At 45.8% G+C, this 72,089-nt stretch overlaps 1 protein-coding gene and 1 long non-coding RNA gene across 2 annotated transcripts; one reads left to right on the top strand and one right to left on the bottom strand.

Moving 5' to 3' along the window:
* Window positions 1-1,260: 1,260 nt before the first annotated feature.
* Window positions 1,261-2,553, bottom strand: LOC146025856 (uncharacterized). The gene is made up of 2 exons (XR_014454306.1): window positions 2,414-2,553; window positions 1,261-1,438 (listed from the first exon to the last, which is right to left on the bottom strand). It is a non-coding gene; the product is annotated as an uncharacterized LOC146025856 (long non-coding RNA).
* Window positions 2,554-39,459: 36,906 nt separating this feature from the next.
* Window positions 39,460-67,936, top strand: LRPAP1 (LDL receptor related protein associated protein 1). Its single transcript, XM_083151859.1, has 8 exons — window positions 39,460-39,732; window positions 50,216-50,360; window positions 51,665-51,789; window positions 53,892-54,012; window positions 57,001-57,156; window positions 57,281-57,363; window positions 59,255-59,431; window positions 67,507-67,936. The coding sequence occupies exons 1-8, from the start codon at window positions 39,556-39,558 to the stop codon at window positions 67,573-67,575; spliced, it is 1,053 nt and encodes a 350-aa protein (XP_083007985.1). The 5' UTR covers window positions 39,460-39,555; the 3' UTR covers window positions 67,576-67,936.
* Window positions 67,937-72,089: the final 4,153 nt, after the last annotated feature.

The raw sequence follows: 72,089 nt of genomic DNA, 5'->3' as shown, positions 1-72,089 counted from the left end.
GCAGAAGCTGCACAGTGTCCCCCACCCTCTTCTTTAGTCCCCCGTATGCCCACACACCCCTATAACTACCCAGCCTCCTGTTTTCCTGTGTCGTGACCTCCGCCAGTGGGGAGCCGCTGACTCAAAAACACACACACCTAAACAACACGCACACACAGCCCCCCCACACACCCACAAATGTCACTGTACCCTCCACACTATCAATGTACATCTTACTCTGTAACTGCTTTTTAATTAAACAAAACAATACACACCCCCTTCCACATCATATGCTCTCTATTTAACACATTTCACCTATAACTCAAGTTGCAATACAGGCCATCTTTCATACAATTCTAACCATCTTTCTCACAATACAAATGTTCACAAATTAAGGGGGCGCAGCCCCTTACGCCGGTGTGAAGAGCGCCCGTAGGGCGCGATGAATCACCTAGTACCAAATAAACAATTGCAAAAGTAGATTGAGAATATCTGACTAGAACAACAACTGCATAAATAATTAAGGATTTAAAAAAAATGTAGGCATACAGTATACCTAACGAGGAACATCAAAATATAATGAAAAAACATGCAAGGAAATAATACCAAATCTACATATACATCATATAAAGCAGTACAGGGCTAGAGTTTCATTCAGCCTGTTGGGTGCAACAGTATTTAGGCAATGTATATAACTTGCTCTTTAATTGAGGTACTAGCCTATTCATGGCCCTTATTCAGATCGGTGCGGATATTCCCGCATTCTTACGGAGCGGTCCGCACGCCACGGTGTTTTGCCGCGTGCGGCCATCGTCCGTAGAAACGCCCACGTGTCCTCCGCATTCGGACGGACTCACTCTTTAAGAACAGGGCGTGTTTACGGACGACATACAAACCATGCGTGTGCGGGAGAAACACTCCGATTCTGCACGGTATTACAGAGTATTACAGAGTATGCTCGGAAATACCGCATCCGACCGGGAGCCAAGCGGTGCTACCGCCCGTAAGCGGAGTATTTACGCCAAACAACCCACTATTAAGTATCTTCTGCAAGACATCACATGACCCACTTATTCAATTACCTATCCTCATAAAAAACTGCTTATTTGGAATTGGAATCAATTAGATGCCAATATATCCTTACAAGCATGCCTAACACATGCATTGCACACATTAACCCTTACAGCAATTTAAGTGCAATGGTTTGTATTAGACCCTGTGTAAAAGATTATAAACAATCTACACATATACTGTTTAATGTGCAAAGAAAACCAACAACTGTGAACTTGCATAAACAATTTATTAGAAAACACAATGAACATATAAATAAAAAAATATCAAATAATAAATTAAATCAGCAGATCTCTGAGGTCCTGCAGGTCGGCTAGCAGGAGCCTCAAGTGGTGCTCCGCCCGCAGGAGGGCCCCACGCACCCCCTCATCTGCCGGTGTGGTGTCATCTGTGGGCATGTCAAAGGGGCAAAAATTAGTCATGTTATTCATGCATACATTTCACATACTGCGACATAAATTCCACAAATGCTAGGTGACATGTGTGTGTATATATATATATATATATATATATATATATATATATATATATATATATATCTATCTATGTAGAGAGATAGAGACACACATAGATAAATAGATATGACACATACATATATACATACATGCAAACTTATTTACTACATACTGTCTTTTTTTGCCTCTACCCTTTACTCTGCAGAAGACATAACAGTCATAGTGTTTCTTCTCAGTCACAACCCACCCATGACTAACCAATGACAAGCATGTCATGGCCTCCGTCAATAAGAACTTGTCACAATCTGCTCAGTCTAAGTTCAGTGATGGTTCGTGGCATGGGAGTTATGCAAATGTCAGGAATGCACAGTACACATCCTCAAAATCATAATTCTGTCTAAACCAACCTACAATTCTGTGACGGCAAAAAAACAATCTGAACTACAGGGGGTGTTTAGGTAGAGGAGGCTCCTGGGACACTGGCAACTTCTGACTCCATTCCAAGGTAGGCCGGCCCATACTCCATTTATAGCATACATCCTAGAGTTTATAAATAACATTCACCAACAATATAGATTCCACTATTTGATGGGTCATAATCTACGATTGCAGCAGGTGAATTTAATCCACAAATGATCCACTCATCCCTTTACTCCAGGATCCTGTTTAACTACAACGGTTATGTGGCAGTCAAAATGGAGCTCCAACCCATCCCACAAACCTGTGTAATTCAGAGGTGTCCTGGATGAAAGGGATGCCTTGGACACCCCATCTAACCCGTACCTGTATCTGTAGCTACCCACTTTGGGGTCTATATGAATAGTATTGGAACACAATTTTTAATCACCAGTGCTACATAACAAATACCAGTACAACTACTTCATGAATGATGCATTATGTAAACATACCGATCTGCTGGGACTCCGGGGCTTGGCACGCCTCCTCCCCCTCTGAATCTGACTCCTCTGGGGCAACCGTGGCCTCCTCAGCCCCCTCCTCCGCCAGCTCCTCTGCCACCATCACCACGTCCACCTCCTCCGCCACAAGCACCTCCTCCTCCACCTCCTCCTCCTCCTCCTCCTCCACCTCCTCCTCCTCCACCTCCTCCTCCACCACCACCACCTCCTCCTCCACCTCCTCCTCCGCCACCAACACCTCCTCCTCTTCCACCTTCTCCACCACCACCTCCTCAGGCACCTCCTCCTCCTCCACCACCTCCTCCACCATCTCCTCCACCATCTCCTCCTCCTCCACTTCCTCCTCCTCCACCCTTGCCGCCACCTCCTCCTCTGGGTGTTGGGCCTCCTCCTGGGCCAGGGCTGCCTCGGCCTCTTCACGGGCCTGTCGGCCTCGGGCTCGTGCTGTGTGGTAGAAAAAAAAATCATGGTCAATGTCGGGTCATTGGGGCACATGTATTAATCCATAACAAGACATACATGGAAGGGTGATAATGATGGCAAACGATGCAGGCAAGTAGCTCCTTACTGTTAATGGACTCAAAAATGTGACATTTAAATTATTATGTGATTGTTAGTAATTTGTTCAAACATTACAACCCTGGCATTTATCAATGTGTAACACATATTAGATCTGGCACATTGTATGCATCAGAATCCTCAATGCTATGTCATTACATATAAAAGCCACATGACTGCATGTTAACCAGGAAGAAGCACACATAACAGTCTATGGACTTTTAAACCCATGGACACCCACTTATCATGAGACACATGTTATTGTTTAAATATGCTATGTTGTAAGTGCGAAATTTCATAGCTAAAATACTCACATTCAGCAATTTCGCCCCTGATTTGCTGCAATAGCTGGGGCTGGCGCCTGCGGAGGTCCGACCACCGCCTCTTGAGCTGCCCGAGGGACCTCCGCACCCGAGTGCGGGCGTAAATACGGCGCCCTGCCGCAGCATATGCCCTCCGCTTATGGCGGTTAGTTATAAAGGGCCCCGCACGGCCCAGCCTTGTCTCCATGACGGAGACCAGAACCCTCAGCTCCGCATGTGTAAAGGGGTCTGCCCTTCGTGTCTCCGCCATGTTAACAATGGCATCTATCAACCAATCAGGTGGTGGCATTGGTTGATCACAGTTATTTGTGTTAATAACTTTATTGTTCATCTTTACATGAACAGCGTCTCTGCGCCAACACAAATGGTGACAAATTCGCATGCCTTAAAAACAGTAGTGCTGATGTATGGCAATGAACAAATCTGATATATATAAAACACAGTGTGTATGCACTTAGCAAAACCAATGACGCCTGGCTCCGCCAAGCAACGCGTGCTATAGCTTAGCAACGCATAGCTGTAGTTAGCATTACTTACTCTATGCATCTATGTGTATGCGTACATTTATGTGTCAAAGACACATACACATACTTGCAGGTATCCTGAGACCAGCATTATACACCAGCCCTGCCTGCCTGCCTGCCTGCCTGCCTGCTCCTTGAAATGTTGAAACATGTGAATAAATTCAAATATCATATATATATATATATATATATCTGCAAACAAATCATACATCAACACAGGAAAAAATCCCCAACACATTAGAGAATAAATCAATGTACTCACCAGTCATCAGGGATAGTATCAACTACAATAATGAAGATATAACAAACACATAAGATCCCTTGTACAAGGTATAATAATTAGCACCTATATTGAACTTCCCCCAAAACTAAGCACATATGATAAATATCTCCTATTTCTTTGCCATTAGGAGGGCAGGCTGGCTAATTTTAGTTTTGTAACACTGACAACTAACACACTGTACTTATTTGAAGGGCTGATTTTGACTACAATTGGTGTGTTCTGTCAACTCGATAACATGTACCTGAAGTATCTTTGCGCCACAGAGTCCCGCAGCTGGTATCCCCTCCGGCATTCAGGGGCGCGGGATGGGCGCATGGGCGGATCTTGCGGCTCAGATGGTACCTCCCACTCATCAAAGGGTATCTCACGCCGCACAGCAATGTTGTGGAAAAATATACACAGGCCCACGATCCTCGACACCATTTGAGGCGCATATTGTAAGTCACCACCAGTGCGGTGGAGCACTCTAAATCGACCTTTTAAAAGGCCAATTGAGCGCTCCACCACTTGCCTGGTGGCAACATGCGCCCGATTGAATGCCTCCTGTGGGCCCGGTGCTGGGTAGCTGTACGGCGTAAGTAGCCAGGGCGTACATGGGTAACCGGAGTCACCCAGAACCCACGCATCACGGCCTTCCAGCTCTTGTAGTCTTTGCCATATCCCGGTTTGTCGGATGACATGAGAGTCATGGGCACTTCCGGGAAACTTCGAGTTGAAGGCGAGAATTTCCATGGATGGGCCACATACCACCATCACGTTCAGTGAGTGGAACAATTTGCGGTTCCTATATATCTTCTCACTTCGAGATGGAGGCACAAATGGTACATGGGTGCCATCCACAGCCCCTATCACATTAGGGAAGCCAGCAATTTGATGGAAGGCCTGCTGGCTTCTGCGCAGGGTCTCGGTGGCAAATGTCATGGCCATGAAGTGCCCCTTGCGCCTGAACATGGCCGACGTCACACGCCTCAGGATTCGGCAGAAGGCCGGCTGAGATATTCCAGCAAGTACTGCCACTACTTGTTGGAATGATCCTGAGGCGCAGAAATGCAACACCGCCAGCAGCTGTGTGTGAGGCGGAATTGCTGTCGTGATCCCGTGTAGAGGTTCCAGATCGCTCTGAATTAAGGTGAGCAGATCCAGAATGACATGTGGCGGTAACCGGTACCTAGTAAGTACCTCATCATCGGGCATAGCAAACAGAGTCACCCGTGTGCGATAGATTCTAGCACGTCCTGGCCTCCTTGGCCGACGAGTGGGGAGAGCCGCAAGTGCCCTTAGCCTCCTCTCCATGTAGCGCATCATTGCTTCAGCAACCTATAAAGAAATGAACATAAATACTGATGCACCTATGCACATAATGGCCATATCCCACTACAAATAGATTTGTAGCCTTCAATACGTACAATAGATGGCCGCCCCGTGAAATCCCTCAGATCCATTTGACTCTATAATGATGACACAATAATATGAACTCAATACACACCGTCCCAAACACTCAGATAAAGGTGTCAGCATTTTTTGCCGACATCATGTACTATGAGACATTTCATCTATTGCTGGGACATGTTGTCCTGCAATAGATGAACCCACACAGGTTTAAGACCTGTGAGTGAAATAGTGAACATGTGACATGTTGCAATAATGCTACACGCACTTTGCTGACCCAACAATCTGTAGTCAGTGAGGCAATGGTGCATACATTCATACACTTACATTGTTAATGGATATCATATCTACAAGGAGCATGGAAGAGCTTACCTTAGACCCTGACAAGTCCAGATCTGGAGACAAATGATTCTAGCAGCAAGTCACTATTTATAGGCCTCTCACATGTGTGGTCTATAATAGTAGAGATGAGTATTGCATGACTTGTGGGCTGGATTATCTAAGGGATTGGGCTACTTTTAGCTTGCAATCAAACGCCACAATACCACAGTAGTCATGACTCAAATGTCATGTCATGCTAGCAAATAGCATGTGTATTGTGCAATAGTCACAGGTGTATCAGAAGATTCTATGCAATGTTAGCATTGGTGCCCAGTATTTCATGTAGAACTTTCGCCAGGTTTTACACAATGGAATTTCCGCCACCGTATGCGGCGCGAAAAAACAGCGACGTACGCTCACGCACGGAACGCAGCTGCCGCTGATGTCCGCAAAACAGGATACACAAACAGTATATAAAGGTGTATTAGAAGGTGACCATGTTGTTGCTAACATGTCTGGATCACAACCAGAGGTGGACCCAGATCTGCAGCAACTATTTGACCAGATGGACTCCAGCACCACCTATGTGCCACTGCACATGCGGGCAGTGGGTAATGAGGAGGCTGCTGGCCCTTCTACAGCAGGGCAACCTGCACCTGACCATTCTACAGCAGGGCAACCTACACCTGGCCCTTCTGCAGCAGGCCAACCTGCAGCTGGCTCATATGCACCATCAGCAGAATTGATTGGAACACAACCGGGGACTTCACAAGGTAGTACCATGGCCAGCACTTCAAGTGCAGCGACACGTGACAGGGGGCGTGGCCAAGGACGTGGCAAGGGGAGAGCCAGGGCAACAGAGGAACCACCCAAAAAAAATAAGGCATATGAAGCACAGGAGCTTGCCATCCTGGTTCCCCGAGCACGTGATTGGATTGAGTGTCCATCGGAGAAGCTGACACACACACGCAGATGGAAGATTTGGGAACAGATAACGGCAGAGATTAATGAAGTAGCGCCACAAGTTCGTGAGACGGACCATGTGAAGAAGAGGCAAGTTGTTTTGTGATACATGTGCCCAGTAATAGCCAAGTAATGATTGAATTGATGCTTAGATGGATTTTGCAAATGGCCCGTGAGGTTGTTACGATACACATACATTATTGCCATGTTATTTCGGTGAGAGTTAGAGTAGGGTGATTGTGAATGTGTATTGTAACGGTGGATATCATAGTTGCATGTAATATTATCTTTCGGACATTAATCACATGTCGTAATATGTAGCACAGAGCAATGGCTGCAACAGCTAACATCTGGAGTGACATGTATTAATATGTCAACTTACATTGCAGGTGGCAGGACTTCAAAACCAACCTGAAGAGGAAGATGACCAAGCGGTGGGAACACAGCCAGACATCTGGGGCCGGGCCCATGCCATCAGGGCTAGAGCTCACCCCCCTGGAGTTGATGGCCGAGAGCTGTATATCAGTTGAGGAGATCAGGGGGGTGAGCACGATGGATAGCGAGGCCCCAGCTGAAGTGTTTGCGTCTTTTCTGGAAGGTAAATATTGGTCATGCCATAAACTTGTGCAAGTAATTATCTTAGAATGTCTCCTAATTGTGTTTATCTTTTTCCACAGACACCCCACCGCTTGGTGACGACTCTGCTCAGGAGGTGGAGGAGTCCGTGCCACCTGGCCCCAGTGGTAGGCCTGTGCAGCAGCAGCCGCCATCGGCCCAAGCCGATTTGGCCGCCTTGGCCCAGATGCTTGGGGACATCAACCAGCAGGGAGACTTGGCATCAGAACGGATGCATAGGACCGAGGAGATCCTGGCGAGCTTGGTCAGCACCCAGCAGGCCATCGCTGCGAGCATGCAGGCCATGGCTGAGTCACATCAGGCCATGGCTGCAAGTGCTCAGGTGCTGGCCGAGCAAGCCACCCGCCAAAATGATCTCCTCCTCCACCATAATGAGCTTATGGTGGAGCTGGTTACCAGCAACAGGGTCCTAATGTCATCTGTTTCTGGTGCATTACCACCGGCAACACTCCCTGCTGGCAGGAGGGGTAGACCAGCCAACCCCTCAACATCATCTGCTCCACCTGCCCCAGCATCTGGCCGTCCCCGAAGAGCTGCTGCACAGGCCAAGGAGCCTACCAAGGCCAAACGTGGTCGCAAATGAACTTGTGGCTGCATTAATCTCCACCGTTATGTGGTCCCAAATCTTCCATTGTGCTGTGTGTGTCAGCTTCTTGTGTCCAATCACGTGCTGAGGGTAACCAGATGAGCCCTTGCTTCATATGTCCTTTTTGGTTCCCCTGTTGCCCTCTTTTGCCTGCCATTAGTGTCAGCTGTACTTGAAGTGATGGCCATGGTACTATCTTGTGAAGTCCCCGGTTGTGTTCCAAATGATTCTGCTGATGGTGCATATGAGCCAGCTGCAGGTTGGCCTGCTGCAGAAGGGCCAGGTGTAGGTTGCCCTGCTGTAGAATGGTCAGGTGCAGGTTGCCCTGCTGTAGAAGGGCCAGCAGCATCCTCATTTCCCACTGGCTGCATGTGCAGTGGCTCATAGGAGGTGCTGGAGTCCATCTGTGTGCAATTATATTTGTTTTGTATTATTATTTATTTTGCTACATTCCTGCCATGTTGTTTCTTTTTTGTATTTTGTATTTTTTGGTCATTGCATCACAGTGGCATTGACTGTGACATGTATACAAATAAATTTGTTTACTTTACCCAAAAATGTGTGGTTTCATGAGTACATGTCGAATACACATGTGTATTGATAGTATTAATATTCAGTCATGTCCATTGTTAGCAGTTTTTAAGTGTGGGACAAGTACAGCATATGTGGGGGATTACTAAGGTTTCCTTGAAGCAGCAATGGTTTCAATTAAAGCACTGACAAGCGGCCTATTAGTAAATAATGAGTAAAGGAGTCGATTCTATTGGGTTCAGGTGTTAATGCTTGTAGTCATTAGGCGTACGTTCGCCTACCGCATGAACGAGTGGTGTCCGCAAAGCAATAGTACACTTGTGGACACCGCACATTTCTGCCCTTTTTGATCGCGTGCATTCGGAGTGCTATCCGAATGTACGCCCCCCAACATAAGTGTACTCCCCCGTATCCGCCCATGTTTCCGCCCCGTTTTGCCCACTTTGAAACTACGCCCATGTGTCATTCCGCATGACGCCCATAATACGCCCATATTTCCCGACTGATTGCGGGGAACAGTTTTGGACGGGATTTGGCCGAACTGGTACGGAGTCAAGGCGTGGCACATGCGCGTGGCGTTCTCCACGCATGCGCAGACGCCGAAAAGACGCGATCCGAAAGTATGCGGTAAAGTCCGCGTCAATCAGAATAAGGGCCCATGTTACCCTCTATAAAGAGAATGGGTCACCAGATAAAATGTAAGGTAAATCACTAGACTATGGGCTCAGTCCCCTGTGAATTCGCTGCGGGGAGCGATGTTTCGGGTCTGCACATACGTATCAGTGAATACACAGCAAATAAAAATTGTACTGAATCCGAATATCGTTTTCTGACTCTGTCCAGTCGTCCTCCTGGCTCCAGGCTGTCACTGCACTTCCGGCTAGTGGCACTGAGAAAATCAATTATATACTTGCCAAGCACCCGTTACCAAGGGTGCATTGCGGGTCCCGGGCCAACGTGCAACGCGTTATGATGTCACATGCCAGCACCACGGACCCAGCGCACTCAGGGGATAGGACTGTGTCTGTTAGCACTTTCTTGCATGTGCAGTGGCGATTTCTGGATGGCAAGCGCAGCAGAGAGAGCGGAGCACAGTGTGGGGTGCGGCGGCCACGGGACGGGGGGATGTGCAGAGGATGTGCGGGCGAAGCGCATGAAAACGAAAGCAGCAAATAAGGTGGGTTACACTTTATTTTATCAATCTTCTCATTCTTGTGAAATGTCTTGGCTCTTGACCTCGGGCAACTTTAATGAAGTTTATATGATGCCAGTACACATTCGGAAAGGGAGCGTGCCAACGCCCCCTTGGCCATGCCCTTTTTACATTTGGTCATGCCCCTTTTTTTAAAAAATGCACAGTACACATTCAGAAAGGGGATGTGACCGTGCCATCTTTAGCTGTGGCCATGCCTGCTTTACCCATGGCCACACCTACTTTGACCGTGGCAACGCCCCTTCCCGAATGTGTACCGTTTCTGTGTTTCAGATGTTGTAGGGTATGTAATAGTGTGCCACCTTAGAGCCATCCAGCCACACCAATCCAGGGGCACCGCACCCCACACCTATGTTACCGAGTCTAAAATTAGCTAGCAAAGAGCCAAATGATAATGGCTCTTTACTGAAATATATCTAAACTAAGAGCTGCCTACCTAGAGCAACCCCATAATTCTCCATGTGGCATGTCAGGACCAGCACCTCCTCCTAATGCTAGCTCCCCCATGCCTCTCACACCAGATATAGCAATAACAGACCTAAATATAGCAATAGAGACCCCCAAAACTCAAAGAAGCCTTGACGAATGGCTTGGGCCCTTAAGGGGCATACACACGGGGCGATGTGCTGAGCGTTTTGTGCTAAGCATTATAGGGGAGGCGACATCCCTTTGAACTTCATGGTGGCTAGATAGCGATGTGTGTACGGGCGATCTGTGCTAACCAGTGTCCTTTAAACACATGCAGGTGATCTACTGTATCTTGATTTTGAGTATATGTGCTTAACATCTGAGCCGATGATGGCGATGCGTGGGACCGTCAACCACCATCACTATACACGAAGAGCGATGTGTGCTTAATTTCTAAGCGATCTGTATAGATCGCTTAAGAAATGGGCATAAAACGCCCCTTGCGTATGCCCATTTCCCAATATATCTCTGAATTCTATTGTCATGGCTTTTAAATCTCGATACTTGTTTTTTGAGGGTGAAAGATATCGACTAGTCACCTCTAGTTGAAAGATTCTTAATTTAATTTATGCTTACATGTAAATAATACTCACTTACGGGTTTCGGTACTTGTGTATTATCACGGCGCCTACATTTTCCATCGTAGGGCATTGTACAACCAAAAAATTGTACCCGATTTTTAATTGTACAGGCACCCAAATGCCTGATTCCTATGTTAAATGCCCCCCCAGACCCGATTTTTGATTGTACACCCACCCTGATGGGTAATGACTATGTTAAATGCCCCGCCATTGTTAACGCCATCCCACTATCAACGACAACCCGAAACGTGGCGAGCGCAGCGAACCCGCGAGGGGCAGCGGTATGCGTCCTACGACCTTTTCATACCCCCACTATCCACGTCTGCGTGGAGTTGATTTTATATAGTGTGGCGAGCGCAGCGAGCCACGCGAGGGGATGCAGAATATATGTGAAGTCATCCGCGTCCCCTCGCGGGGCTCGCTGCGCTTCGGGCTCGCTGCGCTCGCCACACTATTTAAAATCAACTCCACGCCGACGTGGATAGTGGGAGTATGAAAAGGTCGGAGGACGCGTACTGCCGCCCCTCGCGATAGTGGGGTGCCGTTAACAATGGGGGGGCATTTAATATAGTCATTACCCATCAGGGGTGGTATACAATTAAAAATCGGGTCTGGGGGGCCATTTAACATGGGAATAAGCCCAAATCGGGCATGATCGCGTCGCAGCGCCTTAATTAGTGGCATGCGATGCGATGCGATGCGATGGGCGCCGTGATAATACACAAGTACCCGGGTTTCTTTAAGTGTTCCTTTCTGATCCAAATATTACCTCTTGATAACATTTGCATTAAATTCATAAGAATATGTTTTATTATTGTAATTGACAAAATCTACTTCAATAAAAAAGAGCATTGTACTGTATGCGGGTGGGGTCAGCGCAGTGTTGTCCGTATTCCATGAATAATGGCTATTAAAGCAGGTGACCAGATATAACGTCAAGCCTAGATGGGATGTAAAGTTCTGGATCATTAATGGAGCACAATGACGTCAGGCGCATTACAGTACAGTAGCCCTTACTGATTTCTTATCCCTGCTTGCTAGAAACTGCAGGCGCAATTGAGTTCCTCCCTAAGACTCAATAGCTTGGCGTCTTTTACTGTGCTAAGAACAATTGGATAGTGTAATATCGTTAATTAGCCCTGTTGTCTATAACATGAATACTTTGCCATGACCTAAACTAATTGAGTAAATGGAGCAAAAGCAACATTTGACTCTCCAATTATAATTACATCTCTTCTAACTTAGCTGGTGTAAGTTTGCCACAAGGCTGGCTTAATTTATGCAAATTAGCTATATGCTTAATGGAAGTCAAGGCTTAACTAATACCTCTTTTACACCATCGCAAAAACCTGGGTTTTTCCTGTGTGGACCCGGGTCAGTGCGGGTGTAAAAGGAGTTAATCCGTGTCCCTTTACACGGGACTTCTACCCAGGTCCTGACCAGGGTTGAACACGGGCAGGACCTGGGTAGAGAGCAGTGTAAATGGGTACACCGGCTCATCTAACCTGGCTCCCATTTACAGCAATGGGGAAGCCCAACCTCCGGATCGCAGCATGATTGCGGTCAACATGGATGTCTACTGTATTGTCTACTGTATTGTGAAGACAGCAGCGGAGGCAGGGAGGAGGTGAATGGATGCTTGTGTGCTGCATCCATTAACCTCACGGTGTCACGATCCGGGTATTGAAGCAAGGATTCCAATCCTAATCCGATGTTCCGTCATCATCTGATGTTCCGCCATCGATCCTGATCCAATGTTCCGTCATCATCCGATGTTCCATCATCAACCATAGTTCCGATATTCCCGGATATTCCGGAATCCTTCTCGTCATCCTTCATCCTGCTCCATATCTTTTCAAGTCATCTTAAATCCGATGTTCCACCATCGAGTCATTACCTCACATCTACAGTAACGTATTGTATTACCTGTTCCTGTGTTATATTGTTCAGCGACTTCCACCTTGCAAATGTTACTGCCTGTTATTTTACAACCATCCTGCGTTACAATAAACCGGTTGTATTTTACCACTGACTCTTTTCTGCTTCTGGATGCACTGTCGCGCAACGTATATGCGCAGGGGTCTTCTGCAGCCTCCCCGATTCCAGTATTGGTCCAGGCCCCCACCAGAGGTCTTAGGGGGGTATTCAATGTCAGGGGCATGGCTGTCGAGCAAGCTCGACAGCCGTGCCCCTGTCCTGTTCTCGCTTGGCTCGACTGGAGCTCGGCGGTCGGGATTCAATGTCCCGGCCGCCGAGCGGCGAGAAAGGGGCGTGGCCGCGAGTTGATGACAGAAATAGACGAGCTCCTGCCGGGAGCTCGCCTATTTCCGGCTTTTCTCGGCAGAACGAGCTCGACAGCTTGTGATGTCAGGCTCGTTCTGCGCAGAACCCCTGTTCAATGCTGTCGGGGAAGACAGCATTGAATAGGGCTCCGCAGCCATCTCCCCTGTCAGGAGATGGCTGCGGGAGCACGACAGTGTTTGAATACCCCCCTTAGTCTCTGCGACTCAGACCCCTGGTGTGACACACAGAAGGAGTACATGGGGGTACATGGGGGCTGGGGGCAGCCCAGCAGCTTACCTTGGAGCTAGGCTTGCCCCCAGTGCGATGATTGGCAGTACCGGTGGGGTGATCGGCGGTCCTGTTGCTTGGAGATGTTGTCATCTCCAAGCGTCGCCCCCATTTCCTGGATCTGACCTGGCTTGGAACCGTGTTCCAAATACCGGGTCGGATATGGGATTTAGGTGTAAAAGGGGTATAAGGGGTAATTTTACCAAATAATCTAAAAATGTAAAGAGGTGATGTTGCCATAACAACCAATCAGAATCTGTCCATTTTCTAGGATGTCAATGAGAAATGATAGAAATAATCTGGTTGCTATTAGCAACATCCATTCTTTTCAATTTTAGAAGCTTTAGTAAATTTACCCTTAAGCGGTAGCGTTACTAAATCTTCTAAAACAAAGTTAAGTGAAGTTAATTGCCCGTAGCAACCAATCAGAATCTTCTGCTAGAAGGCAATAAAGAAGCTCAAATGTATCCCCAAGAAAAGTGACAAATGTCACTCCTTCTTTTAAGAAATAAAAATTAAAAGTTATGTTTTAAAATATTACACTAATACAACATACATCAAATTAAAGTGTGCCCCAGGTAAGACTGAATCAGTCTTTTCTTGCATCTTACCGCAAGGCCCCTCCCTTTCCAGTGAAGCTCGTTCTGGGAGCACCACCAACAGGATATACCATAGATCATCCTTTGATTAAAACTATGTTGGTCTAACAAATACAAAATACCCTCATAAGATTATGTGCGGACTCATAAAAACCTTTTCTCACATATAAATGATGACATAATTCAGTGGCGTAATTATGGAGGGTGTAAAGGAAAGTATCATGGTGCCCAGTCATTTGGGGAGCCCCAAGGTCCAGTTGGCAATCCACTGAACACTTTTATGTTTTTTTAATGTAGTGCTGAGGGCAACGGCGCTGCCACAGTCCCGCACTCCCCCCGCCAGGAGAGAGGGAGACCATGAGCTGCCGGAGCCAGTGAACTGAACACTCACCAACCCTGCTCTGGCTGGTAGACCTGCTGCCGCAGCATCAGGTACCCAGTACAAGCATAGGCGATTCTAGAAATATTGTAATGGCGGGTCCCAGATCCAAATACTGAAGCAGGTTGGACCTTTGTGCGGTGAAAAGGGGCGTGGTCTCATGGAAATGAGACATGTCATCAAAAAAGGGGCATGGTATTACACATTAGACCACACACCGTAATGCCCATTACACATTTTAGCAAACTCCGTAATACCCATTACAAATAAAGCCACACGCCGTAATGCCAATTACACATATGACCACACACCGTAATGCCAATTACACATTGTACCACACATAGGGTTACCACCTCAACCCTTTAATTCCGGACACATATTAATTACACAGGTTCTGTGGCAGTTTAAAATCAGGTGAAATAAAATCTTGAAGTCAGCCAGCCACAGAACCTGTGTAATTTATATGTGTCCGGAATTAAAGGGATGAGGTGGTAACCCTAACACACATCATGATGCCCATTACATACTATATAACAAACCGTAATGCCCATTACATATTTTGACACATAAGTGCCGCTTAGCTACATGTTCATTGCTAGGGGGATCTTGCTTGATGCCAGGGGCTTCATGCTCGATGCCAGGGGCTACATGCTCAATGCCAAGGGGGATTCATGGTTGTTGCCAAGGGGTAATACTTACTTGTTGCCAAGAGGGAGTTGTTAAATGCTCATTGCAAAGAGGGAGTGGGGATTGCTCATTGCTTAGGGGAATACATGCTTGTTGTCAAGAGGGAGTGAATTGTTCCTAGCCTAGGGGGAGTTAAATGCTCATTGCAAAAGGGGAGTGACTTTGCTTGTTGGGGGGGGCAGATTGCTCGTTGCCAAGGGGGAGAGGGATTGCTCGTTGCCAGAGGGGAGTGAAATTGCTCGTTGCCATGGGTGGGTGGGAATTGCTCGTTGCCAAAGGAGAGGGAATTTCTCATTGCCAAGGGGGAGGGAATTGCTCATTGCCAAGGAGGAGTGGCGCAATTTATAGAGATATGACAGCCGGGCAGAAAGGGCTGTGCGCTGCCCGGCTGTATAGTCACTGTCTAACTTCTAAACAAAGCAGCAGCTACATCCAGGACGATATCTTTATTCAATACTCCCGCTGGACCGTGAGGCCGGCAGCCAATCAGGAGCGGCATTTGTGGCCTCTCCTGATTGGCTGAGAGACCGCAAGCTCTACGGGAGCATTGGCAGTATTGACAGGGACGGAGCTGCTGCTTTGCTAGAACTTAGTTAGCCACTGCCAGTGACTATATACAGCCGGGCAGCGCACAGCCCTTTTCTGCCTGGCTGTCATTTCTTTAAATTGTGTGTGCGGCGGTGGCCGGTGGTCTAATTGGTGGTCCGGTGCACCCCCTGACCACCTCTTAGATTCGCCTATGAGTACAAGCTATACAAAAGTGGAAGGGTGGGAAAGGGACACAGTGCAACCTGTACTGGGGAGGGGGAAGAGTGGTAGAGATTAGGAGGTATAAAGTGTTGCAAGTCTCAAGCATTTCAAACTCCAGCTGTCTCTCACCTTTTCTCTTTCTGATTCCCCAAGACCCCCTCACTCTTTAGTTTCTCTTTCCCCCCTTTCCTGTCTCTCTCCTCTCCTTTGCTGTCTCTGACTGCTTTCCCCCTCTGTCTCTCTCACCTCTCTCCTCTTTTTATCACCCCCTCACACCCACTTTTTCTCTCTCTGGCACACTCTCACTCTCCCTGACACCCTTTCTTTCCCTGACACAATGTCTTTATCTTGTGCTTTTCCCACCTCTCTCTCACACCCTCCTCCACCTCTCTTCTCCAGTCCCCTCATCTTTTTCTCTCTCACCCCTGCCCCCTTTTCTCTCTTTCTCTCCCCACCACCTCTCTAAACTCCCTGCCCCCTGCATTCCGCTCTGTCTCACCTCTCTCCTCTCTTTATTTCTCTGTCTTGCTCTTTGCCACAATCTCTCACTTTCCCTGACACGCTCTCTCTCTCCCTGACAACCTCTCTCTCCTTAATATCCTCTCTCCATTTCTTGTTCTCTTTCCCCACCTATCTCACACTTCCTCTCCCTTCCTCTGATATTCTTCTATTTCTCCCCATCACCCTCTTTCTCACCTCTATCCTCGCCTCCTCTATTCCATTACTTTGGCTCACTCTCCTCTTCCCCTCTCTTTCCCCCTCCTCCTCTTTCTCTCCCTACTGGGCACTGTCTCTCTCCCTGTCTATCCCCTTTCTCTACATGACACCCTCTCTCGGTTTCATTTTCTTTCTCCCTGACACCCTGTCTCCTTTACACTTTCACTCTCTTGCTCCCCGATTTCTCTCTGTCTCCCTGACATTCTCTATCACTCCTTTTTGCACCCCCTCCACCTTCTCTATCTTGTACCTCCTTCTTTCTTTCTCTCTCTCTCTCTCTCTCACTCTCTGTGCTCTCTTTCTCTAACTCTTTTCCTATGAAGTTCGCTCACCCTGTACACCCTTTGCCCTCTCTCACTCCTCTTCTCTTCTGTATCCCTAAGGGACATTGTAGTGACAATGGTGGGGGGGGGGGGGGCTTTCGAGATTTTGCTATGGGACCCACAAACTTCTAGTAACGCCCCTGAATACTATATCCTTAGCTCTTCAGTAAAGCCAACTGAATGGGTATAGTGTAGTTAGAAGTCTCAATATCAAACACTCACATTTCCTTTAAAAATAGACAGATTAATTTTACACCTGGTCGATTCTTGGCCTTTTCTCTTACAGAGACTCATTTAGCCATACACTGAGTTAATTAACAAAGCACAGAGGCGAAGTCAACTGTAGTTTTTGCAGTGCACATCACAAAGGAATATAAATCCGTACAAGCTCTCTCTATCAACTAAATGTAGTAGGTAATCCAGAATTAATTGATACTGAGATGCTCTTTTCAAAGTGCCTCTGCGTTTTCAGTTTTGTCACAGTTTTAATTAAACCCAAATGTTTTTAACAATCCCGTTTATTCAAAAGTATTTTTGGCACCATAAAAGTGTTTTATTTAGGAAGCAACGAGAACAAGCATAGGGGGGTAATTGGGTCCAATTTACACCTGCTGGCTCCTGCCGTCCTAAAATGTTTCACAGCCTGAATTTTGAACGTACAGTAATCTGCCGTTTCATACTCTGGGAAGAGGTTCAACATCCCCCAAAAATCAGAGGAAAAAAATTGTCTGTCTGTAAAGAAGTAGGGCTATATTTATTGGTATACCATCATTAGGTCGACACCATTAGGTCGACATGCTGAAAGGTCGACTCAAACATTAGGTCGACACAAACATTAGGTCGACATGGGTAAGGCCGACATTCAAAAGGTCGACATGGGGTTTTTCACTGTTTTTTGAGACAACGGGCGGTATTTCATGCCCTACCATCCACTAGGGCATGGTGGGAGAACAAAATAGTGTACCCGAAGCATGGCGAGCGCAGTGAACCATGCAAGGGGACGCGGTGCTACGTTTCAATGTCCATGTCGACTGTGTCGACATTCGGGGCAAAAAACAGTGAAAACCCCCATGTTGGCCTTTTGACTGTCGCAGGTGGTGCGCAGATAAAACATCCAGAAGTTGGGGCTGCTCAGTACAGGGCAAACAGAAGGGGTGTGGGGGCAGAGTACTGAAACACAGGAATGGGAGCGTTTACGCCACAGGGTATACAGATGAGGTGAGGTAAAGGGCAGAGGTGAAATATAGAACATGCAGGACAGACAAATCGGGAAGGGGTCGGGCACATATTGGGCATATAGTTAGGTGGGAGCATAAAACAAGACACAGATATGGGTGGATGTAGGCCTTATGATTGGCCTTATGAGGGGCACATGGGAAAACTATGGGCCTGGCGAGGTGATTTTGCCCAGTTTCCTGAACCAGTGGCAGAACTTGTGGGTGGTAAGCCCAGGTGCAAAAATTTTGGCACCCCTCCACCCCAACCCAAGTTCACAATATGCAACACGGCAGTGGGTGACAGGGAGAGGCAGAGGGTCACAAGTCTATTATTGCAAACTGATTTGAGCCCACGATGAGTCGTCTAAGTCCTAGTGTTCCCTCTAAGCTTCTTTTGCAGGGTGCCGCACCTTGCCCATTTTTAAAACCTCAAAATGCACCCTGCCCTTTTTGTGTGTGGCACTGTGCACCCTTACGCTGCCCCCCACCATGCCACATGCTGCTGAGAACTTTTGGTGTATGCCATCATGTGTAATGGGCATTATGGTATGTGGTAGAATGTGTAAGAGGCAGTGTGTGCCATAATGTGTAATTGTCATTCATTACGACAGAAAGTGTAATGGGCATAGTAGAGCATGAGGTACTTTTGTATTATCTGGGCGCCCGATTTTTTCATCGCACGTTAAAAAATCGCATTGCATCGCACACAATTATATCGCATGCGATGCGATGCGACGCGATTGGACCCAATTTTTAATCGTATAGGCACCCAGATGCCTGATTCCTATGTTAAATTCCCCCCCAGACCCGATTTTTGATTGTACACCCACCCTGATGGGTGATTACTATGTTAAATGGCCCCCATTGTTAACGCCACCCCACTATCAACGCCAACCCGAAGCTGCGCTCGCCACGCTTCAGGTTGACGTTGATACTGAGGTGGCGTTAATAATGGGGGGAGCATTTCACATAGGAATCACTTATCAGGGTGGGTGTACAATTAAAAAATCGGGTCTCGGGGGGCATTTAACATTGTAATCAGGCATCAGGGTGCCTGTACAATGTAATATCGGGTATAATCGCGTCACATCGAATACCACTAGTTAAGGCATGCGATGCGACACGATATTAAAATTATACACTCCGCCCGGGAAAGGCTCAAAATCGGGTCCAACCGCATCGCATCGCATGCAGTGTTCCCTCTAAGCTGTGCGCGTGTGCACGCGCACACAACTCGACGAGCGTGCGCACAGACATTACAACAGAGCGCACAAAGCAGCAGTGGTCCCTTTTTGCAGTTGTGGACTCAATTAATGTGTGTTTCACCCATTAACTACATTCTGTGCTGTGATTTGAATGTTTAAATGTTTAATATCATTTTTAAGTAAAGTTAACGCACAAAAATTTAAATTTCCTTCCAAAGTTGCACAGCCAAAATCTTTGGCCGCACACAGCCTTTGTCAAATTAGAGGGAACATTGATCGCATGCCTTAACTAGTGGCATGCGATACTATATATCGGGCGCCCAGATAATACACAAGTACCGAGTATGACAATGTTTAATGGGCGTAATCCTAGTGCAGTGTGCAATGTTTTATATATGAGGGGGGGGTTATGTTTCTCTCACTTTCTAAATCTCTCATCCTATTACATTTCGCCCTATAAATCCCCGGTGTTCAAACATTATATTGTGTCCGGAAATAAAAGCTACCTTTGCTGGGGCACAGACAGATCACATTACGCATTAGCAAATAACAAAATGAGGTTACTGGACTTTAAATGTTAAAGTGATATCAAATCCTTATGATCCCCAGCCAAATAAATGGGATCATGAACCCTTAAAGTGGCGAATGCTTAACAGACATAAACTGGGATTATCCGAACTTCATTTTGTCGGCGCATCAATAATCTTTTAGAAAAATGTCCTGCATCTGGCTATATGGACAGTGAGATAACAGGTGTTAAGAAAAGATTAGAGGATTTAACTAGAACCAAACCATTTGGAGTTCAGCTGAGAACACAGAATATGACTTGTTTTGTATAGAAAAGTAGGGATTATGGTTTGTGTTAGTATGAAATGCAGTGTTTATGTCTGAGGAAATACAATCAAAAGTGAGGAAACGGGCGATATGGAGAGGGTCGCTACACATAAGGGGTTATTCAAGGGCCGGCGCTACCCACTCAGCAGCTCCTGCAAAGCAGGGAGGCGCCATGCTGAAAAGGCGCTGTCTCCCTCCCTGCTCTGCTAAAGCTGTCTCAGCCCTCACTGTCACTGTCTCCTGCACGCCACCCGCAGCACCTGTCTGCAGGGGCGGATCCAGGATAAAATGACAGGGCAGTGGCAAACGCAGGATTTTTAGAAGGGGGTTTCCAGAGGGGTGGAGCAAAGCACGTAGATGGACACTTAGGTGACCAGTATATGCCGGGTCAGTTAAAGTATTATAGATAGACCAAATGTATAATAATATACATACATACAGGGGCGTCAACAGCAGTGTAAGACCCCTGGGCATAACAATGTATTTGGGCCCCTACTGATCCTCCAGGAGTAGGGGTAGCTTTGATGTCCTGCGGGTGGTAGGGGGTATTATATCAACCGCTCTGCATGTAGGGCCTGGATCAGTAATTTCCACTAATTACCCCTTTACTGCACAGATGGTGGGAGATGGAGTGGGAGAAGGGGGCATTGGGCTGAATGAAGGGGCCCTGATACATAACTTCCAGGGTGGTAGAGGATGTTTAATATGCAGAGGAGGGGTGTATAGTGGAGTGGGCTCATTATTCATAATTTTCTGGTGGGAGGCTTGACTGCCGATATCTCCAGTTCCCAGAAATAGATTTCTTAGATTTTAATGGAATTAAAAACTAGAGAATCCCACCTACTAAATGGTATTGGGGACTAGGGGATCAGAGTTCAGGAGGCAGAGCAATCTGCCCACGAGAATATAATACTACATTCCAGGTGTGTGGAGCTGGAGCAGTAACCAGCTGCTCGAAGGCTGATATCTCTGGTTCTGGGAACAGTAGAGACAAGCTACTGGTGTCCCTCAAAGGGGAAGACTCTCAGCTTTTGGAATAAAACCTCAGAGAAACTCTAAATCAGAGAGAACCTGAAATATCTGACTGGGAATAACAATTAACAGGCTTGGATGGGGACCACTGCTTTGAAGTCAGATATCTCCGGTTCCCAAGGGCCGATTTTTACAATTCTTGTACCCTTGGAAAGAGGGGACCCTCAGCTTTCAGCTAAGGGTCCTTAGACTCCTGGGGGGGTTTCTGGGTACTCAGAAACCCCCCCTGTGTGCGCTACTGCAGGGGGGGCACCATGATAAAAGAGGGTTTAGGTGGGGGAGGGCCAGTGTTAGTGGTGCCAGTGTACATGCTAAGAGAGCGGGTGGGAATGGGATTAAAAATAGGCCCTGGCATTTAAAATACTCAGGCCCACCATGGCAACAAAAGTGAAGGATGTAGTTGTGCGCGCGCCGAAGGCGCACTCTGGAAAAGGGGGTGTGGCCACTCAACAGGGGGCGTGTCCTTGAGTGTAGTGTACAACACCATATACAACTTCTATACATTATGCAACAAAACACTAGACCCCATTATACTTGGCATCTACACATGATGCCAAATGGAATGAGCCAAAATTCACATAATGCCACACGGATTGTGTCAAAATTCACATAATGCCACATGGATTGAGCCAAAATTTACATAATAACACATGGATTGAGCCAAAATTCACATAATGCCAAATGGATCGAGCCAAAATTCACATAATGCCAAATGGATTGAGCCAAAATTCACATAATGCCACATGGATTGTGTCAAAATTCACATAATGTCAAATGGATTGAGCCAAAATTCACATAATGCCACATGGATTGTGTCAAAATTCACATAATGCCACATGGATTGTGTCAAAATTCACATAATGCCACACGGATTGAGCCAAAATTCACATAATGCCAAATGGATTGAGCCAAAATTCACATAATGCCACATGGATTGTGTCAAAATTCACATAATGCCACATGGATTGTGTCAAAATTCACATAATGCCACACGGATTGAGCCAAAATTCACATAATGCCAAATGGATTGAGCCAAAATTCACATAATGCCTCACGGATTGAGCCAAATTCATAAGATGCCATATGGATTGAGCCAAAATTCACATAATGCCACACGGATTGAGCCAATTTCATAAGATGCCATATGGATTGAGCCAAAATTCACATAATGCCACATGGATTGAGCCAAAATTCACATAATGCCACACAGATTGAGCCAAAATTCACATAATGCCACACGGATTGAGCCAAAATTCACATAATGCCACACGGATTGAGCCAGAATTCACATAATGTCACACAGATTAAGACAAAATTCACAATACGCTTCATAAACAGGGACATTGTCCACCCAAGGCGCGCATTAAACATTTACACCATAATGTCCATTGCACGTTAAATTACATGGCATGATGTCCATTATGTATTATGCCAAACACCATAATGCCTATTAAAAATTATGCTACATACAGTAAGTGCTACTTATCTACATGCTCATTGCCAAGGGTTCCATGCTCATTGCCAGAGGTTCCATGCTCGTTGCCATGTGGGATTACATGCTCATTGCCAACGGGGAATACATGCTCGTGGTAAATGGGCCACTCAACAGGGGGCGTGTCCTTGAGTTTAGTGTACAACACCATATACAACTTCTATACATTATGCAACAAAACACTAGACCCCATTATACTTGGCATCTACACATGATGCCAAATGGAATGAGCCAAAATTCACATAATGCCACACGGATTGTGTCAAAATTCACATAATGCCACATGGATTGAGCCAAAATTTACATAATAACACATGGATTGAGCCAAAATTCACATAATGCCAAATGGATCGAGCCAAAATTCACATAATGCCAAATGGATTGAGCCAAAATTCACATAATGCCACATGGATTGTGTCAAAATTCACATAATGTCAAATGGATTGAGCCAAAATTCACATAATGCCACATGGATTGTGTCAAAATTCACATAATGCCACATGGATTGTGTCAAAATTCACATAATGCCACACGGATTGAGCCAAAATTCACATAATGCCAAATGGATTGAGCCAAAATTCACATAATGCCACATGGATTGTGTCAAAATTCACATAATGCCACACGGATTGAGCCAAAATTCACATAATGCCAAATGGATTGAGCCAAAATTCACATAATGCCTCACGGATTGAGCCAAATTCATAAGATGCCATATGGATTGAGCCAAAATTCACATAATGCCACACGGATTGAGCCAATTTCATAAGATGCCATATGGATTGAGCCAAAATTCACATAATGCCACATGGATTAAGCCAAAATTTACATAATGCCACACAGATTGAGCCAAAATTCACATAATGCCACACGGATTGAGCCAAAATTCACATAATGCCACACGGATTGAGCCAGAATTCACATAATGTCACACAGATTAAGACAAAATTCACAATACGCTTCATAAACAGGGACATTGTCCACCCAAGGCGCGCATTAAACATTTACACCATAATGTCCATTGCACGTTAAATTACACGGCATGATGTCCATTATGTATTATGCCAAACACCATAATGCCTATTAAAAATTATGCTACATACAGTAAGTGCTACTTATCTACATGCTCATTGCCAAGGGTTCCATGCTCATTGCCATAGGTTCCATGCTCGTTGCCATGTGGGATTACATGCTCATTGCCAACGGGGAATACATGCTCGTGGTAAATGGGGGACAGCCGCCGCCAGGCAGAAGTGATAGCCACTGACAGTGGCAGAGCCTGGCTGTATTCCGAGCACTGCAGGTCCCAGCTATCTGAAATAATACCCATTTCACACCAGAAAATGCATTCCCAGGTTGGCCCCTTTTACACCAGCCTAGTCCCTGCATTTTCTGGTGTGAGGGGAGAGAAAACCACCCCTCCCCCCCTTTAACCAGTTATCTCATTTAACCGGCTATATCTTCGGAACTAACTGACCCATTTACATGAGACAAGTATCATATTGAAGAACTTTTGAGTGGGCTTTGAATGATTTTGGTCCAGTAAAACTGGAACGTTTGGTTCCAGAGTAATCTGCCCTCAAAGAAAATGAACAGCCATGAAATTACATTTCAAAAATAAAAAAATTGATTTACACGCTATATCTCTGGAACCGATTGACCGATATGGACCATCCTGGTATCACATTGAAGGACCAGCGATTTGGAATTGAATAACATCAATCACAAGCTCCTGTGATGCCAGAGGGGGGACTGGCAGCTGTCGGAACCGGGTGGGGGTCGGAATTGACGGGTCCCATATTATCCTATGGGGAAAAAATGTTACAGTTTTGCTAGGCGATATCTCCGGTTCCCGGGGGGCTAGAAACATGGGGCTGGGCTCGTTGGAAAGCTCTGGTCCTCATCTACAAAATGAATGACAGGGGGGGCACGTGCCCGGGTGCCCCCCCCCCCCTGAATCCGCCACTGCCTGTCTGACAGCGGGCAGGCGGCAGTATAAAGAGCTGCTCCCTGCACCACGAGTGCACATAGCCTTCACACCGCCCGCAGTGTCTGTCTGACAGCGGGCGGCAGTATGGAGAAGCTGAGCAGCTCCCTGCACTGTGCACACACTGTCCTCCTCCTGTGACCTGCCCCCTCTTCCTCACGGACACTTGCGCTGAGGCATGTAGCACTGTCTGTGAATGCCTGGGTGACATGTCCTGTCCGGATCCGCCCCCTACCTATTGCTCCCTGTCAGCTGTCAATCAAATGACGAACAGGCAGCAGTGCCGCCCTTCCTTCCCTCTTCTCAGTGTGCTGTGCCAGTGCCACTGCCAGTCCTCAACACTCCGCCCCCTCTATCTCCTCCCCTCTTCTTCCATCTCCTCCTTCTTTCCCCTCCTTTCCCCCTCAGTCACGAGAGAGGTGTAATGTCATCCTCAGCGTCCTGCCTACGCAGATAGAAGAGGAGGGACTGCCCAAGAGTTAAACAGCAAAAGAACAGTGAGTCTTTTATTATACATTATACATTTATAACAATTTTTTTAATAATTGTAGATTTTTTTTATATTAATTTAGACACTTTTTAAATAATGGGTTGGGTTATGTGCCTAAAGGTGGCCATACACGCTGCAATAGCAGCGTGCGATGCGATGTGCGCTCCTGTGGGCATCGCACAGTACAAAAAGTATGTGCTGCACATACTTTTTGTACTGCTTACGGATCGCATCACACACACATTGCATGCATGCGATGTGATGCGATCTAGCACATAACGTATGCGATCCTCGCAGTGTGTATGGGCACCTTTAGTGCCTGCAACATTTTGCGGACACAGCACTGAGATGGTGTATGCATACATGTACATGCACCCGAGATCCTCCATAGGATCGCATGTTGCATATGCTCCCACAATCAGGTGACAGCTGGTTGCAATGGCAATGTGAAAGGGCGCAAAATTTATGGTTTGCAGGAGGGCGCCGGACACCCTAGCATCGGCTCTGGGTTATTCTGGTTGGTTTGCAAAACCGAACTCCTTCTCTAATGGATACAAACCATGCTGTACTGCAGGTGGGGCTGATGTAACATGTGCAGACAGAGCTACATTTGGGGGAGTTATTTTGTTTCTGTGCAGAGTAAATACTGGCTGATTTATTCTTACACTGCAATTTAGATTTCAGTTTAAACACACTTCACCCAAATGTAACTCTTTCTACACATGTTACCATAGCTCCCAACTGTCCCGAATACGGTTTTTGGGGACGTTCCCGCATCCCTCCCACGGTCGGCAGTGTCCCGCGGCTGGGGGGGGGGGATTTGTTGGGAGCCCCCCTGCAAGTTACGGACCAGCATTAAATAGACGCTGTGCGAGGGGCTGGGGCCAACCAGAATAACCCCCATGATATGCTGCTGTACAGGACTGTTGTATAGAACAACACAAATGAAATGCAGAGGACCCCAAACCCTCTGTGACCCCAGATTATTTTACTGAGTTTGGCTTCTTCATTCTAATTAGGATCAGTTGCTAAATAAAATGTTGAGCACATCATTGTATTGTGAATAAACTTTAATAACTGGCAGCCATTTTTCTGGAGATCACAAATGTACTGAGATCACTATCACTAGAGCAGTGGTTCTCAAACTCGGACCCCACACAGTTAACGTTTTCCAGGTCACCCAGCAGGTGCTCTCATTACTCACTGACACGCAGTGGCGTAACTTCGTTCCAGTTTCCCGGAGGCAAGATATATATTGGTGCCCCCCACACACACACACATACACACACATACACACACATACACACACATACACACACATACAACCCTATATAATCTTATATAAAATATATATTTCTTTTCAGATAGATAGATAGATAGAGAACACATATATTTCAGAACTCAGCCACAGAAGCAATATCGTTGGCTTTTAAATAACTGATTTAAACTTCCAGGGTGAGGAGAGGTGCCCCCTTCGGAGCAGGAGCCCGGCGCCAGATAACTCCATTGCCTCCCAGAGTTCTGCCTCTGCTGACGCATTTTTAAGGATCCACAGGCAGAGCTAATTACCTTGATTCTGGAAGGAAACCTGCAAAACATGCACTGTGTGGGGTCTCGTGGACTGACCCCATACAATCCTGTGCACTAGAGGATTGTCGATAACCTGATGGTACAATTGATCACTAAGGACCTTATTCTAGTTCACTCTTTGACAACTTGGGCCCATACAATTGTACCCCTGGTCTCTCTAATTGTTAATAATTAGGATAACATATACATATAATAATGTAATTCAGAGACGTACAGATGGAGCGCCTCTCATTCTTGCCCAGGGATCGCCAGAATCTGTCTGCTGGCGATCGCCGGTGGAGAGGCGCTCCATCTGACTGCGACGCACGTGCGTCTCATACGCACGCGCATCCCAGTTTCCCGCCGGCGGAGACGGACAGGGTTAGGGGGGTGCGGCAAGGCGGCGGTGAAGCGGCGGGGACCCGGGGGAGCCCCGTTGTAAGGGGACGCGGGCGCATCTCGTGCGCGCACGTCACCTTACGGCAGCTGGCGGGGGATAGCGGATCGTGATTCTTCCGCCATCCCCTGCAAAGATTACTCCTGCTCCATCTGTAAACTTGATTTTCTCCTGGAAAAACTTTCCTGTCGCCACAACGGAATCTTCTAACATTGTAAATGTCATGACGTCAACCAGAAACGACTGGAGTCTAGATTGAATAACTGTTTGATCTTCTCAAGCTTTAGAAACTAATTTAAGTGAAGCCATTGGCTGTCTACAGTAACTACATTTTCATTGATTCATTCATTCATTCACTTAATCGTTTAAACCTACAAATCTATACGTTCTGAATGGGAACTTAGAAGGTTTATTTTACTTTAAATCAATGTCTTTTTCAATGAAAACTACGTCTGTGTTCTAGGAACCTGGCATGCACAGGAAGCACAGACATGCAAATCAATGCAGCAGCGCAGCTGTGCGTAAGTCATAGGATATTCTGCGAAAGCCCAACATTGATATCACCAGCGATTGACCTCAGTGTATTAAAGACCCTGATGCTAAAATCTTGTATACCTATCAGCACAGATACATCCCACGTGGCGTAACCTGTATCGAAGAGTAGCTAAAATAGAGGCAGCTATATAATGTCCGGCAGGCGGCATTAAATCAAAGATGTAGCTGAAATAAAAGCAAAATTAAAAGTTTATTAAAAAGTAAAATAAACATAATGTATATGTGTTTCTGGGTACTGTATGCATATAGTAAACATATGGCAATGAAAAAAAAAATAACAATTATTTTATATTAAGAAGTAAATGGAGAACGGTCAGCTGCTGTTTTTCTCAGCCTATGCTTTGGTTAAGGGGAGGGGCCATATTGTAGTATGTCCATTCTTTCACGCAAAGTGAATGAGGTAATAAAAACATTACAGCATATGGAGAAAACGTAAACAATTGCTGCACGTAAATGAGGTGCAAAAGTTGTGATAAAAACAAAAATTTGGCACGAATGTAAGTGTATCCCCCAAGTCCCTTAGAAATTAAGCATGGAATGCTCCATGCAATGTGTGGCTCCGCATGTCGCTGTCCCCTGACTAGATCTTGACTGCATGCAGTCAAAATCTAATCACATCGCCAGTGTTCTCTACAGAGAACACTGTGCCGCACTGATCGCTCAGCACAGATCGCTGGTGTGTCAGCAATGTGTGCTGACTCAGTGATCTGTGCTTAAGCCCAGTGTGAGACTCTCATCGCCTGTGTGTACGGGGCTTTAGATTGGCTACATAGGCGAATCTAGAATTATGGTAATATGTGGTCCCAAATACAAATACACAAGCAGGGCGGACCTTTGCGCGGTGAAGCTGTGCGCCGAAATGTGGGCGTGGCCTCATGGGAAGGAGGAATGGCAGCACAAAAAGGGGCGTGGTATTACACACACCTTAATGCCCATTACACATTTTAGTAAACTCTGTACTACCCATTACACATAAAGCCACACGCTGTAATGCCAAATACACACAATATAACAAACCGTAATGCCCATTACACCTACGTGCTCATTGCTAGGGGGTTCTTGCTTGGTGCCAGGGGCTTCATGCTCGATGCCAAGGGGGCTTCATGCTCGTTGCCAAAGGGGAATAAATTATTGTTGCCAAGAGGGCGTTAAATGCTCATTGCAAAGGGGGAGTGAAACAGCTTGTTGCCAAGGGGGGGGGGGGGGGGAAATGGCTCATTGCCGGGGGGGGGGGGATTGCTTGTTGCCAAGGGGGGGGGGGGGGGAATAGCTTATTGCCAAGGGAGGGAGGGGAATAGCTCATTGCCAGGGGGGAGGGGATTGCTCGGTGCCAAGGGGGGAGGGATTTGCTCATTGCCAAGGGGGACTGAGACAGCCGTTGGACGCACCTAATTTAAAGAACTGACAGCCGGGCAGAGAGAACTATACGCTGGCCGGCTGATTAGTCTAAGGGAAGTGCTCATTGCCAAGGGGGATATCTCACGGCGCTGGACGCACCTAATTTAAAGAAATGGCTGTAGTCTAAGCAGGAGCATCGATATTTTCAGTTCTCCCGCTGGGGTCCGGCAGCCAATCAGGAGCGGCTACCAATACCACCAATGCCGCACCTGATTGGCTGCCGGCGGTCCAGAGGGAGAACGAAAAATATCGATGCCACTGCTTAGACTACAGCAGGGCAGCACAAAGTACCCTCTGCCAGGTTGTCATTTCTTTCAATTAGGTGCGTCCAGCGGCGCGTGACATCCCCCTTGGCAACGAGCAATACCCTTAGACTAAACAGCCGGGCAGCGCACAACTCTCTTTGCCCGGCTGTCATTTCTTTAAATCTTATGTGGCTGGCGGTCTAATGGGTGGTCCAGTGCATCACTGGACCAGCCATTAGATTCGCCTATGATTGGCTAGGGTGGCAGACTTGGAAGCGTTCTTCACTTGTTTTTAGGTTGCTTCTTAATTGGAGATTCCCCAGGCCTCTATAAACCACTGATTTATTTATTTATTTATTAACAGTTTCTTATATAGCGCACACATATTCAGCAGCGCTTTACAGAGAATATTTGAACAGTCACATCAGTACCTGCCCCAGTGGAGCTTACAATCTATATTCCCTACCACATGTACACGCACACAGACATTCTAGGGTTAATTTTGTTGGGAGCCAATTAACCTACCAGTATATTTTTGGATTGTGGGAGGAAACCGGAGAACCCGGAGGAAACCCACGCAAGCACTGGGAGAATATAAAACTCTGCACAGTTAGAGCCATGGTGGGAATGGAACCCGTGTTGCTATTTAGAGAATGCAAGGAGGATGCTGCCACCCAGTCTAAAAGAAAAAACTCCCCATGGAAAACTGCAAATGGATCGCAAACCGCTATCCACTCGCAAATCCATACGCAATTCCCGGAACATCAAAGAGACCTTGCCATCTGAGCAAATGTCAGTAGCTCTGAGGCTGCCACTAATCTACGACTGAGACAGGCTGGAAGTGGCCATCGCTGACGGTAAAGGTCCCTCTTAAGCACGCATGTGTTTTTCTTAGACACACCCAAGAAACGGACGGTTTGCACCCCCAAATACGGCTTCATGTTAAACTGCGGCTACATTGGGTTTACGATCCATCCGTATTTTCAGTCGCTATTTCCCTTTGCACATGCACAATATGAATGGTATGCCTGCACAGTTGTGCGATAATCACTCGACTCACATGCTAGCGAAGGGATTTAGGCATCGGCGGGGTGGCCGTTGGGTGCGGCGAAGTTCAGGTTCTCGCTAGACACCGAAAGTGAGCTGCCTAGCAAGCCGACCTGAATCAGTCCCATTGTGCACGTTCTGGTAAAAAAACATCCTGAAAGTGGAAGAGTTCTGTATTCTTCCAGCTGGTGACAGACAGCATTACCTGCGGAACACCTGAGGTTAATAGGAAATATATGCTGAATGCCAGAGTTTACGGACCCGATCTCTCTGCAGTTGTTCAGTAATTAACTACTGTAATAAGAAAGGTTAATAAACCCATAATCCACTTTGGAGCCACAATGTACTCTTAGACAATAGGCCGGTGTCAGCTGAACACATTTGTCTTACTTAAAGTATTTAAAATGTAAAAATTAAACTTTACCCCATAATGAATGTGGCTTCCTATAGGCATCTGTAGCCAGAAATAGATCACAATGTGATTAGAACAAATGAAAGATTAGCGAAAGGTCAGGCAGATAATTAGCTAAATGAACAGAGCCTGCAATAGAAGCCATTCTAAGGACAAGTGTAACGAAGTGCGATGTTAATCATCGCAAGTGTTTAATGGGAATAAAACTTAACCCCTCGGCTTCTGAGCACATTTTGGGCTGGTCACACTGCAACATAAATATCAGTAATTATTTACAGAATGCAGGACACAGTCATAAACTGTACCTAGTGCTATCCGGTTCAAACGTCCAGTGGCGTCTTTTACGACGCTGTGTCTTCGGCGCATGCGCAGTTTATTTTTTTTTTAAATGACAAGACCAATTAGAACAAAAAAGTTTATTGAGAAAAAAAAAAACATACAAAAAAAACCTCCTGTAGCGCCACCTCAGGACAGCCGCGCCGGGGAGAGAAGACTTTGTCAGCCGGGAGAGGATACAATAAAGTTTATTGTAATGGAAATAAAATGTGATTTACTGTAGTATTACATAGCGCCAGAAAAAACTGGCGCTATGTACTGGATGTTAGAGAAGGAGCACGTGGACACCCGGTACCTTCATAAATAAGGTATGAGCCGGGCTCCCACATTCAAATAACGTATAAACGTCACCCCTCCTGTACTGTACCGCAGCACGCTAATCACCCGCACCGTGCGCTAAAGCAGGGGATAGCACATATGCCCCTTATTGCCAGGTAATAAATCTACCTCTCAGTGAGATTGGGGTGAGGTTTCAAATCAATTTTGGCTATATAGTCCAAATCGAATAGACATCCAACAGTTTTCAGCTGCATTCGATCCCGATGCGAGGCATCTAAATCGTAGTTTCCTACCTGACCCTCTCCATGAGGAAGAAAAATCATACATTACCAGGGAAGGCCAGGAACAGAGCATTTTCTCCCTCATGGGGAAGGTCAGGTAGGCAAGTATGATCAAAATGTAATGGATAAATGGACCCCCGGTAGGCCCTAATGCCTGGTGGCCCACCGCCCTCCTCAAGGGATCAAGTTCTAGACTGTGCACTTAATTTACACAGTACCTTATATTGCACAACACTAGGTTGTATTCTCTACAGTATATTGCTAATACAGTAAACCTGTTGCATTATCATGTATGCACTAGCAGTATTTACTCTAGCTATATAAGAGGGCTGGGCCATGCAGTCCCCTATAGCTTGGCAAAACAATGTGGTGGCTGGCCACACCCCTCTGGAGACTGACCACACCCCTAAACATGTGCCTTACCACTACATCCCCCAGTGAGTCCAACACTGATTACATTGCTTTTATCCCTCACATGGTAATGACATCCTACCCAAAATGAGTAAAAGGATGCAGAAAAGGACATTTACTTCTTACCTGGAATAAACCCTAACATGTGTAGCAGTAATAACATATTGTAGTATTACCACATCAAATTCAGGGACGCTTGTATTTACTAGGGATGCCAATAACGGGGCATTTTTTCAATCCTGGGATCCTAAAGATCACGATCCCGGGTTTGGCCTCCTTAGTATTTACAGAAGCCAGTATGGGGAATATCTGGGCATTAGAACCTCCCAGACCGTTTATATGACAGTGTGAGAACATTAGGAAACTGGGAATGGCACCCTACATTGTCTGGGTTTCACATCTAACCCACGCGTAGGGCTGATGTGCGCACTACAGAGCCGGTATCTACACCGTCATCCAAGCCTCTCTGACAGTGCACAGCAGATACAGTAGCTGACAAATGCTTAGTAAATATCATTATTAGCATGTCATCCCAGCTTCCGGGACCCAACACTGTACAAGCCAAAACTAATCACAGCAATATAGATCTTACATTCTGTACTTGGAAGAACATAGAAGGTATTCTCCTAATGGAAGGGATTAGCATTGCTTTCACCACGCTGCAAATACCAGAGGTGCGGTGTCTTTTACTCAGGTACAAAACAGACAGGATACGAGCAGTGTACTTCTAGTGCCATCACGTAATGAGTGCTGTGCAAATACATTCTATATGGCTGTGCCTGGTCACTATGGGGAACATTTACTAAGATCTAAGGGAGTTCTAATGAACATGAGATGTTGCCCATAGCAACCAATGAGATTCCATCTATTATCTTCTAGAAGGTGCTAAAAAAAATAGCTTCCGGTTGACAGGGTAGGTCAACAGGGTCAAAATGTCGACATTAACAAGGTAGACACAGGACAAGGTCAATATTTTTCAGTTTTTCATGATTTTTTTGACCCTGCCGACTCTTGGTCGTTTTGGAGATCCTACTTGCTGCAGTCAGGATTTATAAACGATCCCTTCAACTGGGTACAGATCGTGATTGGTTAGTATGCAGATCGTTTGCAGATTGTGTGCTTCAACAGATTGTGCGACCATCGTACAATCTGCTCACGATCATGATCGTTCTGGTGTGTACCTAGCATTAGATGTAAAGGTGCATACACACGGAATGATGTTGGAAATGATCCAACATCCAGCACTGTTTCCGCCTCTGAATCAAGTTCACGATGGCAGCTGCATGACGTCACACGCAGCCACTACGACCCTATATATTGCCAGGCTGCATCTGCTTTCGCAGCTAGGCTGTGCAGCCAGGGAGCAGCCAGTACTGTGCAAGAGTGCCTCGCTGGGTAGCAAAGCCCTCACACTTTAGCGATGTTCCCATCAAATTTTGTAGGCACGTAGCGAGTAGGCACAACCTAGGGCGGAGAGTTGTCATTTTGCTAAGTTTTGCAAAATTACAACTGAGTCTGTATCAGGACCCTAGTTAGGGATTTTTGCCTTACTGGGGCCTTCAAACGTGTCTTATATTGGACTATTAGGTCTAAAACAGCTTATGTGGCCTTCACAGAGGAACGCATCAGTCAGACCAGTATCTAGGGAAAGTGTACTATTACACTAAACACTTTGCTTCCTGTAGTTTATAGTCCTGTAGCACAGCAAAGTTGTCATCACGTAAGACAATTTGGAGACCGAAGTGTGGAATGTTTGTAAGATAACCCATCTGTGGTTCTATTGTTTGATTAAACTTGATATACAATACATGAACAAACAGGAACACTACTGTACTTAACTTACTTAAACAAAAGCCAACTTAAACTTGACTGACAAAATGTAAGGACATATAAATACAGCTAAAATGTCCTGCACATATAGAAACAGGGTATAAAATGTCCTTTATTAATGGCAGAAGCAGGCTGATGTCACCAAGCCCCACTCCCATGCCACTGAAACGCGGCAATTCAAGGGTCCGCGGATTGGGGGAGGGGCTAAAATTAAGTGATTCGCACCATTTTAGCCCTGCCCCTTTGTTGTGGACCAGCAAAATCCGGTACTTGGTGCAACGACGAATGGGGATGCACGGGCTGATGGGGGGGGGGGGGCATTGCGGGAGACTTGCCTACTTTCCTGGGCGGCTGGGAGGGGGACCCGGCCATTCTGGGAAGGTAGGTAAGTATGTTCTAGATGCTCCTGATTGCTTTTCTACAACTCCGCACGTCCCAACACCTTTTTTTTGCCGAACGTGCCTTAGGCATGAACTGTCCCTTTGTTAAGTATGGGAGGGCGCAAATGTATAGTTTGCAGGAGGGTGCCAAGTTCCCTTGCCCTAGGAGTAGTGCTAAAATACCGAGATGCGCCGGAATTCTGTGCATTAAGATTTCGCTGTTGGTTTTCTGACTGTCAGAATTTCTACTGCTGAGATTTTATACCCAACCCTAAAGGAGAAATCTACATTATTGGATGAAATATTGCTCCTGCTTGGTTTTGCTAAAAGAAATAATTTTCCAGTAGTGAGAGTTTAAAAACATCACATTGTTTAATTGATTTTGTCTGGGGAAATAACCTGAAGCACAGAGCATTATAATAAGGATAAACTAGGAAGGTTATGGTTTGGAAACTATAATAAATGTACAATACTCTGAGGCCAATAAAACAGAATTTCACCATTCATCTAGCTAACAACTTGTCAAAAACTGCATTGTAGGGATCAGGGAGGTCAGACCTACTGCCGGGCCTTCATGCGAACATTTTACATAAAAAGGAGAAATATCATTTTACAGAGATGTCTCAGCAGATCAGATGGTAAATAAATGATCATGATTTTGGAATCAGACTTGAAACTGTCATTACATCTGTTACTGCCAGAGCCGGCCCCAGGCATAAGAAAAGTAGGCGAATGCCTAGGGCATTTGTAATGCCTAAGGGCATGCATTCCAAGCCTAGAGCCAACTCACCTTGGAAGCGGGCAGCAGCAGGACTGGGTTGGGCATAATGTGTATATAGGAGGTACTACTGTTTGGCGTAACATGAATAAGGGACACTATCATGGGATTTAATGTGAATAAGCGACAGTACTGTGTGACATAACATGAATAAGGGACACTGGGGGTTATTTTGGTTCGCTCTTTCTGCCAAATTCCTTCTTAGATGGACAAAACCATGTGCACTGCAGGTGGGGCAGATGTAACATGTAGGGAAGCCAATCCCGGGGCATTTTTTCAATCCCGGGATTCGGGATTGAAAAATGCTCAATCCCGGGATTGGCTTTCCTAATAAAAAAACCACCCTGGCCGCCCCGAATTTGCTTACTTTTGTGGCCGGGTTGCTGGGTGGGTGGGCAGTTTCATACTGCCAAGACCCCGGGTTGTTGTTTGCTGGCTAAGTGGGCGGGCCTGAGTGCGCCTTCGTAGTCCGGGAGCCATGGGGGAGCGGGACTGCGGACTCTGCAGTGTCGCTTGCTGTGGGCGGGCGTGATCTCAGCCTTCCTGCGCAGCGTGACCTCTGATGTCACGCTGAGAGGTCACGCTGCGCAGTGCTCTCCGGGTATGGGAGAAGCCGGGCAGAGTCTGAGCGTGTGCTCAGACGCTGCCCGGCATTAGACTGCGCATGCGCAGTATAATCCCGAAATCCCGGGATTGGAATCTCCAATCCCGGGATTGAAATCCCGGTGTTTTGGGCGCCAAATCCCGGGATCCCGCCGATCCCGATCCTGGGATTGGCCACCCTAGTAACATGTGTAGAGAGAGTTACATTTGGTGAGTTATTTTTGTTTCTGTGCAGGGTAAATACTGACTGCTTTATTTTTACACTGCAATATAGATATCCGTTTGAAGTAAAACCCCACCCAAATCTAATTATCTCTGCACAAGTTACATCTGCCCCACCTGCAGTGCACATGGTTTTGTCCATCTAAGAAGGATTTTGTCAAAAAGAGTGAACTAGAATAAGGCCCACTATCACGTGATGTAATGTGAATAAGGTTGCACTACTGTGTCACTTGATTTGGTACTATTTTGTTGTCACATCTTTTCAGTCTCTATTTTAATTATTGGGTTATTGCTGGAACACAGCTCCAAAATGTTACGGCTCTGTGGGTGAGGATTGCTGTGGGTGAGGGCTGATGGGTGTTGCTGGCTGCTGCTGTAACATGTGCTGCTGGGAGAGGGGAGTTGGTTCATAGTCAGAACTGGCAATTGTGCAAAAGGGCACCAGACAAAATCTTGCCAATGGCATCAAAATGTTTAAGGACGGCTCTGGTTACTGCACTACTTGCACTATACCCTCAATGGACTCACTTTTTATGTTTGTCATTATTATTATGAACTGGAGGAAGTACAGGCCAGTGTTTTGCGCTGCTTTCAGCTCAAAACCACCCTGTGTGTATGCCCCGGTGATGAGCGCTGATGCACGCTCCCTCATCATTGCCGCCATTTGTCTTCTGGTATTACCGGCCGAGGGTGCGGCTTTCCATGGTGTCCTGCTATGGAAAGCTGTCAAGCCCCGTGAAAATTGTTGACCAGGTGGAAAATCGTTCAGTATTTATGCACTGAGCGATTTTCTGGCCAGCGATTTCACAGAAACGCTGCAGAAATCGCTGGAAGACTGGTGTGAAGGCATTTTTCTGGCTATCTGTGCATGCGCAGTGGAGTCTGAGAGCTCTAGTGTCCAGACTCCACAGTGCAAAAGAGGCTTGCACATGCGCAGTAGGGTCTGTGCACTAGAGCGCTCAGACCCTATTTGCATACTTGCCTCCCTGACCCTCTCCTTCAGGGAGAAAATGCTCTGTTCCTGCACTTCCCTGGTAATGTAGGATTGCCATCACCTGTGGTAAATAACTTTCTTAGCAATTACCTAGCTCCCCACAGGTGATGGCAATCATACATTACCAGGGAAGTCCAGGCACAGAGCATTTTCTCCCTCATGGAGAGGGTCAGGTAGGCAAGTATGCGGGCCACTGCTCCCAGCGCCTCCTCCTCTCTAGTGTACAGGCACATTTACACTTACAACCTTCTGTACTTGATAAGGAATTCAACTTAATGGTGAATGAATGAATAAAGTGCTGCAGGTTCCAGGTCCAGCACCTCACCATTATATCCTGCTTGAGTTACCTGTGCTAAATTGATTAATTCATTAGAATTTCATTTTCATACTTCCATTACTTCATTCAGCTCAGGTCAATATTCAATCATTGTGGGCACCACATTTTCTACTGGAGCGAAATGTGTCAGTAGTGGAATATCATTCAAGTTGGCGCTCAAAAGTTTATAAATATTTTTTTTTTGTGGAAAACAGGGAATTGGCAAAACAAAGGAACAAGGACACCAGGGGACATTCATTCTAGTAGCAAAAAAACATTATTGCACAAAATGATTCTCAAGATATTGGGGATGATTCTGATTAACGAACTCACTCGTACGTTCATATGTACGGGGAGTTCGATGGTGAAACTCTGCGCATATTCGCTTATGTACATGTGCAGGGCCTATTCGGGAGCCTTTGGAGACTTGCATAGTTTCCGAGGCACTCACAAAGGGGAAGGGGGGCGTATAGGAGGTGGGCCTGCGTTTCCGAAGCGTACCTACAAAAAATGCTGGGTGCGCCTAGGAAAATGCTGGGTGTCCCCATGCGAATGGGTGCGGCCACCTACCTTCCAGAGGTGGGCGGCTGGCGTAACCAAATGTCTGCTCTGCGCCCTGTTCTCGGAGCAGGTAGCCGCTAATCTAAGTCACCAGAGACTGACTTAGATTAGCAAACACTACAGAAATCATTCAATGGTCGTCGCCCATCGAATGATTTTGGGCCCGTACGCAAGTCTACAAATGGATCTATATGCAAATCATCCATTCGCAGTGCGGCAGTATATTCGGCATATAGCGGGGGGTGGGCATTCGTACGCAGGGGGGGTGGCGTTACATGGCTCACAAAGCAGCGAAATACCACTGCTTTACCAGTGAACCAAAATCAGGCCCATTAAAATGGGGTGGGCGGTCCGCGTCCGCCATGCTTGAATGGCACCCCAAGCATTAATCTATACCAGTGATTTTTAACCTTTTAACCTTGCGGCACACTAAATAAGATTTTTAAATTGCCAAGGCACACCATGTGATCCCCACGAAACACACTGGCCCCCACAGGAAAAAAAATAACCTATTGGCCAGTATATAAAAAAAACAATCACATTGGTCCCCACAGGTAACAAAATAAAATACATTGGCTTTTTACATGAAAAGAAGAGACCAGTAAATAACAGTTGAACTGGCGGTGGCTGTAAACTGGTTTGGGCATCTCTAGATCTGGGCGCACACTTGAGAACAGCTCAAGGCACAGGAGTGTACCACGGCACAGTGGTTGAAAACCACTGATCTATACTGGTAGGGCCGGCTTGGAAGTACTGATTTTATAGAACTAAAGGTCCATACACAACGGGCGATTTTGTGCAGCGTGTATGGACAGCGATGATGTAAAATTCGCTGGCCTGAAAATCGCTCAGTACATACAGGCTGAGTGATTTTCCTCCTGGCCATTGATTTTTACAGTGGGTGGACAACTTTCCATAGCGGGACGCTATGGAGAGCCATCCACCCCGTTACTCATCCGTTAGTAATACTGGTAGATGAGCCCGAGCGGCAGTGGTCGGCGATGATGTGGAATCGCGCATCAGCGATCACCGCTCCTCACTGGCCCGTACACAATTAGCGGTTTTTGAGCTAAAAGCAGCTTAAACAACAAAACTGAGCAGATTGCATTGTAGTCAAGGGCGTAACTACCATAGGTGCAAGGGGTGCAGCTGCTATGGGGCCCAGAGCTGAAGGGGGCCCATCTTTGCTGTCTAAGTATATGTTTTACATACATTTATCACCATCAGTTGATAAATAGGGGGCCCTTACAAACTTTTGCTATGGGGCCCACAATTATCTAGTTACGCCTCTGATTGTAGTGTATCACTCCGCATCACTTGGCACACTTTACCACTCTCAATTGTAGACCACGTGGATGGTAAAATATGAAAAAAGTCCCAAAAACTTTTTTTTTAAATGGGAAAAACCCATGTCAACCTTTTCATGTGTCAACCTTTTTTCAAGTTACCTTTTGCTTGTGTCGGCCTAGTGCATTTCGGCCTTTTGTCTGGACCTACTGATTTATATTTCCACATTCGCTTTAATGCCTATGTGGGCATATTCCTTCTACCGTCTATAGTACACTGGGGCAGCTCCGGCCTCGGCTCATCCTCCCCCAGGCTCACATCCCTGCATCCCTCCTTGGTAAGGAGGATGCTGGAACAATACTTCAGTTCACACGGGCCCACCAGCGCTGCTAGGGTTAACATTTTCTAGGGGGCGGGTCCGCAGGCTTGCCGTCCGCCAATGAGGAGTGACTTCGTGTGCCGTGTCAGGAGGTGACCAATAAGCGTCCGGAAGGAATGGATTCGCAGGCCTGACACTTCGAGACGGCGCGGTGTCCACAGTGTCCTTGTGCCCCTCCGCTCTGCCGTGCAGACATGACCGCTATGCTGCTGTGCCGTCTCGCCTTGCTCTGCTGCATCTCCCTGCTGCCGGGGTCCCTGAGCCAGGGCGGGGGGAGATACTCCCGGGAGGTGAACGAGAACCGGGCCGGGGGAGAGAGTGGCGAGTTCCGTATACAGAGGCTCAACCAAGTCTGGGAGAAAGCGCAGCGGGTAAGTGCAGGGGGGAGGGGGTCATGTGACACTGCTGTCTGTGTATTGCACAATGGGCAGGACCACTGGTACTGTGGTACCACACACTGCATGCATGCGTGTTTGTTATATGTACTGTATGTATGTATGATAGTCTTGGGTTGCATATATGTATGTGTGTTGTATGCATGATAACTGTGGTTTGCATGCATGGTGTATATATGTTGTAATGTGATGCTGCTGTGCTGCTTGTGTCTATGTGCTGTACACTGTATGGTCCAAGAAATGGATAGCAATGCAATGTTGCAATCTGTGTAGGAAGCCATTGAACTGCAATTAGATACATTGTGCATACCAGGCTGATAACACTGCTTGCTGCTTTCTTTACATGTGGGAGATGTATTAAACCTTGAAGAGAGAAAATGTAGAAATTGCCCATAGCAACCAATCAGCATTTTATATCCCATTCACACAAAAGCCCTGGCTCCACCCCATATCCAATCTGGACACGGGTTGGAGTTGAGGCTTCAGATATACTTACCCCTTTTCCACCTCCAAATGGTCCGGAACCCAGCTTGCACCAGCGGATTCATGGCCCTGTGTAAAAAGGTTATACTGTCATTTTATAGACTGCTACATAAATGACAGCAAGAAGCTAACTGGTTGCTATGGGTGACATTGCCACGACAGGGTCTATTCACAAAGCAGTGAAAAGTGGAGGTGTGCCATGGCAAACAGTCAGCTTTGAAGTATCAAGTGCGTGCTATAAAATTTATACGCAGCAGCTGATTGGTTGCCATGGGCATCTTCTCCACTGGCTCGCTTCTCCACTCGTTTCACTGCTTCCTGAATAGATCCAGGGTCAGATTATAGGAGGAACAATGGGGACATCAGTCCTGAAGCCACCACATACCAGCAGCGGACACCCATGCTTGCCGCTTGCACGCACACTGTTTCATGCTACTGCAGCATGGCTGGACTGTGACAACCGTGGTGGCAGCTTGTGGGCAAAGTAACACGGCCCTATCGGCACGGAGTTAAAATGGCCATATTTGTGCTGCTTCGTATGAGCAGCTGATACAAATACTCTTAATGCTGCCCATACACGCTGCGATCCCGGCATGCGTTGTGGGCTTAAATAGCATCCATCACATCGCATTGCATGCCATGTGCATGCAATGCGATGCGATGTGATGAAAAGCAAGTACAAAAAGTATGTGCAGCACATACTTTTTGTACTGTGCGATGAGGTGCCGTGGGATCGCGCACCTCAAAGCACACATCGCACTGCCGGGAAACGCAACGTGTATGGGCGGCTTAAGGGCCTTGTGAGTGTGGAGGAGGAGCTGTAAGCTGTCTCTCACAAGCTCCGCCTCCACCCCCCTCGTGCTTCCAACTTTGGACAGAACTGCATGGGTGGAGACAGCTCACACAAACAGCACTTGACTACTTTTATCATGTAAGTGCTGTCCCTGACTGATGGGTCATTGGGTTGACCCTATTTCGGTTGACGGGGCCTAGGTTGACACCTGAAATAGGTCGACATAAGCATAATAGATCCACAGGTGGAGCTAATTATTTCACTTGAGATTCTGTGAGGAGATCTACAAAACATGCACTGTGTGGGGTCCTGAGGACCGAGTTTGAGAACATGTTTATAAGTACGTAGGTTAAATTGAAGCAATTTCCAATGGAATGGCAACTATCCATATTGTAAAATGCTAATTAACAAGTGTTGGAAGCTATTACTCGCCTGCTCTGAATTGTATGGGGGAGTAAAATTTCCCCCCCCCCCCCCCCAATATATTACTTTTTTTTTTTTAATTGCGGGGTGGGGATGTTTCTATGTGAATTTCCTCATTTCGGATTCCACCCCCCCTGTCTAATTGGACCTACAATTTGCACAATACAGCTGCAAGGAGTGGTGCCGGCAAACCAGGTACTTAAAAAAAAAAAAAAAAAAGTCTGGTAAAAGTCTGCTGTAAAAATGACATGATAACAAAACAGAGGAGCTGGAGGCTCCATGTGAGAGCTGCTTGGTACCTACCCCTGCTCTATGACTACCGCCCAGATACCAGCGGATACAAAGTAGCATTGTTAATAATGGCACAGAAACATAATGTACATAGGAAGGGCAACGAACAAGATGTTATCTAGTGTTCATTCTAGCACCCGCCTTATTTGAAAACCCATGCAGTTCCTCTTCCCTGTCTGGGGTGTTGCTGTCTGCTGTAGTGCTTCTAGCACAGTGTGGTATGTATATCAGCACTGATATGCAAACCAGAGCTGTGCTAGAAACACCAGAGCAGACAGTGACACCCCAGGCAGGGAAGAGGAACTGCATGGGTTTTCAAATATGGCGGGTGCTAGAATGAACACTAGATAACATCTTGCTCGTGTTGCCCTTCCTATGTACATTATGTTTCTGTGACATTATTAACAATGCTACTTTGTATCTTTCCCCACGTCTTGTTCAGCCTCCCACCTCAACCCCCCAGGCATATACAAGTGACTCATTAACCAAAGCCAATGGATGTTTACAAGTCGTCCTATTCACAATAAGTGTCTAATGCTTTATATCCTTAACTCTTTCGGTAAATTGCTACTTTGGTATTGACCTTGTATTTATTACTGTATGGTGATTGAAATCTGTAATATTATCCATCTACTGAATGTAACACGTCACATACACAATTAATACATATCCTAGTAAATATTAATTGACAATACTTTGGCGTTTTATGTTTAATTATCCAATATAAGAATATATAAATATTAGAGATGAGCGGTTCAGAAGTAATCGGATCACAAAAACAGCATCTTGTTGGGTAATTTTTGCACTTCAACAATTCTTTGTATACGGTCTATCTGAATAGATGTGGAAATTACATTCAGTGCCCCAGAGGACGATCCTATTCATACACTGTCTTCCTATATTGGTTATCTTCCGCTCATTCCATTCAGCTCAAAGCCGCCCAGTGTGTATGCCCCGGTGATGAGTGCTGCTGCGCGCTCCTGCATCATCGCTGGAAAAGCTGTTTATCTGTTATTACCAGCAGATGAGCAGCTTTGAGGACGGCATTGCATAGCGCCCCCCCCCCCTGTTGGTGCAGGGCAGGGGGAAAGCTGCTCAGTGTGTATGCCCTGGCGATGAGTGCTGCTGCGCGCTCCTGCATCATCGCTGGAAAAGCTGTTTATCTGTTATTACCAGCAGATGAGTAGCTTTGAGGACGGCTTTGCATAGCGCCTTCCCCCCCCCCCCCCCCTGTTGGTGCAGGGCAGGGGGAAAGCTGCTCAGTGTGTATGCCCTGGCGATGAGTGCTGCTGCGCGCTCCTGCATCATCACTGGAAAAGCTGTTTATCTGTTATTACCAGCAGATGAGCAGCTTTGAGGATGTTTTTACATAGCGCCTCCCCCCCCCCTGCTGTTGGCGCAGGGCAGGGGGAAAGCCGCTCAGTGTGTATGCACTGAGCGGCTTTCCCCCCAGTGATGATAGCAATTATCGCTGTCCATACATACTGGGCATAGTTGCCCAGTGTGTATGGACCTTAAATCCAGTGCTTTCCGCCATGTTAATGCGCAACTGACCAGAACAGCAATTAAATTGCTCTGATAGACTGTCAGCAGAGGGTGCGCAGCACACCTGAATTTTCCCCAGTGTGATGTTTGCACCTGCCAGCAGTTGTTTGGCTCACTCTTCCTGAGCACCCTGCTCCAGCTGTCTCGGGTGTGGTGGGTGCCTTCTCCTGACTGCATGTTTCATCTTTCCATAGGATTCACAGGAGGGCTCATAGAGGCAGCTTCAGAATAGTCCAATGTTCTGTTCTTCTACGTTCTTGGGTGCTTTTAGCTGTGTGTTATGCTGTTGGAGGACCCATGCCTGGGGTCTGAAGGCTATCTGATGCTGGGCAGCTTTGCACCGGATGCCTTTATAGCAGGGGTCTTCAACCCATGGCCCGCGGGCCACTCGTGGCCCGCGGAGCTGATCTTAGTGGCCCCCTGCCCGCCGGCCCGCCATGCACAGGATTTTTTTTTTTAAGTAAAAGAAAATGCTGCCGAGGGAGGCAGTGTAATGGAGTCCCCTTGGGTGCCGCCTACCCGATTTCCATTGGCTGCAGGCAGGGCAGAGGAGTGGATCCAGCGCGGCTGAGGGAGGAGGAGGCACGTCTGGTCACGAGCTGGGAAGTTGGGACCCGGCGAAGCTGCGGGAGGAGGAGACGCAGCTGGCGGGAGCAGGGGAACCCGGCACTGGAACTGCAGGAGGAGGAGGCACAGCTGGCGGAGGGGACCCGGCGAAACTGCAGGAGGAGGCATGGATGGTGGAAGCAGGTGACCCGTCAAAGCTGCAGGATGAGGAGGTACATCTGGCCGGGAGCAGGGGACCTGGCAAAGCTGCAGGCATTACTGGGGGCATTGTGTGTGGGGCATTACTGGGGGCATTGTGTGTGAGGGGCACTGCTGGGGCATTGTGTGAGGGGCACTGCTGGGGCATTGTGTGTGAGGGGCACTGCTGGGGCATTGTGTGTGAGGGGCACTGCTGGGGCATTGTGTGTGAGGGGCACTGCTGGGGCATTGTGTGTGAGGGGCACTGCTGGGGCATTAGGTGAGGGGCACTGCTGGGGCATCATATGTATAAGCAGGAGTACTGCTGGCATTATGGTCTGTGGCATAATCGGCATCAGTGTGGGGCATAATGTGCAATGGGCATAATTTTGTGTGGATTAATGTGTAATGGGCATCACGGTGTGGCATAATGTGTAATGGGCATTATGGTGTATGACATAATGTACAACAGGTATTACGGTGTGTGGCATAATGTCTAATATACACTATGGTGTGATGCACAATGTGTAATGGGCATTACGGATAAACAGTGTAACAGTGTATATTGATATAGCCCCTTCCCGACGCAGCATGTTTTTGCCTTCCTGACAGAGGCCTTTTTTTCAAATCTGACATGTATCACTTAAGTGGGGATAACTTTTTTTTGCTTTTACTTATCCCAGTGATTTTGAGATTGTTTTCCCAAGTACACATTGTACTTTAAATTAGTGGTAAATTTTGGTCGATACAGTTTTTTGTTTTTTTTTGTGAAAAATACCAAAATGTCGTAAAAAAATGGAACATTTTGCTATTTGCAAAATGTTCCATTTTCTGCTTGTGAGACAAATAATCATACCACTCAAAATAGTTAATAACTAACATAGACCATATCTAAACTTTATTTTTAAATCATTATTGCAAGCTCCTTTAATTTTTTTGGACACTAGGGGGCAGCAGAGTCTAAATTTTACACATCATACAGTTTAACGCTGCTTTTGGCTGTTCACGTTTGAACAGCCAATCGCAGCGATCGCCCATGACGGGGGGCATCGCTGCCCCCCCTGGGCAATGAGGGAGGATGTCTGCTGTCAGGGACAGCAGACATCGTCCCTCTGTCACCGCGTCTGTAGACGCGGTGGCACTTTGAAGTCATGACGTACATGTACGTCATGTGTCGGGAAGTACATCCCGGCCATGACGTACATGTACGTCAAATGTCGGGAAGGGGTTAAGTAGCCTTTCATTGTTTGGGTTTGATCTGTGAGTCATACTATTTCACTGTGTGGGCCTTCATGTTTATATGTCATTGTGCAGCCTTCAGTCAACTTAAGCGTGTGAGGACAATGACCATTCCTGCGGTAACCAATGTCTGGTCATGCAGGTTGCAAAAGAGGTGTCAGGTAATTGTTTCCCTGCTAGTTCACACTCGTTATAATTAGACCACGCCCCTTATAATTAGGTCACACCCGTTTTTGGGAGCGTGCCTACGGCGCGTGCAATTTATTTAATATCACATTATATATGGGGGGGGGGCACATATTTTACTGTTTGCACTGGAACCCAAATTGGCTGCTGATAACTATTAGGGTGTGTGTGTGTGTGGGGTTATGTGCTGAGTATGGGCGGCTGTGCCAACTATCTATGAAGGACTGTGCTGACGTTATAGGGGAGCTGTGATTCTATGGAGCTGTCCGAAATTCCGTAGGCGATTTTAGTGGCCCTCGGGCTTCACTGGATTTTTTTAGGTGGCCCACGCTGTCTTAAAGGTTGAAGACCCCTGCTTTATAGCATTGAGATTTAATTAAGCTCTGAGCATACTCAGTGCATTCTGTGCCAGAAGAGGGCAAAGGTACGGAAACATTTGAGCTCTGATTTTACTATAAATACATGTGCTATACTGTAGGCGTATAAGTCATTGAGTCACTGTGGCTGTGAGATGAAGCAAGGCTCTATTCTTATTGTGAAACCATTGCAGCCATATGTGGGTTTCCAAATAATTGACCTAACGAACCATAATGGTGCCTATCTATAAGATGAGCTGGGATAGCACTTAAATGAGATAGTTGCCAACCTCATACTGTATATGATAGATAAATGTAATGAAAAGTAATATATATTATGTGAGTGGTAATGACCTGTGTCTCTTTTTTACACAAAACTGCAAATTCAATGTGAGGGTCACGGCAGTCGAGCTTGCTGACCCAGTCCCGTACTCGACCGAGAACATGCAGGCGGGATTCAATGTCCCACCTGCAGCGGGACGAGAAGGGGGCTTGGCCGGGAAGAGGCAAGCTGCAGCCGGCCGTTCTCAGCAGAACATGCACTGTTGGTAGCTCTCGAGGACTAGGGTGTGCAGTCTGGAGACCCTTTTCCTATATTATTATTATTATTATTATTATTATATATCTTTGTGAGCTATATAGTTCACTAGTTAAAAAATAAATGAGGATCACTCAGGATAGAGCACAGATTCAAGAATCCTCCAATCAGCTCCTAACTGTCAAATTTAAAGTGACAGGTGTTGATTAGCTTGAAGCACCAATTATCATTTGTAATGCGTGATAACAATTAATAATTTGCCTTATTGTTTCCAATGGAAAACACCAATTTGAAAAAAAAAAAAATAGAATTGTTTATAATCCATATTTTTTTATTTTTCCTCTTTTTAACTAAAACATTTAATTCCTCTAGGCTTAGCACCAGGTTAATATTGTGTCCCCCCCCCCCCCTCATATTCTTATTTAACCTCTTTTATTGGATACATGGACAAAGTGCAGCAAAGTTACTACAGCAGGAACTATGTCAGGCTGTACTTTCTCTAAAGGTCAAACCAAATCTGGTATAGTGATCAGGGGAGCAGAAGAGGTAATTACTCAGCGGTTAATTAGAGATCTGTCATCCATTATCCCACTTCACATTCTCTACGCTGTTCTATTCGTTACTAATTAGTGTTTGGTGTGGATTTCCACCCATCACACAGTTGATGATGATACCGAAGTTTAGAAATGCTACAATACTAAGTTAAGGTTTGGATCTACATGTTCCCTGACAGTGATAGGAAAGGGGTTCTCTTCATCAGTGTATATTCTGTTACCTTTAAACAGAGCTCAGGCCACTGCAGTGATTGCTCCAATCATAGTAATGCAGGGACCCATCGCTGTACATATTTAATAAACTGTAGGTGCTAGAATATTACCAGAAGTCACGTCACTGGGTGCCCTCCCTGATGAAAGGTCTAATAAGCATAGGAAACATTGGAGGCACTAGAGCTGGATTATAACCCTTCTCTATTGCTATTGTATTCCATTTAAAATCAGGGAAAGATCATTCTACAGATGGAACAGTTTTCATTCATCCAGCTTGCTGCAAATGGGGAGCGCGAACGTCTCGCACGCACAAGTGTCCCCTTCTCAGGCAGACATGGCGCGCTGTCTCAACCGGCCGTTCCTCCTGTCGTAGAACATGACCATCCTCTGCTTTCTACCATACGACATCGTACACCAATTTTAAACCTAGGCTTTAGCAAAACATATTCCATTAGCCCTCCCCACATGTCTATCAATCAGAAATGTTATATGAGATCATACTTCCCCCCCCCCCCCCCCCCCCCCCCTGCAACGGCTATTGCAGTCTCGGTACTTGTGAGTTATCTGGGCGTCCGATTTTTTGATTGTATGCCTTAAGTTAAGGCATACAATCAGATGCGATGCGATATCGCATCGCATCGCATGCGACCATCGGATGCGATGACCCGATTTTTCCATAGGAATCAATGTTAAAATGGACTGAGTCCATTTTAACATGGAATTCAATGGGAAAAAGGGGTCCTTTTCATACCCCTACTATCCAAGTGGGCATGGAGTTGGATATAAACCTGTGGCGAGCGTAGCGAGCCACCGAGCCCGAAGCGTGGCGAGCGAAGCGACGGTATTCCGTGTCCCCTCGCGGGGCTCGCTACGCTCGCCACGCTTCGGGATCGGTGGCTCGCTACGCTCGCCACAGGTTTATATCCAACTCCATGCCCACTTGGATAGTAGGGGTATGAAAAGGACCCCTTTTTCCCATTGAATTCCATGTTAAAATGGACTCAGTCCATTTTAACATTGATTCCTATGGAAAAATCGGGTCATCGCATCGCATCGCATCCGATGGTCGCATGCGATGCGATGCGATGTCCCGATCCGACCCGATTTAAAAATCGGACGCCCGTATAACTCACAAGTACCGCAGTCTCCTCCTAGTCTGCTGAGGACAGCGCTGCTGATTGGCCGAAGTGTGCCCCTTGCCATTGCTGTGATGTAAAGGGCACACTCTAATGCTGCCAACTCCGTGTTGCTCAGTAGTCCTTATCCGTTACTTTTGTAATCTGACAAGAATCTAATGGGGGGGATTTCAGGGCATTTTGTAAGTGATCTCTGTAGATCACTTAGAAAAATGCCTGCGGATTGCATTCGAGCGATCGCATGTGGTTAAAACCACATGCAATCACTCCTGCAACATAATAGATTTTATGTGCAGAACATAAGATCTATCAACGCGACATTCGACGGCATGCCCGGAATGGTCCCTTAAAAATGCATGCAATCATTCGATTTATCGGCCAGATGTGGTCCAAATTGAATGATTACATGCAAGTGTATGGGCAGCATTACTCTCTCTTCCTCTTCATTAGATGGTAAATGATTGTCAGGAACTAAATATTATGCAGAATATTTATTGGAAGTGGAATAATTACAGGATATCCAGTGGCTGCTAATTATATTGTGTCCCAAGTGAACTGTGCAGCAATTCCCTACATAGGTCAGTAAATGGAGATGTACTAGTTCTAGGGCAGTGGTAGCCAACCCTAGCCTACGAGAGCTACCAACAGTTCACATTTTCCAGACAACATAGCTGCTGCACAGCTGCACTCATTAATCACTGACACATTTTAAAAGATCACAAATGGAGCTAATTAGCTCACTTGTGATTCTGTGAGGAGACCTGCAAAACATGCACTGTTGGTAGCTCTCGAGGACTAGGGTTGGCTACCCCAGTTCTAGGGAATAGAAATGTGAGTGTGTATTTTGACGGGACCTTTATAACTGATTCACACCAACAAGGGTTTCAATATTTATCAATGGAGATAGATTAAGGAATATTTCTCATTTAAATGTAGGTTATTTGAACACTTCATTAAATAAGATTTCATCTATAGTGGGCGAATTGTTAACCTTCATTTTAATATGATGGCATAGAAGATGAATTAGGAACACAGGGGCAAATGTATTATCTATAAACAAGAGATAAACTGGAGATACAGTGAAAGGAGATAAAGCACCAGCCAATGAACTACCAACTGTCATTTTTAAACACAGTTCATTGGCTGGTGCTTTATCTCCTTTCACTTTATCTCCAGTTTATCTCTTCTCCAGGCTTAATACATCTGCCCCACAGTTTCATAAAATCTCTTGTTATTCAATTCTTTCCAATTTCACAATTTTCTTTTTGTGACTAGATACGCATTGAATACTTAACTGTTTTGGGGTATACACACACTTCGATTCAGGGTCATTTTCGATTCGATTTTGCATATAGCATCGAAATCGAATTGAAAATGGTGATGCATTGCAAATGTCAGGTAGACTTTTTGCCACATAACGAAAGGAAGTAACCAATCACATCACAGTGCCAATATTTTTCTGCAATCCTACACCAAAACTTTTAATTTGGTGTGTGATGTTCCCTACGCAGACAACGGCATCATAGAATGAAGTCCTCTTTCTGCTCTTAATACTTTATATACAGTAGATATTTTAACATCGTGCACCCGTGATGGAAACTTTTTTTTTTCTTGTTATGTAAATGGTTTCAGTTGTGTCTGCGGTATCTGTCTAGAAGAGCGGTCTGCCTGAAAGGCTGATCTTTGATGCTCATCCCTTCCGTTTATTGTAAGAAATTAATGATAAGCAATAATAGCTGGTAGAGTCTAGGTCAGACATGGCCAAACTGTGGCTGTTGTGAAACTACCCATCCCAGGATGCCTTGCCACAGTTCTAGCATTCCCCAATAGCAAAACTGTGGCAAGGCATCATGGGATTTGTAGCTTAACAACAGCTGGAGGGCCGTAGTTTGAGACTTGGCTGGTTTGTTCTCTGGAAAACACGTCTTCTCACCTTCTTCTCATTGTGATTCATTTAGCTCCAGCTTTCTGCTGTAAAAGCCGCAGAACTCCACAGCGATCTAAAGATGCAAGAAAAGGACGAACTCAACTGGAAAAAGCTGAAGGCAGAAGGTCTGGATGATGATGGAGAAAAGGAAGCTAAGCTCCGGCGATCTCTTAATGGTAAATAGGCTGTTATGATTACAAGTATCTGTTTTCTTAATCTAGAACCTAATCCTGCTGTGGAATGTGCCTCACCTGGGGATGATTCAGTTGGATCAGGGTCCATTAATATACATGCGCCTCAGTGCACTGACCCAACTAATCTCCCCTAGCATGTAGTGTGACGTTCTCTGGGTATTCGGCATTCATGCCCTGCTTCCAGAGATCGTTATGTCAGAGACCGGCAATCCGTTCCACCAACCCGGGAGATGATTGATAATCAGGAGACTGAATATTCGATGAACAGGACCCGCAGTGGCACTAAATCCATGAAGAAGACGACTATTCTAAAATATTATTATATGTAGCCACATGTACCAGTATAATCTTACTTTGTTCTCCTTAAGGACTGTACCCTGGAAGGGAGGAGGGGTCTTTGGTACAGGAAATCTAGCAGTTATTCCTCCATCCCCCTTTTTTTTATTTTTATTTTTTAGTTTTTTTTTTTTTGTTTTTTTTTTATCAATAAGATTTTTTTTTTTTTGTGTGTAAAACAAATTAATTCTCTGTAGCCTCATTTATGGTTTATGTACATTATAAACAAAGGAGTGAATATTGTGTGGACTGCGCGATCCTCTGACAATATTTCAGAAAGATAAGGGTACATATGGGTGGCGCAGTAACCCAAGGGCGATGTATGATAATGGACCACAGTGGGTAAGTCAAACCAATTTATTTGACATGGAAGAAACAATAAAAACATACATATCCAAAAAACAGCATATGAGGAACCGGATAGCCAAAGTCTCACCCTGGATTGGTACTGCGGTGGGCTAAGCAGGTAAGTCGTTCCCAGGTTATGAAGCTCTGCAGAACATGTAAAGTCTAGGGGACTCCCAGGTCACAACTTTTCCAAGCACCAGCACTTTGGGGGGGGTATCATTTTTAAAAAATTTGCAAAAATCTCAAACTTTTTCACATTGTCATTATGGGGTATTGTGTGTAGAATTTTGTGGGGAGGGGGTGAATTTATTCCATTATAGAATAAGGCTGTAACATAACAAAGTGTGGAAAAATTGAAGCGCTGTGAATACTTTCCTGATGCCCTGTATGTGCTGGAATCTAGACGGACTAGCGCAAATCTCTGCGCATGGTATATACAAAGCTGATTTTGCACTGATGACCTCATGTTCCGGAAAAAGTAAGAATTTTGTTAATTTTTATACACTTATTGTCCATTGTGATTTTATAACTGACTCCATGGTATTAATTCCTATGGACTATACACTGCACAGTCCATAATGTATGTTTTTTTTTTCCAATAGTTATAATGACCAAGTATGGTTTGGATGGCAAGAAGAAAGCCCAGACAGAAGACAGTAACTTTATAAAGGATGGTCCAGAAAATGATGTGCTGAACGATCCACGTTTAGAGAAGCTGTGGAACAAGGTAAGAGGTCAATCTTACAGGTGACTATGGGATTGTACACACTGGACCATGTATGCACTGAAATACATCGGTGACCAATTTCCCTTGAATGGCCTGGACAAAAGATTTGGTGCATACACACTACATGATGAGCGATCTAGATACAGTCTACAGGGTTGTTTTTTTTTCTCAAGATATCCAAATTGAGCTGCCTGCGCAGTCGACAAACAACTTTGATGAACGACGGGAGGGTACGTGCATCATTGTTCGTAGCATATGCGCTGAACGATATTTGACCAATATCGTTCAAAAGGGCCAAAATAAACGATATTGGTCAAATAAAAATCATAGTGTATGCACCTTAACCCCTTGAGTGGTAGGTTTTGCTGGGGCAGGACAAACCTACCAGGGCAGGTTTGTCCTGCCCCAGCAAAACCAACCACAGTGGGAAGCCCACCCTCCCTAACCTCTGCTCCGGCTTTAGTACGCCGGAGCTCGGAGCTTCCCTGCCGCCGCTTGTGTCCCCGCTGCCCATGTCACATTGAGCAGTGACGTCGGCGGCAGGCTGGGGGATGTTCAGGGTGTCTCGGGAGGACTCGGGTGCCTGAGCGCTCCCGAGCCGCCCCGAACATCCCTGAGCCTGCCGCCGACGTCACTGCTATTAAAAGTATGGCGGCAGGCGGAATCGGGGGGAGCGGTATTAAAAGAGCTCCGGCGTGTGATCGCCAGAGCACAGGTGATGGAGGGTTGGGGTAGTGATTGGGGAGGGGGGGCTCTGGAGGTGCTGCGCCAGTGGTGCACACCTGAACACCACTGGCGCGCACCTATTTCATATTTGTGGTATGCCTGGAAATTTTCCGGGACAGCCCGCTGCGGCAGCGCAGCTGAGCCCGATAAAATTTCCGGGCATACCACTCAAGGGGTTAAGGAAGATGTCCTCTCCGTTATATGTCTGACTCCATGAGGACTACTTATGGGGTGAATGGACTTACCAGGCAGCGGCCCATGGGGTAATCTCTACTATATGGATTGTGAGCATGTATTATTGGGATATGTTCGCTAGGTCAACACTATGAAGGTTGACCACTAAAGGTTGACACAAGCATTAGTCCGGCAATGGGAAGGTCTACACTCAAAAGGTTGACAAGAGTTTTTCATGTTTTTTGGAGCCGGCTTGTGCCGATAGGCGGTATTTCATACCCTACCATCCACTAGGGCGTGGAGGGAGAATATAACAGTGTCCCGAAGCATGGCGAGCGCAGCAGAACACTAATACAGTGTCGATATCGCTGAAATTCGGGACAAGAACACAAAAAAACGCATGTTGGCCTTTTGACTTAGACCGATTGCTTGTGTGACCTTTCGACCCTATGACCCATACCCGTACTATTAAAGGGAGTTACCGATTTTGATGGCTGCTGTAACTTGTTCATTCCGGCGCAGCACTTTGTAATAATACGCTCTGTCCACCCTGTGCAGAGACGTCGTCTGTTGGCACTGGTCAAGATAATTATATTGGAGTAACTAGGTCCGTAAATTTCAGAAAAGCAATCTTTTTGGTACATTTGAGGAGCCCTTAAGGGATACTAACTGGAAGGAATTGTTTAGAGGTAGGGATTCAAAGCGTTTAAACAAGATGGGACACCCAAAACATCTGCCGCATATAAAGAATGTGATAGGAAATGTAAAAATACAATCAAGATGGCTAAATTAGAGACTGAACGTAAAATAGCCGCAGATAGCAAATCTAATCCCAAAAAAGTCTACAGTTGTATAAATGGGAAATGGTTAAGGAAGGAAAATATTGGGCCACTACAAAATAAGCAGGGTATCCTGTTAATAGAAGGAAAAGAGAGAGCGGAATTTTTCAGCATGTGGTTCCTCCCTGTAGGCAGAAGGTCGGTATGACTGGACCGCCAATGCAAACTAACGCCAGGCCCCTCCTGTACTGTTGACCATGTGACTAGCCAATCGGAAACTATTGTTGTTTTACAGCAGATGTGCGTGAATGAGCCGTGAAGACCTCTTTAGAATAAATAGCTACCGGAAGCAGAGTCCTCTTTTTGGCTTTTGTTTTAGGTCATTCTGTTGCACAATGCATCATGGTATTTTTCCTCCTTTAGGCGAAGAGCTCTGGGAAATTCTCAGAGGAGGAGCTGGATAACCTGTGGCGGGAGTTCCTCCATCAGAAGGAGAAGACCTATGAGTATAACATTCTGCTGGACACTGTGAGCAGGACAGAAGGTACAAACCATTTTTCTATTTCTTCATTCCTGATAAATTTTTGGGTTGGAACTGATTTTTTTATTGGTGGGGACCGTTTTCATCAGTTTGTGTGAGATATTGTAGTTCTGTGGGACTTTATTACAATACAGATGTGTCCACAGCCTTCTTGCGTGTCCACAGCCCTTCTAGCTTTTCACGTGCCATGGCATGACGCGTATTTACATGGAAATTTACTAAGATTTCAAATGGAATGTTGCTATAGGCAGCCATTCGGAAACTATATATATATATATATATATATATATATATATATATATATATATATATATATACATACATACTTCTAGAACTGGGTTAGCCAACTCCAGTCCTCGAGAGTTACCAACAGTTAATTTTTTCTAGTTCTCCTCACAGAATCGCAAGTCATTAGCTCCACCTGTGGATCTTTTTAGATGTGTCTGTGAGTAACCGAGTGCACCTGTGCAGCAGCTAGGTTGTCTGGAAAATGTGAACTGTTGGTAGCTCTCGAGGACTGGAGTTGGCTACCACTGTTCTAGAAGGTTCAAATAAATAAGTAGTAGATTCTGATTGGTTGCCCATAGCGATATCACATTTGAACTACCATCCTAGTATATTTCCCCCATATATATCTTTATCATTATCTGCTGGCTATGTCCAGAGTCTATGTTCATTTGTGTCTTTGACTTCCCAGTTTTTAAAGCGGGTGAAAAAAGAATAAACAATAGTTAAGCCTTCTGAGTTCCCGGCAGCACATTTCAGGTTAATCTGTAGATGAAGGACTTTTAGCAGTACCTAGAATCTCCCATAATTCATCTGGGGGCTGTACTTCATTGTTCCTGTACTGTATTACATTCATTCTATCTGTTAAGCGCCTTGAGTGCTATAGAAATACAATTATTATTATTGTTGTTCTAATTATCTTGTTAGAGGCATTGTACTGGTTCATTCTGTTCTGGAGGACAAGGACTCGTTTGTCTTGGGCGATGGATTAAAATAAGCAGTAGGCCATGAACTAAGAGTTGCGTAGTGGAGGGGACGCTACAGAACAGATTAATGATGTATGATGTGACGTGAGAACTCTATAGGACACGAAAGTCATATCCAGTTGCAGTCATATAATCATATCTAATTAATTTAAAAAAAAAGTTCTTCAGATCTGACTTTAAAGCTTATTAATCTCTGCAGTTTTCCCAAAGTAACTGCTTGCGATTTACCTTTTGGCATATAATAATTAGTCGTCCCTCCAGTCACATGATCTGCTTAGAAGGGTGGTATTGTATTTTATGACAATCAGGTTGAACATGTCAGTTTTATTTCCTTGTGAATAATGTATTGGACTGAAGCGGAGATATGTTTCGGTACAGAAACAATTACAGAGAATACAAAGCGTTCATGGACATGTGAGCGTCATTGTGCCAGAGGCAGAGTGGGGCCGCTGAGGGCTGGGAACAAGTGCAATGCGTGCCTGTTATTTGCAGGAGGATTTCAGAAAATAATACTCGCTCTTTGCTGGGTGAGGTGCAGGTGATGACAGCAAAGTAAAGGGCCCCAGAGGTTTTGGCTAAGCCGCTGGCAAATGAATCTTGGTAGTTTTAATCCTCAACCTTAGCTGACATTTGTTTTGTAGTGGAACGGACAGAAAACTGTAACATTAGAAGTCAGAACAAACTTACATGTGCGCTCTTCTGATGTCACAGATCTGGTCCTGAGATCTAATAAAACCGTTTTCATATATGTGGATGTGCTGGTGTTTGTATGGTCTTAAGAAAAGCGGAATGGCCAGAGGCTGCGGGTGGGTGATAGTGAATAACAGTGGGCAAGGAAGGAGTGCGGGAGTCTGTGGCGTTAGGAATGTGAGTGGGCAGTGGGGGAAGGACAAATCTCTGGGACCCCCACCTATAGGCAGGCAGTGCAAGCAGTAAGTACGAGTAAAGGATTCCTGTGTTCTCAGTGGCATAACAGAGGAGGGAGGGAATTGTACGCCTGTTGTATTGGTGGCGTATATATGAGGTGGGGTGGGGGTATTGTACTCCTGTTGTATTGGTGGTGTCACTGAGGTGGGGGGAGGGGCATTGTACTCCTTTCCTATTGATGGCGTAACTGAGGTGGGGGCATTGTACTCCTGTCTTATTGGTGGCGTAACTGAGGTAGGGGGGAGGGGCATTGTACTCCTGTATTATTGGTGGCGTAACTGAGGTAGGGGGGAGGGGCATTGTACTCCTGTAATATTGGTGGCGTAACTGAGGTAGGGGGAGGGGCATTGTACTCCTGTCTTATTGGTGGCATAACTGAGGTAGGGGGGAGGGGCATTGTACTCCTGTATTATTGGTGGCGTAACTGAGGTAGGGGCATTGTACTCCTGTATTATTGGTGGCGTAACTGAGGTTGGGGGGAGGGGCATTGTACTCCTGTAATATTGGTGGCGTAACTGGGGTAGGGGGAGGGGCATTGTACTCCTGTTTTATTGGTGGCGTAAATGAGGTGGGGGGGAGGTGTATTGTACTCCTGTAATATTGGTAGCGTAACTGAGGTAGGGGAGGGGCATTGTACTCCTGTCTTATTGGTGGTGTAACTGAGGGGGGAGGGGCCTTGTACTACCATATTATTGGTGGTGTAACTGAGGTAGGGGAGGGGCATTGTACTCCTGTCTTATTGGTGGTGTAACTGAGGGGGGAGGGGCCTTGTACTACCATATTATTGGTGGTGTAACTGAGGTAGGGGGGGGGGCATTGTACTCCTGTAATATTGGTGGCGTAACTGAGGTAGGGGAGGGGCATTGTACTCCTGTCTTATTGGTGGCGTAATATTGTACTCCTGTATTGTTGATGGAGTAACGGAGGAGAGAGGGAATTTTTACTACCTGTCTTATTTGTGGCGTAACTGAGGCAGGGAGGCCATTGCACACCTTTTTTCTTTTTAGGAATTTAGAAGTAATGTTTCAGATTTACAAATGTGCTAAACACTATTTTCATATTGTTTTAACAGAAATCCACAAAAATGTTATTGACCCTGATGAGCACGAGCTGAAGGCAGGAGACCTGCACAGTAAGCACGGGGATCTCAAAGAGAAACTGCGAAGCATCAACCACGGGATGGAGCGCCTGCGGAAGATTAGCCATGAAGGGTACACTGGGGGGAGAGGTACGTCCCTGTACTCCGACATTAGACTGGGTGGTTTCAGGATTAAATGATGGGTGCAGGGATCTCCTGTCTATGTATGATAAAGGGGTTTTAATGCTCACTCTGTCAAATCTACTTCTTTCAGAATTTAATGAGCCTCGGGTAAATGATTTGTGGGATCTGGCAAAGCAGGCAAACTTTTCTGATGATGCGCTGGAATCCTTTAAGGTAAGAAAGGAACATAAATAACACTGGTCCTTACTATCTGCGATTCACTAATCTTATCCGGCATATTCCCTGTCCTGCTCACTCCCACATCCCTCTACCAGTGCCGTGGGCGCGGCTGATGGTATATCATGATCTCCCTCTCTGTGGGCAATGAGTGACCTCTAGCCTTGTGTGCCTGCCTCCTCTGTGATTGCTGTAGGTTACCATAGTCATTGCTTTAGGACTTGGTGACTCGTACATTTAAGTCATACACCGCCCGAGTGGTGTGATACATAATACCAGTCCACGAGCTGAGCTCTGCAAAGTAAAGGCCCAGACACACTGGGCGACTTTGAGCTGAAAGCAGCTCAGTTTTGTCATTTGAGCTTATGGATGCTGACTATTTAAATAATAAAAAAAAAAAAAAAAAATTATTATTATTATATAAATATGGATGGCTCTGACTTGCAGATTATTTAATTTACCAAATTAATTTGCTACTTTTATGTATTGTAAGCCTGTAATTTCCCAGCGGTGTGTGATCTTACTTAACCCAATCTTTACTGTGTGTGATTTGGGTTAAGCTACTGTAGGGTGGCCAATGCAGGGATCGGCGGGATCCTGGTATTTGGCCCCTTAAATGGTGGGGTTTCCAATTTCGGGATTAGACTGCGCATGACCAGTCTAATGCCAGGCAGCGTCTGAGCGGGTGCTCTGCCGGGCAGCGTCTGAGCATCCCCGGCAGTGCGGCTTTGTGCAGCGTGAAGGGGTCAGAGGTCACGCAGCGCAGGCCGCACAGCCCCGTCCTGGGCGCGCTGCCCTCCCACGTCATCAGTCCGTCCGGCTCCCGACTTTTCGGCCACCTGGCTCCCGCCTTTACTGCCCGCCACGGCTTTACTGCCTGCCCGCTTGACCGCACCACACATGTAAGTAAATATGCGGGGGTGGCCGGGGCAGTTTTTTTTATTGGGGAAGCCAATCCCGGGATCCTAGGAATCCCGGGATTGGGCATTTTTTAATCCCCGGGATTGAAAAAATGGCCCGGGATTGGCATCCCTACTACTGGGGCTGATTCTTAGTTCGCTCCAGTCGCGCCTGCGTGTTTAATACCGCTACAAAGCCCTTTACATTGGTACAGCCACATGTCTGATTGTGCCCACTTTTAGTGTATTTAGGCCCCATCTGCCCCACACATCTTTATTCACCCGTTGAATCTGTGTGCTTAATATGGAAGCGGTTTATGGAAATACATTCGCAAACAATATTTGCATCGCATGGGGCAATGGGTGAATGTTGTAAAAAACGCTTGCTGTTGTGGGAGGGGCTTCAGCTTCCTGCCCTGGTGATAATCTATTACCACTGAACTGAAGTTGAACCACCTGCATAGGAGGGTTCTTTGTAGTATGGGCGGTTAAGCAATGTTATTATTTATCGCACCAATTGAAGATGGCAAAGTGAATATTATAAAGGCTTTGAATGCCTGTTATAAAATATATCCTATCTAGCTATAATAAGTAGGGTGGTGGCCTACTGATTATAGCTAATTAGTAGGGCCACCATTTATCCTTGTGACTGTTACATTTGTGGGTTTTATGCTCCTCCCCTAGACCAAAGTTGAGTTCACTTTACCCTGTTGAACCCAACCATGTGGTTTCCTTAGTGTATGTTACTGTCATCTGTGAAAATGTTCTGTTTTAGTTGCCCTTTAAGCAACTTCCTGTTCAGTTAAAAAAAAAAAAAGATGAATTTCAAAGTATCCTGACATTTATCCTTTGAGACGGTGGTTGCTTGAAGCTCGCTGGAATAGCATTAATATAGCGATCAGATCAGTGTTTGTTCTGGGCTGGGTTGGTAATTGTATTGACCCGAGTTCTCTTAATGCTCTCTCTCTATCTCGCCCCGTGTCCTGAAGGAGGAATTAAAACACTTTGAAACAAAAATTGAGAAGCACCAACATTTCCAGAAGCAGCTGGAGATCTCGCAGGAGAAGCTGAAGCACATTGCGGAAAGCGGGGACAAGGAGCACCTCATGAAAAGCAAAGAGAAGTATAACACCCTGACGGAGAAGATCAAGGAGCTGGGATACAAGGTGTGTGTGTGGGCGGGGGGGACACAGCAGCATTTGTCCCATGAGCAAGGTGGCGGGGAGCGGCTTCCCTGCCCATCTCCGCTTCAGGGAGACATGCAGGGAGAGTGAGGGCGGCGGCGGGTTCCGACATAATAGGGTGTGCACAAGCATCTCGTGCGAGCACGCCCTTTCTGTCGGATGGCGCACGGTGGCGAATGGTGATTATATTGCCAAGAGCAGCTCCATTGGGAGCTGCTCCATCTGTGTTGAGCCTGGTGAAGTGATATCGTAGCAGCCAATTGGCTCCTTACTGTCAAGTTACAGGTTGGGTTTGAAAAATGGCAGTTAATGACCCCATTTTTGTTTTTACATTTATACTTCTCATCTGGTCCCTTCAGTTGCAAGCTTCAGTAGATTAATTGTGACTCTAAAGGGGCCTACACATGGGGAGATGTGCTGAGCGATGTACAGTAGATCGCTCAGCACACTGCGATGTGTCCGCCCTTTGTGCTGAGCAATCTGTCGGGGCCAGTGTTCTCTGGTGAGAACACTGACCGTGTCCGGCGAATAAGTAGATTTATCTAGTGTGCTGGATATTAATCGCCGGACAATAGCGGCGTGTGGAGCCGCGCATCGCTATCTCTATGGCCCCTACACAAGGAGCGATGTAGGGGCATTTTCTAAGCGATCTAGTGAGATCACTTAGAAAATGCCCTGAAACCGCCCCGTGTGTCGGCCTCATTACAAAAGGTATAAAAGGTAACTTTGGGATCCAGGTTACACTGGATAAGTCGGAGCATTTAGCAGCCAGGGTGTCTATTTGCTCTGGTAAATCTCTGCTTATCTCACTATTGTGGTCACAGGATTTCCTATGATTAGTACAGCTCTGTCCCGCTGATCTGTACATGGCTCTCACCTCGACCGCTGTGTACGGAAACTCATGGCCACTTCACAGGAACCCAAACGTAGATTTATTAAGCTCGGTGAAGTGATAAACTCTCTGGTTTTTATCACCGGGCAATCAGCTCCTACCTATAATTCTTTTTACCAAGCCTGTAACTTCACAGGTAGGAGATGATTGGCGTGTGATAAAAACCAGACAGTTTATCACTTCAACGAGCTTAATAAATCTGCCCCTCAGTAACCATACCCAGCCACCATAATAAGCTGAGGTTACTCCATGTTAGCTGGCATACAGATTGTGGTCATGAACGAGCTAAATCATTGGTCAGATCTGTAGAGTCAGTTTATAATGGCTGCAAGTACAACTCTACAGTTTGACTTGTACTGCTAGAATTTAGACCGTAGTCGTTGGGGACAAAACTTTGTTGCCAGGGAACAGGGGTCATCTACTGAATGACCTCTGTTCCCCAGTATATTTTTGTCTGATCTGACACTAACTCGACAGTCGGAATTCAATGTTCCGACTGTCAGAAGTCCATAAATTGACAGAAACGGCCCCAGATTGTCGCAAAACGGCTGTAAATTCGACAATCCGCTGCCGTTGCCGATAAAACAGGTCTGACTTTAAAAAAATGACACACTTCATTGCTGTCACTAACAGCAGAATTGAATAGGAGAATGGTGATATTTCGTATGTCAGGAAATACTGGCAGAGTTTAAGGGCGGTATTCAATCCCGGGTCACAACTGTCACGACGACAGTCGTGACCCGGTCCCGTTCTCGGCCTGCTAGCCTGCATCTCAGCAGGCAGAATTCAATGTCCCGATTGACGAAAAGGGGGCGACAATCCACGGCTGTTCTCGGCAAAACGAGCCTGCTTTTAAAGTCTATATCATTTTGCCGAGATGCCAATTTGTCAATGCTGTCCGGAAAGACTCAGATTCTGTTTATTATTTCCTATGGTGCAAAAAAAAAAATATGATGGACCATATCTGATTGGTTGCGATGGGCGACATCCTCTCTTTTTATTTTTAGATGCTTTAGTAAATTCACCCCATTGTGGGGGGTATTCAATCTTGGGTCACGGCTGTCGAGCTGGCCCGACAGCCATGACCCTCTGCTCGACCGAGAATTTGCAGGTGGGATTCAATGTCCCGCCTGCAGTGTGACAAGAAGAGGGCGTGGCCACAATCCGTGGCCGGGAAGAGGCTAGCTGCAGCCGGGAGCTCGTCACTTCCTGCCCGTTCTCGGGCAGAACGAGCCCAATTTCTTGTGAAGTCGCGCTCGTTCTGCCGAGATCCCCTGTTCAATGCTGTCGGGGAAGACCGCATTGAATAGGGCCCCGCGGCCATCTCCCCCGTCGGGCGATTGAATACCCCCCTGAGTCTAGTCACATCCCTCAAGTGCCACTGTGGATCTTTAATACCTGGTTATTTCCTGTGGGAATATTTGTATCTTCAGTACACAACAGGGTTTAGCTGGAGGGAGGAATACTTGTGTGTCGTACCTTTCATGAGACGCTCCAGGGTATTTGTAATGGTGAAAGAACCCAATCTGTATTCACCAGCAGTGGGATGCTGTGCGGCTCCTGACATTTGTCTGATGGGCTTTGATGTGCCTAAAAGGACCACAGTTATTGACATTCTGGATTTATTTTGACATCGGCGCTATAATACAAAGGGCAGCTGCCATTATGAAATTAACATTTGTGATGGGTGTTATACATCTAAAATATAAATCTTCCTATTTCATGATGTACATCGTGATTGCTGCATTTACGTAAAAAAACATCTTGGATTATTTTAACATTTTCAGCCTAATGACAGATCCTTGTAAGTGCCGGTAAAAATGCCATTTATCAATTGCAATAAGGGAGCAATTAATCATTCATTGTCCTTGTCACCGATGTAAGCAGAGGCTGCTGCTCTTCTATAATAGACCAAAGTGTATTTTACACATTTTGAGAATTTTTGTTTACATTTTTTTTTTTTGTTTTTAAACAAATGTTTTAGATTAACATATTTCAGCTGATGGGAATCACTTAAGCCCTATGGGCCTGATTCATGTTTGTAAGGAACGCAAAAAATAAAGCAAGTAACTTTGGGGGCTATTCAGACTGGCACCCTAGTCAATGTTTGTTTGGCGTATGCAAACCTGGGGCAGATGTGAAGTGATAGTGATCCCATGCTAGGGGATGCGGAACACTTATATGGTGTCTATGTCTATAGATTCGACATAGATGCCCCAAATTTTTTTTTATTTGTGTAGACCATTTTCATGTCTACTTAAATCCTGTCTACCTTTTTCATGTGCCGACCTAGTGCCTGTCAACCAATAGTGGTTGACGAATTACTGTTGACCTAATGGCCCACACCCATCATGTCTTATACATTGCTGCCACTTCCCAGCTGCCTGGTGAATGTTGGCCTGTTTGGCCAGCTTTATTTGAACGTGTCAGTTAGATTTTAATGACAATATACTTTATATAAAAATGGGTCACGCTTCTACCCCTTTCACATTGCAAATACCAGGTCCATTCTGAGAACGACCCAGCATTTGAGATGTTTAGCCTCCCACAGCGACCTGGCAATAAGCCGGGATGCTGACTGCCGACAGGTGCGGAGCGCCGGCTAATCATTGGAGGTGGGGGAGGAGGCAGCACTTGGAGCTGATACTGCCTCCATAGTGTGAAGGGAACCCGGGATGCTCGATCCGGAGTACCAGTTCACACTGCTCAGCAACTCTGGTCCAACCTGGGATTAACACTCCTTCTAACCTAATAGTAGTAGGATTGCCGAGTTTCTGGGAAATGAACCTGCCAATGACCCAGGTCGAAGATGCGTTGTGAAAGGGGTATTATTAATGAGGACTTGGTCCCATTTCAAAACAAGCTGTCCCGTCCACATCTGTACAATACACTAGGACACAATCCCACATCTGCTGGTTACCGAATTGTCATTTATGTTGGTCTCTTACTGTAACCTCAGGGGCATGAATATTTATCTTCTACCCCAAGCTGCTACAGTCCTCGCTGTCCTGCATGCATCCAGTGGTGTATTTATAATGGGTGCAGGCTATGTGGCGCATACGGGTGCCTGGGTCATTGCACCCCCACACCTTGCACCCAAAACAAACCTCTCACAGCACAGTTGATAGTGAAGACTGTGGGGTGTGGCATACCTCACCGTCAATCTTATCAATATTCTTAATACGAATGAATACCTAGTGAGACCTCACCTAGAGTACGGAGTACAGTTCTGGGCCCCACACTATAAAAAGGACATCATAGAATTAGAAAAAATCCAAAGGCGAGCAACAAAGCTTATTAGGGGAATGGAGAATTTAAGCTACGGGGAGAGATTAAGCAATTTGGGACTATTTACATTAGAAAAGAGACGTTTAAGGGGGGACATGCTCAACATGTACAAGTATATCAAGGGCCAATATAAGGAACTGTCACACACCCTCTTTTCTACTAGAAAGGAATCTTGGACACGAGGGCATGAGTATAGATTAGAAGAAAAAAGATTTCATTCAGCTAGTAGAAAGAATTTCTTTACGGTCAGAACAGTCAAACTCTGGAACTCTCTTCCCAGAGAGGTGGTAATGGCTGGCTCATTAAATGCGTTCAAGGCAAAGTTGGACAAACATTTACTGGAGAAAAACATCCATGGGTACAAATAAGAAATATAATTTGTCTGTAAAATACCAGAACCTACCAAATCAGCAATGGATATCTATACCAGGTTGAACTAGATGGACGCAAGTCTTTTTTCAGCCTTACCTACTATGTAACACAACCGGTATCAGTCGTATTTTTTACCAAAATATGAATCATAAATAGGGCAGATTTACTAATCTTCCGTATTTACTGATTCCTATTTAGCCGGTGGGGCATGCAGCCAGTTTGGTATTCGTATTTAGCGGCCATACATACGACCGCTAAATACAAATACGCAGGGCTATTTTTCAGCAGGAACTGAGGCCCTTATTCTAGTTCACTCTTTCTGACAAAATCTTTCTTAGATGGACAAAACCATGTGCACTGCAGGGGGGCAGATTTAAATTGTGCAGAGAGAATTAGATTTGGGTCAGTTATTTTGTTTCTGTGCAGGGTAAATACTGGCTGCTTTATTTTTTCACTGCAATATAGATCTCACTTTGAAGTAAAACCCCACCCAAATCTAATTATCTCTGCACAAGTAACACCTGCCTCACCTGCAGTGCACATGGTTTTGTCCATCTAAGAAGGATTTTGTCAGAAAGAGTGAACTAGAATAAGGGCCTCAGTTCCTGCTGGAGCCTGCTGAAAAATAGCCCTACAAATACGAGTCGGCAGCCTGCGCGGATCAGTCAGATGCGCGCAGGCTGCAGTGTAAAAAACATAAATAAAATGGGCTTGCTGTGACTCTTATTTCCACAGCAGAACCAATAGGCAAATAAAAAGTCAAACACACCAGAAAAAGAAAACTTTTTCATCCAGAGACCATACATACAGATACTCACAGACCTCCTGACCCGAAGCTTCGGTCCACTTGTCCTGCAGAATCCATATGGGGTACCTGTGGAAGGAAACTATACTCGCTAGGGTCCTCCGTCAAAGATCGCAGGCTCTTCATTCCATGTAGGCATTCAGGGGGTTAAAAATAACAAAATGAATGACCCGACACTATGTTTACACTTGCAGCTCCTCTACTGAAATGAGGGAATCCGTCCTCACTCAGAGTGCACCTGATTGGCTATGCGTGGCTCCATAGACATCTATGTTTATGAGAATAACATGGGCCTCTATGAGCGGTTCCCACCATAGGCAGTAATGTTAAATTTTTATGATTGTTAAATCGTTTATAATTGTTTTGTCCCCCATATTTTGGAAACCAGGACCAACCCTTGAGCCTGGTGCTGGTATTAAAAAATCTAGGGGAACGCTACTCTGTTTTTAAAACTTGGACTGGCTCTTTGGTCAATATGTAGGTAAGTATCTGTATGTATGGTCTTTTTTTATTATTATTTGTTTTTTTTTTTATATATTTTACACAAATATGCCTAGAAAGTGATTTTTATTTTCCAGGCGTAAATTAGCGGCCATATTTTACATACGGCCACTTAGTAAATGAATGATGATTCCTACTCATTCTGTCGATGGCATATACATTCGTATGTGCCCTGAATACGAATTGTCATATTTTCGGCATAGTAAATGATGAAAATACATGTATTTGCATACGACTACCTACGAATACGCCTAAAATAAGCATATTCACCTTAGTAAATTTCCCACAATGGGCAGTATTCAATGAAAAAAAACCTTTATTTTAAAAGAACACTTTCCAGTTCACCTTAAAAAGATGTTGAATGCAAAATGGTGAATCATGGCGAAAATCATGCTGAAAGCAGTTCTCCATCCTAGCATTGAATACAGTCTCGGCGAATCCCAGTGAAAACCCCATTAAAATACACCAGCGAATTGTAGCGAGCATGAAATGGAGAACTGGCCGGCATTCACTGTTCGCTTTCGGCAAACCGTGAACGTTGAATAGGGTGAATAGGGTGATTTTTCAGAGAAAACATTCACCGCAAGGAGTGAAAACAGCCCGATTCGCCCCCCAAAAAACTGTGAATCTGGAGCATTGAATACTATAGAATGTCTTGGTCGACAGTCAGTAGGCCGATACTGAGTCCATGTCTACATATGAGCACGTGGATCTCCAATTAGTGTACCACTACTTTCGGCACACTTTACCATTCCCAGTGAAAGTCCAGGTCTGTCAGCACCTCTGGATACCGCCACTGTGTCATAATCTTTATTATCTTCCCTGTCAGCAGAAAGTGGGTGGGTGGGGGAGAATGCTACACACAAACTGCCCCCCTGCAGCTGAACAGCCATGCTGCACTGCAGCTGGGGCAGACGTAACATGCGCAGTGAAAGGCCCTTTATCCCTTCATCTAACAATTTAACAGTGCCCATGACTCTTTAGCGGATTAGCTGAGAGTCAACCAAAGTATCAGTGACCTAATAGTAAAAACACATTTTGGGTACCAAACACAAGAATTTTTATTGTCAGAGGTATTTATAAAATAACAACATCCTCTAGACAATAAATAAATTATTTTCTCCACACATTAAAAATCTGCTTAATAAATAAAACTGACATTCTCCAGTCAAGATCTTTTTAGGATCACTTTTTCCTCAATTCTTTATCACCTAAACACCATCTGTGTGTATATGTTTGTGCGTATGATTTTAACCTCTTTAAATTCACTGCGGCTTCCCACCATGTTATATAATGGGACCTTTTAACAATATAACTCATTAAAAGTTAAATTTTATGTGATTAATTTTTTTGTCCAAGTGCGTTCCCTAAACAACAGTCCTTTTTTCTTCCTGTTTATTGCCTAACTATCACTGTTTGGGAACTGCACCCCCGCGAACCGATCCAATGTGGGGATTTGATCTGCGGATCATATACATCTAAATTCTCTTAGAGTGCAGACATACCACCAGCTCCACAAAGGAGCAAACCCGTAAACAATTTAACAGCAAAATGTTTTTTTTTATTGATTGTCCCGGCTTTTCCCATATTGTTCTCCTACCCGCACCCTTACGTCCTCCCTGTTATGTCTGGCACTGATTGTTCCCCCTCTGTCCTCTGCTACACACACTGTAGGAAACCAGTCATTTGACCGTTCCAGAGGAAACATCAGAGATGAGTTATCTATAAAATGGGCACCGATGCACAGTTATCTAACTGACTATAACACGTTGTGTAGGTTATAAAGTAATACCCCTTTCACATCGCACTTTTAAAACGGTATATTGCCGTTTTTTTTCCATTTTAAAACGTTTAAGGCTGCAGTGTGAAGGTGCCAGAGTTGATTTACCGGTTAAAGTTAACCAGTATTTCAACACGGTTACAAAGCAGAGTCCTACACATTTTAAAGCCGTTTTTTTGGCAGTTTGAACAGCTCTATTTCAATGGCTTGAAACGTGTCCCTTGGGGGTTAAACGGGTTGAATGTTTGAATGGTATTAAATGATTTTTAAAATGGTTTTCACCTGCAATGTGAAAGGTCTCAAGGCTCTGACCCGTTTTAAAGTCCCATTTAAGAATACCGTGTCATTACCCATTTCTGCAATGTGAAAGCAGTATAAAATAACACTTGATACATATCTGTTGTTATTATTTCTTTTAGGTGAAGAAACATCTTCAAGACCTAACGAGCCGAGTATCCAAAGATGGGCTGTCGCACAATGAGCTCTGAGGACACCGGATGTGAGACCATAGACATTTCTCTAAGTGTGCTCTGCAGCTCTTCTACAAACCACCTTGCTCCACATCGGGCCAGAGGCATCGCTCTGCAGCAGATGTGTGCATCCTACTACATCCCATGTCAGCTGTTGGTCTCATTGTCCATCCCATGTGTAGATATTTTTTATATAGTCTGATTCTGCTGGTGTCTATAGAGTTTACACATACCGATAAGCATCACTCGCCACATTCCGTATCGCTGGAAATTCTACTGTTATATATTCATTTCTTCGGTTTTGTGTATGATTAGAGGCAGTTGAATTTTAAATTGCCTTAAGAGATTGTTTGAGATCAAATAAATATTTTCTATGAAACCTGGTAAGGGCTCGTTACTGTGACACATAACTGTAATAATCAGCCTTTCGTTACATTGACCACTTATCTGGTCATTTTTTTTATATTTTTTTTTTTTTATCTGATTTTCCAAAAAATAGAAAATTAAATTCTCCAATATTTTTTTTTTTAGGTTTTTCAGGTTTTTTTATGATTGAATTTGGCCAATAGCAATAAAACTATTTTACAAAGCGATTAAAAAATAAATATATTGTTTTCAAACATTGGAATCACGGGAACATCTGTACCTTCGACTTTCATTTCCCCAGAAGCCAGTACACACTGCTGAAGAGGGATTATATACAGTCAGGTCCATAAATATAGATATATTGACACAATTCTCATATTTTGGTCTCTATACACCACCACAATAGGTTTGAAATGAACCAAAAAAGATGTGCTTTAAATGCAGACTTTCAGGTGTGACATTTGCATTTGGAATCTGTTGCTGTTGACTCAATATGAAACAGAAGAGAGGATATTGAGGGATGCTAGAAGACAGGTAAGCGTGCACCGCGAGGAGGACGGGACGCCAGCCACCTGCGCCAAGATACCTGTGAGCAAAGGAGACTTTTTTTCAGTGACTCTGTTTGCTGTCCATTCAACTCGCCTGCCCTGCCACCAGCTCCGGCCCCTTGCCACGCATACCCGCACCCCATTCCCCTTTTCTTTCTTTTTTTTTAAGCAAATCTATAGCATCAATAAATGTCTTCTTGTTTTACTTACCCATCAGTAATTATATCATTATTATTACAGCATTGTTAATACACACTCTAGCTTTTCCATCTGTGCAGCTCACTACTGTATGATTTAGCGCACAGCGCAGGTTTATTACCACAAGCTCAGTCTCCACGACCATATTGTCTTTTATAGTATACTGTTGGTATGGTTTGCTAAAGGCAGACAAGCTCCACATGTTCCGTGCCATCCGATGTATCTCCTCCCAGCCTCCCCCCATTCAGTACATGTTTAGGAAGGATCTCCCCCTGCTCCGTGAGGGTAGGGCCATAGCACAAGGTGAGGGAGTAATGGGGGAGAGGATTTATATTTAAGTAATGGGGAGCGGGTTATGCCCCACACAAAAAAATTCTGGGCTGGGGGCAGTATATATTATAAAGTAGCACATGGCAGGGGGTAACAATAAATAGAGAAAGCTGTTGACCGTGACAACGGCTTGAGCACAGGCGAGAGCTTGGCCACACCCCCTCGCAAAATAATGAACATGGTGGTGGATAGAGTGTGGTATGCGCCTCCAACAGTCAGTATCCCATCTGCCGTTGCTCTGACAGCAGGGCGAGGGCAAAGAAGCCCCTTGCAGGCTCGCTGTGGGCCGGGTGGCTCGATACACTCACCACAGGTTCTGTTCTCCCTCTATGGGGGTCAAGGACCCCTACAAGGGAGAATAGCCCCTGTGTGTCGGTATCCCCCCTGTCTGAGCACCGTCAGTCAGGATCCCGACGTCGGGATACTGATTTCGGAGCGTCATCCGGAACCCGGTGGATGTGGGCGAGTGATGATCAATGCAGGGACCTTGCTCAGCAGCTTTCCTGGATCCTCTACAGCCCAGGACACAGCAGCTTGTACCCACTGTGCCCATGTAAATGGGAGCCCATTGAGGAGTGGGTGCCCTGCCACTGGGATGCATTACCATTATGAGCAATACTGCTTTTTTGCTATTTCCACTGGGTGGAAAATGATTTACATTGGGGGCCTGTGGACATACCCCTAGATATATGCTGGCTTGGTGACGGGGGAATAAAGCTGGTCCTTCCCTTTTTCTTTCTGCCACCACTGAGAGCAAACCCAAGCCCAGCAAAAAACTGCATCCTGTCAGGAACAGTGCCAAAGACTCAGTCAGGGGTATTTACAGACCGCAGCCCCACCCCTGTCCCTCCAGACTCGAGACACTCCAGCTGAGCGGAGTAACTCCTGAGTCCTGGCAGCATTGCCGCATTAAGTCCCTTATTCTGGTTCACTCGCAAAGGCAAATTCTTTCTCTAATGGACAAAACCATGTGCACTGCAGGGGGGGATGGGTGTAGCAGTTGCAGCAAGAATTAGATTTGGGTGGGGGTTTTACTTCAAAGTGAGATCTATATTACAGTGTAAAAATAAAGCCGTCAGTATTTTCCCTGCACAGAAACAAAATAACTCACCCGAATCTAATTCTCTCTGCTCCTATTACATCTACCCCACCTGCAGTGCACATGGTTCTGCCCATTTGACAAGGAATTTGCCTTTGCGAGTGAACCAGAATAAGGGCCTATGTGTATTGGCACATACAGGGGAGGGAGGGAGGGATGGTTGGTGGAAGGGCTTAGTGTTAAGGTTAGAAATATCACTATATCGGCCCTTGGTATATTTTATTTAACATATTGAATATTGACCAGTTTGAAGGGAAACCATTATCTATTAAGTCAGTAAAAGGCATTAAATGGTTTATAAAATATTGGGGGGGAAACATTCCCGTCTGCAAGCAGTATTGCCTTAGGAACCAATGAGATTACAGCTATCACTTTATAGAATTATAGGTCGGTTAGAAATGAATTACCTGCTATAGGCAACATCTGCACTTGGGGTCTGATTCAGACCTGCTCGCTAGGCTGCGTATATGCGGAGCATAGCCTGCAGGTTAAGGCCGTTCCATTGAATGCATGCCCCCTGCTGCCCGAATCCTCCTGCTACACTGCTGTTCGCAGCTGAAAGTAAGCCTGGACTTACTATTAAGCTGAACGGTCTTCTGCAAATTGGGGGCGGGCTTTGACGTCATGTGACGCCACCTGCCTGTCCCGGGCAGGCAGGGGCGCGCTTCTGCGTTCGCCGGAGTCCGCCCAGTGTTTCTATGGGCACGTCCACCGTTTATGTAGGCGTGCCCATGAAACGTTGGGTGGACCCCAGCAGCCGCCTCACTGCCTGTCACTCATTTTGCGAAGGCCACCGAAAACTCACTGAAGGCGTTCACTCTGGGTGGTTTGCGTGTGCGCCTGAGCGACTTTGTGTAAGCGCGCACACCCCCGTTAAAGACAGGCAGAGGCGTAACTAATATTGTGGCGCCCCCCGCCAAAAAATTACCTTGCCCCTCCGCATGCCGCCGCCACCGCATTCAGTCTGGCACCGCAGATAGCCTCCGGGCTCCGTCTCCTGCAGTAATGAAAAATGACACGACAAAATGGCTGCCCCCGTACAGGAGACAGTTTTTTAGGGATGTTAGAGGAGGCGGCGGCGGCGGCGGCCTCCTCTAGCATCCTTAAAAACTGTCTGCTATTAGGGGGCAGCCATTTTGTCGTGTCATTTTTCATTACTGCAGGAGACGGAGCCCGGAGGCTATCTGCGGTGCCGGACTGAATGCGGCGGCATGCGGAGGGGTAAGGGGGGGTCTGACCAGAGTGCCCGGGCCCCGGGGGCGCCCCGCTGGCGCTTGCTCCCCCCAAGCAGCCGCGGTGGCTGCCTTACGGTAGCTACGCCTCTGAAGACAGGGCCAAATACGGACTTGCACGAATTCATCACGATCTTCACAGTGAGAGGGGTAAGATCAGCTATTTTGGGGAGTAAAAAAAAAAAAAAGTCTAAACACAGTAGAACATAGAATCACTATAACATAGATAAAGGGCGTAACTACCATAGGTGCAGGCGGTGCAGCTGCTATGGGGCCCAGAGCTGAAGTTCCCTGTTTAAGTTACATGAGTTCTATCCATTTATCGCCATTGGTTGGTTGCTATATAAGGATTCTGATCAACTTTTGCTATGAGGCCTACAAATATCTAGTTGCACAGGACCGTGGTTTACATAAATGATCATAAATATAGTTATTATTCCTTTCAAGTATACGCATCTAGAACTTAAAGCTGTTATTTTATCTCTCGGAACTGCTAAAAGTCCCCATAACCTCTAATTACTGTGAAAAAAACAACTTTTTAGTTCATTTAAAACTTACTTTTGCTAATTAATTTGGGGATTAGAAGCTGCGCCTCGCCGGGTCTATTCAATGCTGTACAATAAAATCAGGATCGATTGGAAACAGCTGTAGCTGTTATAGAAAAAGAAATATTCCTCCATTTAATTATCCATTTCCAAAATCCATTGTAGCCTTTGGTCCATTTCTTTATGGGTGTCACGTCTCCACGGTTGAGCTGCA

The sequence above is a fragment of the Crinia signifera genome, chromosome 1 (genome assembly GCF_055691185.1).
Source record: "Crinia signifera chromosome 1, ASM5569118v1, whole genome shotgun sequence".
Classification (NCBI taxonomy): domain Eukaryota; kingdom Metazoa; phylum Chordata; class Amphibia; order Anura; family Myobatrachidae; genus Crinia; species Crinia signifera.
This window is presented reverse-complemented; position numbering and strand designations above follow the sequence as displayed.

Excerpts from the sequence above, each read along its gene's own strand:
- LRPAP1 (XM_083151859.1), top strand. The coding sequence starts at position 39,556 with ATGACCGCTATGCTGCTGTGCCGTCTCGCCTTGCTCTGCTGCATCTCC. Across the intron at positions 51,790-53,891 it reads TAGAGAAGCTGTGGAACAAG|GCGAAGAGCTCTGGGAAATT; the intron begins GTAAGAGGTCAA and ends TTCCTCCTTTAG. Across the intron at positions 54,013-57,000 it reads CACTGTGAGCAGGACAGAAG|AAATCCACAAAAATGTTATT; the intron begins GTACAAACCATT and ends TTGTTTTAACAG.